This window comes from Erinaceus europaeus, chromosome 18, assembly GCF_950295315.1.
Source record: "Erinaceus europaeus chromosome 18, mEriEur2.1, whole genome shotgun sequence".
Classification (NCBI taxonomy): domain Eukaryota; kingdom Metazoa; phylum Chordata; class Mammalia; order Eulipotyphla; family Erinaceidae; genus Erinaceus; species Erinaceus europaeus.
In genome coordinates, this window is record NC_080179.1 from 48143328 (window position 1) to 48215416 (window position 72089).

The window sequence follows — 72089 nt, forward strand, 5'->3', positions numbered from 1 at the left end:
AAGACATTCTTAAAGGCACCACTCTCATGGGGATTCTGACAGTGGATGAGTGACAGAGGAGATATGACATGTGGAATCTCTCTGTACCATCACTGTAATTTTGCTGGGAGCTTGAAACTGCTCTAAAAATGAAGTCTTAATTTAACGGAGAAAAATAAATACTGTGGAAAAACCAAACAATATTATCAGCCAACTTTAGATAATTAACATGTTTACCTACTTTTATTTTTATTTTTTTAATTTTTAAGTCATTTTTTAATTCTCTTTATTTATTGGATAGAAACAGCTAGAAATTGAGTAGGAAGGAGGAGACAGAGAGACACCTGCAGCCATGCTCCACCACATGCAAAGCTTTCCCCTTGCAGGTGAGGGCCAGGGTCTAGAACCTGGGTCCTTTCACACTGTAAGATGTCACTCAACCAGGTGTGCCACCACCTGAACCCTACTTTTTTATTTATTTATTTTTCTTTATTGGGGAATTAATGTTTTACATTCAACAGTAAGTACAATGGTTTGTACATGCATAACATTCCCCAGTTTCCCATATAACAATACAACCCCCACTAGGTCCTCTGAATCCTTCTTGGACCTGTATTTTCCCCACCCACCCACCCCAGAATCTTTTACTTTGGTGTGATATGCCAATTCCATTTAAGGTTCTACTTGTATTTTCTTTTCTGATCTTGTTTTTCAACTTCGGCCTGAGAGTGAGATCATCCCATATTCATACTTCTGTTTCTGACTTATTTCACTCAACATGATTTTTTCCAGGTCCATCAAAGATTGGCTGAAAACAGTGAAGTCATCATTTTTTACAGCTGAGTAGTATTCCATTGTGTATATATATCACAACTTGCTCAGCCACTCATCTGTTGTTGGACACCTGGGTTGCTTCCAGGTTTTGGCTATTACAAATTGTACTGCCAAGAACATATGTGTACACAGATCTTTTTGGATGGATGTGTTGGGTTCCTTAGGATATATCCCCAGGAGAGGAATTGCAGGATCATAGGGTCCATTTCTAGCCTTCTGAGAGTTCTCCAGACTGTTCTCCACAGAGGTTGGACCAATTGACATTCCCACCAGCAGTACAGGAGGGTTCCTTTGACCCTACACCCTCTCCAGCATTTGCTGCTGTTACCATTTCTGATGTATGGGGTGCATTGGATCGACCTTCCAGTGGTGCATCTCATGAGTACCCATTCATTGGGGAAACTGACGATCCTTCCTAGCCGACTGAATCCACATGGATCCCAGTCACTTTCAAAGCCAGCAACAAGCAGCTCCTGACAGCTTTCAAGCTGTTGGTCCTGCTCTTCGAGTCCTCCAACTTAATGTTGAGGGGCTGTCCTTTGCCAAACGCGTTCTTATTGGTCAATTGGCGATACAGCATCAGGCAGATGTTATCTGCCTACAAGAAACACATATAGCAGTCGATGAAGCTGCTCGATTCACCATCAGTGGATTCGATTTAATATGCTATAATCTCCATCCTAAACACAGCAGAGCCATCTACGCCAAATCGTGTCTTGCGGACGTTTACCATACAGCCTCTTCGACCTTCTAGGACTCCATTACTATTGGAACTATTCAGCTCGTCAACGTATATAAGCCTCCCAATGCCTCATGGGATAATGAGGTCCTGCCTAGCCCGAATCACCCAGCCGTTTACGTTGGAGACTTTAATAGTCATCACCAAGACTGGAGATATTCCTCCACTCGTGCTGACGGCTCTATCTTAGCTGACTGGGCTTCAGCGAATGACCTCTCACTATTATACAATCCCAAACAGCCAGGCTCTTTTCACAGTGCTAGATGGAATAAAGACTCGTCACCCAACCTGTGCTGGATTAGCACAGTCAACGGCCAAGCCTTTCCCGCTACAAGACAAGTTCTCAAGATCATCCCACACAGTCATCACCACCCAGCTATCATCCACATTGGTCTCCAGCTCCCACTGATTCTGTGCTAGAAGAAACTAAGATGGAACTTTCGGAAAGCAAACTGGCGTCTGTTCAGTGATCTTACCAACAAATCTATTCCTGCAATTCCAATTAACTCTATCCCCTCTGAAGATTCCTACAGGCGCTTCCACCAAGCCATCTTCAAAGCAGCTTCCCAAGCCATTCCTCCTGGGAGACGTGCTAACTATACGCCTTGTCTTGATGCTGAATGTGAGCAACTACTAAAGCAGTATGATGAGTCAGGCGACCCAGATGTGGCTGACCATCTCATTGCCTCCCTGGATGCAGCACGCCAAGCCTGCTGGCAACAACTCACAGAAAGTCTGAACTTCACCCACTCAAGTAGGAAGGCCTGGAAGCTTCTTCACAGACTGGGTGCCAGTAGCCAACCCCCTCCCGTCTCCCATCCTCCTGTATCTCCAAACTCAGTGGCCAGTCACCTAACTCAAGTTGGACGTACTAAGATCGACCCAGTCTGGAAAAGAGAAATTTCCCACGAGTGGTCATCCCACTTCCGGTTATCTTGTCCATCTCCAAAACTCTCTCCCTTTACACTGTCTGAATTGGAAGACGCTTTGAAGAGGGTTAAACCGGGAACAGCTGCTGGCTATGATAACATCACCCCAGAACTCATTCTTAACCTGGGTCCCACGGCAAAGAAGTGGCTCGCTTCATTCCTGTCCCACTTCTTGGAATCTGAGTCTATGCCCAAAGTTTGGCGTTGTGCGAAGATTATAGCGATTTTGAAACCAAAGAAAGACCCTACACTGGCCGCCGCCAGCTATAGACCAATTTCTCTCCTCTCCATGTGTTACAAACTCCTTGAGAGGCTGCTTCTGTCACATATTCCTCATCATACAGAGAAATTCCTATCACCCACCCAAGCTGGTTTCCACCCAGGAAGATCTACCTGCAAACAAGCCCTGGCCCTCTCAACTTACATTGAAAATGGATTCCAGAAGAATTTAAAGATGGGTGCTGTCTTTGTTGATCTCATAGTAGCCTATGACACGGTCTGGCACCGTGGTCTCCTAGTCAAGATCTCAAGATGCCTGCCTCCATGGGTGGCCAACACTATATCGTTTCTTCTCCAAAACAGAAGATTCCGGGTGCACCTGGGTGACAAGTCTAGCAGATGGAGACCTGTCTCAAGTGGCCTCCCCCAGGGCTCTGTTCTGGCTCCTACGCTATTTAATATTTACATCAGTGACCTCCCAGAAACTTCTTCAAGGAAGTTCATCTACACCGATGACATCTGCTGTGCAACCCAGGCATCCAAGTTCGACATCCTTGAGGAAACACTCACGAAAGACATGTCTCTGATATCTGATTACTGTAAAAAATGGCGACTAATTCCTAGCACTGCAGAAACGGTATCATCTGTTTTCCATCTACACCATGCCTCGGCCTCGCGTGAGCTTAATGTGCAGCTTGGTGATAAGAGAATCCGGCATGAAGCCCAGCCAGTATATCTTGGCATTACTCTCTATCGCAGTCTGTCCTTTCACAAATGTCTCATAAAAACTGCAGCAAAGGTGGGCGCGAGGAATAACATCATTGCAAGACTGGCCAGCTCCTCATGGGGCACGAGTGCTTCCACACTACGATCATCCTCTCTGGCATTATGCTATTCCACTGCAGAATACTGTGCCCCAGTATGGTTCCGTAGCCCCCATGCCCACTTGGTCGATTCCAAATTATATTCCTCCATGAGGATAATTTCTGGAACCATCCGTTCCACCCCGGTTCCATGGCTGCCAGTTCTTAGCAACATCACCCTGCCAGATATTCGTCGGGATGCGGCATCATCTAAGTTCATTTCCCACATCTACGCTCGACCGGACCTGCCAATATATGCGGATATCTTCGCCCACCCTGTCCAACACTTGATGTCTTGTCACCCAATCTGGTCCCCTACGCCTACACTGAACTTCTCTGTTCCAGACTCTTGAAAACAGAGTTGGCAGTCAGCTGAGGTCAAGAACAAACACCTCATCACAGACCCCTGCAAGCGTCAACCCAGCTTTGACCTAGCACGTTATGATTGGGCCCTCCTCAATTGCTATCGAACAGGCCATGGCCGGTGCGCCGCTATGTTCCATTGCTGGGGATCCAGAGATGACCTAAACTGCCCCTGTGGCTACAGACAGACTATGACCCACAGAGTCAACGACTGCCACCTCTCCAGATTCAAAGGAGGTCTCGAAACTTTACATCAGGCTCAACCTGACGCTGTTGACTGGCTATAGAAGAAGGGCAAACGCTACAAGAAGAACAAGAATGTATGACATTCTCACAGGAGTGAAGTGGTATCTCGTTGTTGTCTTTATTTGCATTTCTCTGACAATCAGAGCCTTGGAGCATTGTTTCTTGGCCTTTTGGATCTCTTCTGTGGTGAATATTCTGTCCATGTCCTCCCCCCATTTTTGGATAGTGTTATTTGTTGTCTTGTTGAGTTTGGCAAGCTGTTTATATATGTTGGTTATTAAACTCTTGTAAAGATTTTCTCCCATTCTGTGAGGGGTCTCTTGGTTTGGGTAGTGGTTTCTTTTGCTATGAAGAAGCTTTTTAATTTGATGTAGTCCCATAGGTTTATACTTGCTGTAGTCTTCTTTGTAATTGGATTCGTTTCATTACAGATGTCTTTAAAATTTATGCGGAAAAGAGTTCTGCCAATATGTTCTTCTAAGTATCTGATAGTTTGTGGTCTAACATCCAAGTCCTTGATCCACTTGGAATTTACTTTTGTATTTGGTGAAATACAGTGGTTCAGTTTCAATCTTCTGCATATTTCAACCCATTGTTTCCAACACCATTTATTGAAGAGACTCTGCTTTCCCCATTTAATAGTCTGATTAGATGTCCATAGGTGTGGGGACTCACTACTTTTATTTTTAGAGCAATATTAAATTCACAGGATGGTTGAGAGGAAATTATATAGCTAGGGTGGTGGCTTAGTATTGAGTGCATTCCTCTTCGTACGTAGACCTGAGGTTCTATCCTTGCACCTTATATGGTGGGGCAGTGTCAGTGTCCAGGTGCTCTCTCAGCAGTGTTTTTGTTTGTTCAGTTTTTGTTTGTTTGTTTATTTTGTCTTCTCTCTCCCTCTCTCTCTCTCTCTCTCTCTCTCTCTCTCTCTCTCTCTCCTTTCACTCTCATAATTTAAAAAAGCTCTTCCAGAGCACCTTCCAGGTGGCACAGTGTTGGACCCTCAAGCGTGAGGGTCCCATGCTTGATCCTCAACAGTCCATATGCCAGAGTGATACTTGTTCCACCTTTTCATTGATAAATAAGTATTTTTAAATAAACCAATATTCAAAAAAATGAGAGAAAGTTACAGTGATACCTTTGATTCTTCCAACTCCTACACTCCAAGCGTTTTTGCAGAATCAACACCATTCATCAGAGACAATACTTGCTCTGATGAGCTTCCACTGACTAAGCACACTCACCTAGAGTAGAGAGTTTACCTTGGCCTTTACTCTGAAGCTTTACACTCTGTAGGTGTGAACAAATGCATCATGAAATGTGCTAACCATTATAAGACACCTTCCGGCAAAAACCAAAACCAAGAAAACCCTACTCTGAGGACTCAGAGAAGACTCACCTTCCCTTCAACTTCTCTCATAACAACACCAGGCACTGACCCACCAACTTCCCAGTCTTTGTTTCACTGAAGATTAGCCAAACTGACTGGGATAGAATGCTTATTAACTGATAATCAGACTTTAGTTAAAATCCACTCCTTCCAACGTCTTTGGCCCATCCTTGGTATTAACCAGCAAGAACAAGCCTTCTTTCATGGTTCCCTGAGAGAACTGGCTGGTTGTGGGGAAAGATACTGATTCAGATAGCTGCTCATCAGCTGTCTGTTTCTGCCACCTACTCCCCAATACCTCATTTTTGCCTGTTATGTATTGATGAATGTCTTTTGAACAGTGAACATTATTATTCTAATGTCTGTGTTTCACTTCATTTATCTAATCACTCACTTAAGGACATATTGGTTTTTTAGGTTATAAACAAAGTTACTATAAAATGTGTGTGAGCTAGTTTTTTAAAATTTTATTTATTTTTTGTTATTGGGTAGAGATAGAGAGATGTTGAGAGGAGAGGGGGGATAGAGAGGAAAAGAGATGGAGAGATACCTGTAGCCCCACCACTCGTGAGGCCTTCCACCTGCAGGTAGGGACCAGGGGCTTGAAACTGGGTCCCTGTGCATTGTAGTGTGTGCCACTGCCTGACCCCATGAACTATTTTATGTAGACATCATATTTCAGCTTCATTGAGGAAATGTCAAATAGTATGACTGCTAGATTGTGTAGGAAGAATATAGTTTTGTGAGAAATCATAAAAATTTCTTTCAAAATTGATTACCAGTTTTCCTTTGTAGCAGTGTATGAAAATTTGCATTGTCACACATCCTTGTCAACTTTCAATGTTGTCAGTTACAATATTTTGACTGTGCTAATGAGTGTGTAGTAGTGTCTTACTGTTGTCTTAATTTGCACATCCTTGATGACATAGGATCCGAAGTATATGCCAGTCAACCTATTTGAAATCTGTTTATCTGCTCTGGTGAGTTTATTGTTAGCATAGCTGGCCTATTTTTATTTTTAATATTATTATTCTTTAATAATGATTGACAAGTTCATAGGAAAATAGGGGTACAATTACACATAATTCCCACTGTCAGAGTTCTGCATCCCATCCACTCCACTGGAAGCTTTCCTATTCTTTATCCCTCTGGAGTACAGACCCAGGATCATTATGGGGTGGGTTATTGAAGGTGGAAGGTTTGGCTTCTGTAATTGCTTTCCCGCTGAACATGGGCATTGGCAGGTTGATCTGTACTCGTACTCTCAGCCTGTTTCTGTCTTTCCCTAGTGGGCCAGGTCTCTGGAGAGGAAGGGTTCCAGGACACATTGGTGAGGTGTCTGCCTAGGGATGTTAGGTTGGTGTCATGGCAGCATCAGCAACTTGGTGGCTGAAAAGCATTAAGATATAAAGTAAAACAAATTGTTTAATAATCAAGAACCTAAAGGTAAAAAATATAGCAGATGAGATTTGGGGTCTCCATTTTCAAAAAAGCCAGGAAGTTTATTTTAGATATATTCCAAGGGGCCCATGACTTTACTACTTTTGCCTGAGCCCAGTAGCTAACAGGCAGGTGGGCTAAAGGCATATTGTGTGGGGAAATGGTGTCAGAGTTGGAAATAGGACTAGAAAACTGTATCAGAGAAGAGAGTAGCTCCCAAATATGGGAAAAGTATGTACTTATCTTTAACTATAAACCCCATGGATTTGATCTGGAGCCCATATTCAGTGCAGGAGCCTATGGAACTTCTGCATCCCAGTAGGTATAAGCCTATCTGGCCCATCTTTTAATTGGGTTTCTCATTTTTTTTTGTTTTTCAGATTTAAGTGTTCTTTGTACATATATATGTGTGTGTGTGTGTTGAATATATATGTTCACATATATGTATTTAATATTTAATTGGATAGAGACAGAGAAACATTGAGAGGGAAGTGGGAGATAGAGAAGAAGAAAGAGAGGGGGTCAGGCAGTGCTGCACTGGTTAATCGCATATAGTATGAAACATTCAAGGATAGTTGGAGCCCCCAGCTCCCCACTGCAGGGGTGTCACTTCACAAGCAGTGAAGCATGTATGTAGGTCTCTCTCTCTCTCTCTCTCTCTCTCTCTCTCTCTCTCTCTCTCCTCTCCTCTCCTCTCCTCTCCTCTCTCAATCTTATCTAACAGAATGAAAAAAATTAAAAAATGGCCTCTAGGAGCAGCAGATTCATAGTGGTGGCACTAAGCACCAGGAAAAACCCTGGAAATGAGAGAGACCAAGAGACCTGCTTCATCAATCCTGAAGCTGTCCCCCTGAAATTGGAGGTCGGGAGCTTGAACCTGAGTCACTCCACAGAGCCACTCAACAGTGAACCACCACCTGGACCTCTCTGTGTATTTTTAATAGATGTATCTTCTACAAATCCATAGCTTTTACAAATATGTTTTGAACAGTCTTTACATTGTCTTTTTATTCTCATGAACAATTTATCATTTTTTAGTGAAGTCTAATTTTTTAATGAAGTTAAATTTTAAATTTTTTAATTTTTTAGTGAATTTTAATTTTTTTTAGTGAAGTCCAAGTTTTCAATTATTTCTTTCATGGGTTTTTTAACCCCTTTGGGGTTGTATCTGAGAGACTACCACCGTGACCAGTCATCTTGGTTTTTCTCTTCTGTTAATCTGCTGGGAGTTTTGGAGTGTTGTCTTTTTCATTCAGGTCTATGTTTATTGTGTATTAATTTTTGTGAGGGATATAAGGTCTAACTACCTTTTTTTTGTGTATGCATATCCAGTCTTTCCATTACAGCAGTGTTACAGCAGACAGAACAGCAAATAACCAAGCGTCACTCAGAAGTATTTGGGAGAATCATGTTTATTACAGCTAGTGGGCCCATTTGAGCTAAAGCTCAGAGTACTGAACCCCAAGTAAAATTGCTCAAGGACCTTTATCTTCCTCAAGGCTGGGTAGGACTAAAGGTGGGAATTTTGAATTTTAAATTTGTAAGGGGGTCTGAGTTGTGGAAGTTTTTTTCAGTTAGAAAAAAAAAAAAAGGCCGGGGGTGGGTTACATCAGGTCAGGTCCACATGTCTTTTTTGTCTTATCTCTGGAACCCAGAGGTTTCCAAAGAGGCGGACCTGCTTGTCAGGTTGGAAAATTCCTTAAGTTCAGGAGACTAATTCCAATAAGGCCAGTCTGTGTGGGGTCTTAGAGCTTCCTTTTTCTCCATCACCTAAGAAAATATTTTGTTTCATTGTATTGTCTCTGATCCTTTTTCAAAGATTAGTTGACTCTATTAGTGGGCTATTCCTGCTATCTATGCTGCTTAATTGATCTATATTTCCTTTTCTTTTCTTTCATTCTTTGTATGTGTGTGTTAGTATGATGCTAACCTGCTCACTATAACTAGTATATAATTAGTTCTGAAGCAAGGTGGATCAGCCCTTTAACTGCTCTTCAAAATATGCAGAATATTCAGGGCAGCTTGCTCCTCTACATAAACTTCAGTTTAATTTTCATATCTATGAAATAAATCACTAAGATTTTTATTGGCTATTATGATAATAATGAGTCATATGTTTACAACACTGAATCTAAAAGACTTCAAAACATTATGAAATATCCTTCCATTTACTTAGATTTTCTCTGACTTAATTTAGATTTTTGTAGCTTTTCATGTGTATGTATTCTGTTAAATTTATACTTAAGTATTTAACTTTTAAAATATAAACATAAATGGTATTATATTTTTTATTTCTAATTCCATTCTTTTAATTTATGGTACTTAGAACAATGAATGATCATTAACCTTGTGTGCTGTAGTTTTGCTATAGCATTCATAAGTTCTGGGTTTATGTCATTATTTTTAATATATGTGTACATAAACAATAATGTTACTGCAAGTGTAGAGACTTGTATGCCTCTATTCTTCTTGTCCCCTTATTACTTTTGATATTATGATACAAAAATTTCATCCATTTCATAATTTGTAAAGTGGACTAACATGACATTATACCATCTCTCCAACTCTTAATAATACTTTAATAGTTAGCACATGCCTACTATGCATCCCAAGCAATAGCATTAGGAACAAAAATATCTAAGTATGAATTTTTCTTCAACAACCACTTATACTGACTTACATTTTTTAATTATAATTATTTATTTTCCCTTTTGTTACCCTTGTTGTTTTTATTGTTGCTGTTGCTATTGATGTCGTTGTTGGATAGGACAGAGAGAAATGGAGAGAGGAGGGGAAGACAGAGAGGGGGACAGAATGACAGACACCTGCAGACCTGCTTCACCGCCTGTGAAGCGACTCCCCTGCAGGTGGGGAGCCGGGGACTCGAACCGGGATCCTTACTCTGGTCCTTGCACTTTGCACCAAGTGGGCTTAACCGCTGCGCTACTGCCCAACTCCCCTGACTTACATTTTTTTAAGTTAAAAACAGCTCCTAGAACCTTCCCCCACATATCACTTGCATTAATTGAAGACTATTTTATTCTTTGCTTAACCATAGGTGAAAATTGGAGAGCTTTCTTTTTCTTCCTTCCTTTCTTTCTTTCTTTCTCTCTCTTTCTTTTTTCTTTCTTTTTTTTTTGTGTGTGTGTACTTTGGTTCTACCTATTTTTGTTGGGACTTTAAGCCTTTAAAAGGCTTAACAATGTGCTCTGTAAAGTTGTAACCTTGTGAAATTTAGTCTTTTAATCCCAGCAACTGTTAAATATAGCAATACTTAACACTGCACATTTATACATCTCCAATTCTTTGTCAGTGATGTTCTTTAATCTTTTATCTGAACTAAAGTTCTCTTGAAATAAAAGGCATTCGCTCTTAAGCCACCCATTTTTTTTTTCTTATTGACTAGATGACTGAGACAGTTGTCTCCAAAAATGAGCTAGGTGTCTTGGGTATATTATGTTTCCTTTCTCTTTTTTAATTAGTAATCTTTTTTCTCATATTGGCCCATGTGTCTACTGGAGAGTTACCATGGAAACATCAATTTTAAAAATGATAAGATGCTTTATGAAAGATGAACTTCTTTGTAAAAAAAAAAAAAAGGATGAACAAGTTAGTGTTACTTTTATTCAAAACACTTTTAGGAGGACCACCTGTAATTATAACACAAGACAGATACAGACAAAGAATCCCATAAGAATAGGCACAGAAAAGTAACACAATGGCTTAAAGTAATGTAGTTTTTTCATTAACTGTTCAAATTGGATGGTAATGGTATGTTATCACTGGGGCTTGGTGATAACACTATGAATCCCCAGCTCCTGGTGGCAGTTTTTTTCATTTTATTGGATAGAATAGAGAGAGATTGAGAGGTAGGAGAGGTAGGGGAAAAGAGAAAGACACTGGCAGCTTGTGAAGCATCTCCCTTGCTGGTGAGGAGACTGGGGCTTGAACCCAGATCCTTGCATGGGCACTTGCACTTAGTACTTTATGTGCTTAACTGGTGTGCCCTTGCCCGGCCCATATATATATATGTTTATTAACTTGATATAAGGGGAGTGGGTGGTGGTGTACAGGCTGAGGGCATGCATTATCCCCAAGGACCAGAGTTCAACCCCCTAGTCCCTACCTGCATGGGAGAAGCTACACAGCAGTGGGGGTATCTCTCTCTAACTCCACTTGTCTGTTTGTCTACCAGAGCATAGCTCAGCCCTGGCTTATGATGGTGCAGGGCACTGAACCTGGGACCATTGGTACCTCAGGCATGAGAGTCTCTGCATAACCATTACAATGTCATCTTTCATCTTTTGTCACATTGTCTGTTGCCACACCACTGACATGTATTACCAAAATATGAGTGGCTGAGCAAGTTGTGGTCTGTATGCACAATGGAATACTACTCAGCTATTAAAAATGGTGCCTCCTACCCTATGGTTTTGTTAATTAATCCTTTCTTAAATAAAAATAAAAAAATAAAAAGAAAATAAAATAAAAATGGTGATTTCACTGTTTTCAGCCCATCTTGGATGAAGCTTGAAGATATCATGTTTAGTGAAATAAATTAGAAGCAGAGGATGGGAGCTCCAGTGGCACAATCGGTTAGCACGTGGTGCTTATACAGAAAGAGAAGGATGAATATGGGATGATCTCACTCTCAGGCAGAAGATCAAAAAAGAAAACACAAGTAGAACCTGAACTGGAGGTGATGTATTACATCAAAGTAAAAGACTCTGGGGTGGGGGGTGGGAGAGAGTACAGGTCCAAAAAGGATGACAGAGGACCTAGTGGGGGTTGTATTGTTATGTGGAAAACTAAGAAATGTTATGCATGTATAAACTATTGTATTTACTGTCAAATGTAAATCATTAATCTCCCAATAAAGAAATTTAAAAGAAAATAATCATTAATAAATATCTTCATCAACAATGTAGAAGAATACCATTTCACTTTTGTCACTACTGGGTATATATCTATATAATCAATGTTTGTCGACCCGATATAGAATTGTTTATATATTACTACATTTGTTATATAGTATTATAATCACTTATTCATAAAATGAGTATGAACAAGTAATAATGAGAAAATTATTCTAGCTTATATCCTTATTGCTCACCAGCTTACCATCTGTATTTTAACTTTTATTTCTGAACGTCTTTATGTGTTTCCTACATTAAGCTGTGTGTGTGTTCTTGGGGCTAGAAGGAAGCTCAACTGGTAAAGGGCACATTTTTCCATGTACAAGAACCCTGCTTCATACTCCTAGCCACTTCCTTGGAACACCATACAACATAGGAATCTGCATAAGTGCTGTGGTGTTTCTCTCTGTTTTTTCCTTTATCTTCAAGAAAGTCTCTCAGGGGTAGATAAAAAGCATAGGCTTGGAATCCCACTGATAACCCTAGTAGCAATAAATAAAGAAGTAAATAAATAAATAGTAAATATAAAATATATGTTCTTTGAGGACAGGACTATTTATTTATTGACATCTGTGCTATCAATGGCTATAATAGTATCTGACATACAGTAGGTAGTTGGTAAATGATTAGCAAGGAAGAAAGAATTCTTTTTATAGGAGCAATCTTCACTATTCTTCCTTCATTATAATTCCTTCAATATAATTGATATAATAATTGATGTAATATAACTGATACAATATAATTGATATAGTGCCATTCATTTTAATTGTTAAATTTAATTTGTTTTTTTCAATATAATTGTTTTAACCTTTTTATTATTATATTATGTAAGACAGAGAGAAATTGAGAGAGAATGGGTAAATAGAAAGAAGGAGAGAAAGACACCTGCAGATGTGTTTCACCATTCCTGAAGTGGAGCCCCTGCAGGTGGGGAGCAAGGGCTCTAACTTGGTTCCTTGGCACTTGGTGATATATGCCTTAACTGGGTGTGCCACCGCCTTCCCTCCAAGATTATTATTTTGTTTACAGTAAATATGAGTCTGATAGCTTAAGCTTACAAATATGCTAATCGATGTGCATCGGAAATATTGTTTACATCACAATTAATTTTTGATTATCCTCTCTGATTTTAACCTGACTCTGAACCCTGATTTTACATATCAGGTTTTTCTAGTATCTAAGAATCTGTGACTGAGACAACTTGCTTCTCATGTTTTATCCATTGTAGATTTACATATCAGTGTCCTTGGAGTATACTAATCCATTTTTTTAAATTTTCAGCTTCCAACTTGTTATACATTTTCCCTGTGTTTTCTGTGCCTCTCAATTTTTTTGCATACTTATCATTTTTCTATTCATTTACTATAATTTATAGTAAAAAAGATACATTTATACTTTAATCCAAAAGATTAAACTGTCACTCCTTAGGTTAATTTAAAAATTATGCAGTGTGCGTTGCAATATACATTGAGTTTAAATTAATGCAAATGTATTGTACTTGGCATGGTTTCAGCTTCTTTTGGCAAATAATCTATTTTTATCATATAACTTAATTCAAGAAAATATTTGTATGCATCTGCAAATATTTATTGGAGAATGTTCCTCCAAATCAAGCATCATAATATAAATGCCTAGCAGACTGCATCCAAATGTTTTTTTTCTTTTATGTAAAACAAGAAAAAAAACTAATAAAGTGTTTCAAGTGGAGATACAATATGAAATGATTTTTACTGACAAGTACATGATTTCATCAGATGCATCACATATCTATAAAATGAACAAATGATTAAAATAATCACAACAGAAGGCCAGATAAGAAGGTACAATCTAAAGGGAGAATAGATAAGCATTTAAGTTTGTGTTAGAAAAGGAGATGGGGGAGGTAGATGGTGAACATCTAGTAGAATGCACATGTTCCCATGTACAAGACTTTAGCTCAAGCCCCCAGTCCTCACCTGCAGGGGCAAGCTTTACTCATGAGGAAGCAGTGGGGCAGGTGTCTTTTTCTCTCTCTATCACCACTTTCTTTCTCAATTTATATTTATCTTTATGAAATAAATATTTTAAAAGTTAGAGCAACTGGAATTCTGTTTATACATGCTCTAAGTCTCCTAATTTTTAAAAAAATTTAGGTATAATATTTATAACTTTATGTTGTTTAAACAACAACAAGATAGCTTTTCTTCAAATACAAACTTAAATAATCCTCAAAGACAACTTAGAATCTTAAGTTTATGGACAATCAAATGCTGTTAAGAAAAAGCTGAGGGAGTCGGGCTGTAGTGCAGGGGGCTAAGCGCAGGTGGCACAAAGCACAAGGACCGGCATAAGGATCCCGGTTCGAGCCCCCGGCTCCCCACCTGCAGGGGAGTCGCTTCACAGGCGGTGAAGCAGCTCTGCAGGTGTCTATTTTTCTCTCCCCCTCTCTGTCTTCCCCTCCTCTCTCCGTTTCTCTCTGTCCTATCCAACAACAACAATAATAACTACAACAATAAAACAACAAGGGCAACAAAAAGGGAATAAATAAATAAAATAAATATTTTAAAAAATTTTTAAAAAAATAAAAAACCTGAATGCATAGTCTGAATCATTGAAAAATAGAATTACGGCGGGTGAGGGGAAGATGGCGGACTGAGAAGCTGCTAACAGCATATTCTCTGATCACATCTTCTGGAAACGGTAGGATTTTCTGCCTTTAGCAGGCCTGTCAATAAGGGGTGACACCAAAGAGGTGATTATAATTTAATTTGGGTTAAGAATTAGAGTAAAGGTGACACAGACTATAAGGGCTTCAGACTTCCCAGGTGGCGCCAGGCAAGGCGAGTGCACCAGGGCATTGTCCTCCGCCGGGAAGGCGGCTCCTCCGCCGGTTGCAGAGCGCTGCTGGGCGGCGGGCAGAGGACCCGGAGAGAGCACTTTGGCTCGGGGGCTTTCTTTTGGGAGTCTCCAGGGACCACCGCGACCCTGAGGGCGGATCCAAAGACTTCTTGAGTATAGCTCTCATTGGATCAAAGGACTTGGAGCTAGTTTTCATTTTCGAGAAATCATTTAAAAAAGTCTAGAGGGGGGGGTTTCCCGGAAGATGGCGGACAGAGAAGGTGCTAGCCTCTGAGCTCCAAACACACTCCCTGGAAATAATAGGATTTTCTGCCTTTAGCAGGCCAGCCAATAAGGTGTCATAGCGGTGACAAAGAGATGACTATAACTTAATTTGGGTTAAGAATTAGAGTAGGGGAAAAAATTCTTTTTTCTTCCTTTTAATTTTCAAGTATACATCCTTCCCGCCCCCCCCCCCCATAAGTAATCCCTGGGGACCAGCTCCTAGCAGGATACCTAATACCACCAAACAGGGTGTTTTTTTTGAATTCACTGATACACATTTGGGAAGTTCCTTGCACTGCTCTTTAATTACAGCTCTTTTTCTTATCTTCTCCCTTTTCTCTCTCTTGTCTCTCTCTCTCTCTCTTTTTTTTTTTTAATCTTGTCATACACTTCTTCTTTCTTCTTTGCCTTTCTGAATTAGTGAATTACTTTGGGGAAGAAATCTGACTCAGAGTGGACTCTCTATGTGTGTATCTCGGCTCTAGTTCCCTTTCCCCTCTTGTTGCCCCTAGAATATACAGTGGATAGTAGATTTGCATAACTGTCTATTCTTGCTATCCTCTCTTTCTTTTCTCTTTCTTCACTGGGATTTGGTTACTATTTTTTCACGGACTGGAGAAATTGTTTGGCTAACTGGTAATGATTAAACTACTTCAATACTTACTTCAGTTGCTACTGTAATTCCGGAGGTTGGTGAGTGCAATTGTCATAAAGGTATTTAGTACAGTGGTACTTGTACTCAAGACACAACAACTGAGGAACAACAGAGCATAAAAAAGAGAGAAACACATAAATAAAAAAATGGGTAGATTAATAACAAATAAAACCACTACTCCAATGAATGAAGACAAGAGCCCAGAAGAAACTACAAATCAGCCAGAAGTAACCATAGATAAGAAAAGTATGCAAGCAATAATAAACTTATTAATCACAGAAATGAAAACAACATTGGAGGAAAGGAATGGCAGTATTAGGGAAACAACATTTGAGACCCCCAAGGAAAATACAGATTATCTTGAGGCAATTAGAGAACTGAAAGCTGAAATAGCTGTAATGAAGAAAGAAGCTGAAGCAAGGGAAAGCAGACTAACAGAAGCAGAAAACAGAATTAGTCAGACAGAGGATGAATTAGAGAAAACTAAGAAAGAGGTGAAAGAGCTTAAAAAGAGATTGAGAGACACTGAAAACAGCAACAGAGATGTATGGGATGATCTCAAAAGAAGTAACATTCGTATAATTGGCCTGCCAGAGGAAGAAAGAGAGGAAGGGGAAGCAAACATTCTAGAGGAAATAATACAAGAAAACTTCCCAGACCTGAAAAACAGAAAGGATATCAAGGTTCAAGAGGCCCAGAGAGTACCAAATAGAATCAACCCAGACCTGAAGACACCAAGACACATCATAGTCACAATGAGAAGAAGTAAGGATAAAGAAAGCATCCTAAAGGCTGCAAGAGAGAAACAAAAAGTCACATACAAGGGAAAACCCATAAGATTATCTGCAGACTTCTCCACTCAAACTCTAAAAGCCAGAAGGGAGTGGCAAGATATCTATTGAGCCCTGAATGAAAAAGGGTTTCAACCAAGGATAATATATCCTGCTAGACTTTCATTCAAACTAGATGGAGGGATCAAAACCTTCTTAGATAAACAACAGTTAAAGGAGGCAACCATCACCAAGCCGGCCCTGAAAGAGGTACTAAAATACCTCTTATAAACAAGAACATCACTATAATACTTGCAATATATAAGAGTAAACAAATTTTTTTCTTAGAACAATGGCACTACAATACATTAAATCCATAACATCAATAAATGTCAATGGCTTAAACTCACCCATCAAAAGGCACAGGGAGGAGGGATGGATCAAAAAACATAACCCAACCATATGCTGCTTGCAAGAATCCCATCTGTCACAATAAGATAAACACAGACTTAAAGTGAAAGGATGGAAAACTATCATACAGGCTAACAGTCCACAAAAAAGGGCAGGAACAGCCATTCTCATCTCAGACACGATAGATTTTAAATTAAATAAAGTAATAAAAGATAGGCAAGGACATTACATAATGATTAGAGGATCAATCAGTCAAGAAGACTTAACAATTATTAACATCTATGCACCCAACGAAGGATCATCTAAATACATTAAGCATCTACTGAAAGAATTTCAAAAATGCATCAATAGTAATACAGTAGTAATGGGAGACTTCAATACCCCACTCTCACACTTAGACAGATCAACAAAGCAGAGAACCAATAAAGATACAAGAGAATTGAATGAAGAGACTGACAGACTAGACCTCTTGGACATTTTCAGACTCCTCCACCCCAAAAAACTGGAATACACCTTCTTTTCAAATCCACATAACACATACTCAAGGATAGACCACATGTTAGGCCACAAAGACAGCATCAATAAATTCAACAGCATTGAAATCATCCCAAGTATCTTCTCAGACCACAGTGGAGTAAAACTAACTTTTAACAACAAATGGAAAATTATTAAAAGACATAGAATTTGGAAACTAAACAACATGCTCCTTAAGAACCACTGGGTCAGAGACTCACTCAAATAGGAAATTCAAATGTTCCTGGAAACTAATAAAATGAAGACACAACCTATCAAAATATTTGGGACACAGCTAAAGCAGTACTGAGAGGGAAACTTATAGCCATACAATCACATATTAAACACCAAGAAGAAGCCCAAATGAACGACCTTACTGTACACCTCAAGGACTTAGAAGAAGAGGAACAAAGGAACCCTAAAGCAACCAGAAGGACAGAAATCACTAAAGTTAGAGCAGAAATAAACAACATCGAAAATAAAAGAACCATACAAAAGATCAATGAAGCCAAATGTTGGTTCTTTGAAAGATTAAACAAAATTGACAAACCCCTAGCCAGACTCACCAAACAAAAAAGAGAGAAGATTCAAATTAATAGAATTGTAAACGATGCAGGAGATATCACAACTGACACCACAGAAATCCAGAGAATCCTGCGTAACTTCTATAAAGAACTATATGCCACCAAACTAGAGAATCTGGAAGAAATGGAACTATTCCTAGAAACCTATGCACTTCCAAAACTGAACCAAGAAGAACTACAAAATCTAAATGCACCAATCACAGACAAAGAAATTGAAACCATTATTAAGAATCTCCCCAACAAAAAAAGTCCTGGACCAGATGGCTTCACAAACGAATTCTACAAAACTTTCAGGAAACAGTTAATACCCATACTTCTTAAGCTATTCCATAAGACTGAAGAAACAGGAATACTCCCTTCCACCTTTTATGAAGCCAACATCACCCGGATACAAAAAGCTGATACGGACAGAACAAAAAAAGAAAACTACAGACCAATATCTCTGATGAACATAGATGCCAAAATATTAAACAAGATCTTGGCCAACTGGATGCAGCAACACATCAAAAAATTGTTCATCATGACCAATTGGGATTCATCCCAGGAATGCAAGGCTGGTTCAACATCCGTAAGTCAATCAATGTCATTCACCACATCAATAAAAGCAAAGCTAAAAACCACATGATTATCTCAATAGATGCAGAGAAAGCCTTTGACAAAATCCAACACCCATTCATGCTCAAAACTCTACAAAAAATGGGAGTAGATGGGAAATTCCTCAAGATAGTGGAGTCTATATATAGCAAACCTACAGCCAACATCATACTCAATGGACAGGAGCTGAAAGCATTCTCCCTCAGAGCGAGGACTAGACAGGGCTGTCCACTGTCACCGTTACTCTTCAACATAGTATTGGAAGTTCTTGCCATAGCAATCAAGCAAGAGAAAGAAATCAAAGGGATACAGATTGGAAGGGAAGAAGTCAAGCTCTCACTATTTGCAGATGATATGACAGTATACATAGAAAGACCTAAAGAATCCAGTGGAAAACTACTGGAAGTTATTAGGCAATATAGCAAGGTATCAGGCTACAAAATCAATGTACAAAAATCAGTGGCATTTCTTTATGCAAACACTAAATCTGAATAAGACATCCAGAAATCACTCCCATTTACTGTTTCAGCAAAATCAATCAAATACCTAGGAATAAAGTTGACCAAAGAAGTGAAATACTTGTATAATGAAAATTAGGAGTCGCTACTCAAGGAGATAGAAACTGATACCTAGAAATGGAAAGATATCCCATGCTCATGGATTGGAAGAATAAATATCATCCAAATGAATATTCTCCCCAGAGCCATATACAAATTTAATGCAATACCCATCAAATTTCCACCAAGCTTCTTTAAGAGAATAGAACAAACACTACAGTCATTTATCTGGAACCTGAAAACACCTAGAATTGCCAAAACCATCTTAAGGAAAATAAACAGAAATGGAGGCATCACACTCCCAGACCTTAAACTATATTATAAAGCTATCATCATCAAAACAGCATGGTACTGGAACAAAAATAGGCACACAGACCAGTGGAACAGAATTGAAAGCCCAGAAGTAAATCCCAACACCTATGGGCATCTAATCTTTGATAATGGGGCCCAAAGGATTAAATGGAAAAAGGAGGCTCTCTTCAATAAATGGTGCTGGGAAAACAGGGTTGAAACATGCAGAAGAATGAAATTGAACCACTTTATCTCACCAGAAACAAAAATCAACTCCAAATGGATCAAAGACCTAGATGTCAGACCAGAAACAATCAAATACTTAGAGGAAAACATTGGTTAAACAGTTTCCCACCTACAACTCATGGACATCTTTGATGAATCAAACCCAATTGCAAGGAAGACTAAAGCAGAAACAAACCAATGGGACTACATCAAATTGAAAAGCTTCTGCACATCCAAAGAAACTATTAAACAAACAGAGAGACCCCTCACAGAATGGGAGAAGATCTTCACATGCCATACATCAGACAAGAAACTAGTCACCAAAATACATAAAGAGCTGAGCAAACTTAGCACCAAAAAAGCAAATGACCCCATCCAAAAATGGGCAGAGGATATGAACAAAACATTCACCTCAGAGGAGATCCAAAAGGCTAACAAACATATGAAAAACTGCTCTAGGTCACTGATTGTCAGAGAAATGCAAATTAAGACAACACTAAGATACCACCTCACTCCTGTAAGAATGGCATACATCAAAAAGGACAGCAGCAACAAATGCTGGAGAGGATGTGGGGACAGAGGAACCCTTTTACATTGCTGGTGGGAATGTAAATTGGTACAGCCTTTGTGGAGAGCAGTCTGGAAAACTCTCAGAAGGCTAGACATGGACCTTCCATATGATCCAGTAATTCCTCTCCTGGGCTTATACCCCAAGAACTCCATAACACCCAACCAAAAAGAGGTGTGTACTCCTATGTTCATAGCAGCACAATTCATAATCGCTAAAACCTGGAAGCAATCCAGGTGCCCAACAACAGATGAGTGGCTGAGAAAGCTGTGGTATATATACACAATGGAATACTATGCAGCTCTCAAAAACAATGAACCCCCCTTCTCTGACCCATCTTGGACAGAGCTAGAAGGAATGATGTTAAGTGAGCTATCAGAAAGATAAAGATGAGTATGGAATGATCCCACTCATCAACAGAAGCTGACTAAGAAGATCTGAAAGGGAAACTAAAAGCAGGACCTGATCAAATTTTAAGTAGGGCACCAAAGTAAAAACCCAGTGGTGAGGGGTAGACATGCAGCTTCCTGGGCCAGTTGGGGGTGGGAGTGGGCAGGAGGGATGGGTCACAGTCCTTTGGTGGTGGGAATGGTGTTTATGTACACTCCTAGCAAAATGTAGAAATATAAATCAGTAGTTAATTAATATGAGAGGGGGAAAATCAATTGTATGTCTCAAAGTTTCTCAAAAGACAAACTGAATCTTTTTAATACATAGGCTATGTATTTGATATGTGGACTCTCTCAAAAGCCTAGACCAAGTAGATTAGAAGCATCCAATAGCACAGCTATATACAAGATACTGGATACTGTACAGCAAACCATAACAAAGGGACTTTTCAAAGTTAACCCAATTAACAAATAATGTGATGATAATATTAACTATCGATTGTCTTTTTGAACCCTAAGACAGCAGGAACCTCACATCTCCACTATAGAGCCCCTACTTCCCCCAGTCCTGGAACCCTTGGATAGGGCCCACTTTCCCGTATGCATCTCCCAATCCAAACCAAATAATATTGCATCCGCCGATCACAACCTAACCAACTCAACGATTGGCACCTCAACATGCTTCACCTCAGACTGTATCCAGAGACTTCACGTGTGGAATGACAACCCTTCAGCTTCATTACTTGGGTGAGACCTTTCTTTTTATAGTACACTCTAATTTCATCTCAGGTAGTTCACTTTCTAACAAAGTCCCATAACCTAGATATACACAAGTTTCTGTGAGAGAGAGCTTATGTGCACACATATCCATAAACTACTGCAAAATATATACCTGAAAGCAGAAGTACACTAGAGTTTGCAGTGAGTACCTCCCTAACACTTCCTCTCCACTATTCCAAGCTTGGGATCCATGATTGCTCAACAAATTGTTTGGCTTCATATGTTAACTCTCTTTTCAATCACCAGGTTCCAGATGCCACCAGGATGCTGGCCAGGCTTCCCTGGATTGAAGACCCCACCAATGTGTCCTGGATCTCAGCTTCCCCAGAGGCACACTTTACTAGGGAAAGATAGAGGCAGACTGGGAGTATGGACCGACCAGTCAACGCCCATGTTCAGCGGGAAGCAATTACAGAAGCCAGACCTTCTACCTTCTGCAACCCTCAATGACCCTGGGTCCATGCTCCCAGAGGGCTAGAGAATGGGAAAGCTATCATGGGAGGGGGTGGGTTATCGGGATTGGGTGGTGGGAATTGTGTGGAGTTGTACCCCTCCTACCTTATGTTTTTGTTCATTAATCCTTTCTTAAATAAAAAATTTAAAAAAAAGAAAAATAGAATTACACAACATACATAAAGTCAGAGAGATTAGATAGTCGGAAATAACAAACAACTATATAAAATCATAAAAGGTGTCCTTTTTTTATAACCTAAATTATTATTTTTTTTAAAAAATCACTAGTAATTTATTGCCAACACAAAGTTCCGTTTTTAGTGAAATATTGCTAAACCCAGTGCTTGGTTCAAAATGCAAGTACTTTTACTTGCAGATTGTTATGTATGTAAATAAAAAGTAATCTTAATATTTAATGATGTTTATTTATTTACCTTAATCACAGATCATGATACGCCTATGTGCATGCCCACACACACATACAGTGGGGAAGACAGAACAAAAGCAGAATTAGAAAACATGTTATTGAATTGAAGATCAAAATGGGAACCTAATGCACGCAAATTAAGATTATTCCATTGAGCTATTTACCTTGCCTGTTCATGATATTTCTTTTTATAATAAATAATAGTTGAAGAACTCCATAATGCAGAGGCACAATCATTCAAAATTCTCTCACCTGAAAAGAAGTTGATGAAAAAATGAATGAATTTGTCTCCCATATTGTATGTTCTTTACTCTCAAACATTGAAGATTCATAAAGCTATATATGATTATAACTGCTCCATTTCAAAATGTTTTCTTCTTATCCGTACTTGAACGTTTTAATTAAAACCGATTAAATATTCCTTAGTGCACAATTCAAAGAATTAATACTCTCTCTAGGCTGTGGTTACCTCCTCATAACAAATATTCCTATAAACTCAGTTTATTCCAATAAGTGGATGTATTTATCATCTACTGAGCTAAATGTAGCTTAAAGGTGAATAAGGTATATTACTTACTTTCAAAGGGATTTTCAGATACAAAACTTCTACTGCAATTCTGCAATTACTCAGATACATATTCACATAACCACATACCACGTGTAAAATTGTTTGCCCTCTAAGTCTCCTTGGTGGCACAGTGGGAGAAACAATTGGTGCTTCATGTAAAAATATGAGTGTTCGTTGATGGCAATTTCCAGGTGTATTTATTGCCTGGGATGGATTTTCAGTAGAAATTCTGATTGTAATTGCAATAATAAACCGATATTGAGTACAGCAATTTTTCATGAAAGTACTTTGCCAATTTTTGACACACTGTTCTCTAAAAAGATTACCTCTTTTATTTTTAAGTTGCAATTGAACCCTTTCAGTATGACACCAAAAATTAAGCTGTAATGCTTCACTGAATAGCTAATAATCCCGCCCCCGTGGCTCTCAGTACAGGGCAGTGTCGCTTGGCATTTACAAAGTCAGTGTAAGAGACAATAAACAATTGCATTTATAAACCAAAATGTAAGGAAAAGTCCAAAGGAGCCAACTAAGGAATAACTTTTGATTAATTTTTTTTATTTTTCCATAAAAAGTCTCAAACAGGGGCCAGGTGGTGGCACACCTGGTTGAGTGCACATTGTTACAGTGCACAAGGACCCAGGTTCAAGCCCCTGGTTTCTACCTGCAGGGGGAAAGCTTTGCAAGTGGTGAAGCAGGTTTGCAGATGTCTCTCTGTCTCTCTCCCTCTCTATCTCCCCTCCTCCTCTCAATTTCTGGCCATCTCTATCCAATAAATAAATGCAGATAATAAAAATTTTAAAAAGAGTTTTAAAAAAGTCTCAAACATAAAAAACACGCCAAATGACTGAATATGTTTTAAAGAATGTAAAAAACAATATAGGTTCCTAAGATATTATCCACAATTTCCAGTTTGTGTTTGATTTTCACTCTTGACAACATTTCAAAATCACAAATAAGTGCATTGTGTGTATTTAGTGATAATGTACAGGAGTAGGGATGCATCCCCATGTATCAGCTCCAGGGTCACAAAGGCAGAACCACTTCAATGAGGAACTGTCATTTAAGGAGGTGAAATCAGTTTCAATGAATGTTATCTGGACTTAGAGTTTCCCTTTACTGAACCCAACATTAGAAAGGAAGCTAAGACCTTCTAATAAGTTCTTGTTTGCTTATATTGTTCTACTAAGGCTAGTGAACCTTGCCAACACCTGTCATTTCCTGGTTGGTTAACATAAGCGATTGTCTTAGGTGTGAGACAATATCTCAATGAAGTTTTAATTTGCATTTCTCTAATGATTAGTGAAGTGAAGCTTTTCTTCATGTGTTTGTGGGCCATGTGTATCTCTTCTTCTTTTTCCTTTTTTTATTTAAGAAAGGAGACATTAACAAAACTATAGAATAAGAGGGGTACAATTCCACACAATTCCCATAACCCGATCTCCATATCCCATCCCGTCCCCTGATAGCCTTCCCATTCTCTATCTCTCTGGGAGTATGGATCCAGGGTCATTGTGGGTTTCAGAGGGTGGAAGGTCTGGCTTCTGTAATTGCTTCCCCGCTGAACATGGTCGTTGACTGGTCGATCCATACTCCCAGTCTGTCTCTCTCTTTCCCTAGTAGGCTGGGGCTCTGAGAAAGTGGCGTTCCAGTACACATTGATGCGGTCATCTGTCCAGGGAAGTCTGGTCAGCATCCAGAACCTGGTGGCTGAAAAGAGAGTTAACATACAAAGTCAAACAAATTGTTGAACGATCATGGACCTAAAGAGTATAATAGTGCAGATGAAGTGTTGGGGGTATTCCCTGCATGCTCTTGTGTACTTCTGCTTTCAGGTATATATTTTTCCCCTAGTTTATGGGCACGGGTGAACCTATGCTCTATCTCAGGCGACCTGGACTATATCTAGGTTTGGGGACTTTATTGGGGAGTGGAACGCCTGGAATGGAATTAGAGAATACTATGAAAGGAAAGGTCTCACCAGACTGATGAAGCTGAAGGGTTGTCATTCCACACCTGAAGTCTCTGGTCACAGTCTGAAGTGAAGCATGCTGGGGTGGCACTCATTGTGTTGATTAGGTTGCAATTCACAGATGCAATATTATTTGATTTAAATTGAGAGTAGCATGCAGAAAAGTGGGCCCCACCCTAAGGTTCTAGGACTGGGGGAAATATAGGCTCTATAGTGGAAATGTGAGTTTCCTGTTGTCTTAGGGTTCCAGAAGACAATGGATAGTTATTGTTATCGTCACATTATTTGGTGATAGGGTTAACTTTGGAAAGTCCCTTTGATAGGGTTTGTTTGGGGTATAGTACCCAGCATCTTGTATATAGCTGTGCTGTCGGTTGCTTCTGTTCTCCCTGGTCTAGGCTTTTGGGAGAGAACATATCAAAGACAGCCTATGTATTAAAAAGACTCAGTCTGTGTTTTAAGAAGTTCTAGACATATCATCAGTTTTTCGCCTCTCATATTAATTAAGTAGTGGTTTATATAATGTTTACACTTTAATATGATTGTACATAAACATCACTCCCCCCACCAAAAGATTGTGTCCCATCCCTACCACCTAGCCCCGCTCCCCCACCCTCCACCATGCCTGGAAGCCCAATGGCCACCCTCCCCTTCACCACAGTGTTTTTACATTGGTGCCCTACTCTCAATTTAATCAAATCCTGCTTTTAGTTTCCCTTTCTGTTCTTCTTTCTCAACTTTTGTTGATGAGTGGGGACATCCATACTCATCTTTATCTTTCTGACTTAGCTGACTTAACATAATTCCTTCTAGCTCTGTCCAAGATGGGTCAGATAAGGTGGGTTCATTGTTCTTATTAGCTGAATAGTATTCCATTGTGTATATGTACCACAGCTTTCTCAGCCACTCATCTGCTGTTGGGCACCTGGGTTCCTTCCAGGTTTTAGCTATTATGAATTGTGCTGCTATGAACATAGATGTACACACATCTTTTTGGTTGGGCATTATGGAATCCTTGGGGTATCTCTTCTTTAGAAAACTGTTCAGGGGGGTGGGCTGTAGCACAGCAGGTTAAGCCCACATGGCACATGGCACAGACGAAAGGATTCCAGTTCTAGCCTGGCTCCCCACCTATGGGAGGGGGCTTCACAGGCAGTGAAGCAGGTTTGCAGGTGTCTATCTTTCTCTCCCCCTCTCTGTCTTCCCCTAAAAAAAAAAAAAAAAAAAAAAAAAAAAAACTTTAGTTTTTGCCCCACTTTTTAATCGGGTTAGTTTTGGTTCTTTTATATGTGAGTCAATTCTCTATAGATGACGTTTGATATCAGTCACACCATAGCAGTGGATGTATGGTGTGCAAATATTTTGTTCCATTTATTCAACTGCCTGGTTATCCTTGTGTAGTTTGCAGCTTTTTTTTTTTAGTTTCATATAACCCCATTTATTATCTCTTATTTTCATTTCCCATGCCCGTGGCAGAGGAACAGGGTGGTCTCTGTACATCTTGATTATGAAAGTCCTGCAAAGTTACACTTACATGAAAGGTTCTAAACATATGTGTTGGGTTTATCTTATCTATGACTTCATTTTAGGTTTCTATTTCTTTGTTGCATTTTTTTGTCCTGATGATCTGTCTCTTTCAGTGAATGGAGTCTTGAGGTCTTCAACTAATACTATGTTGCTATCAATGTCTCCCTTGAAGTCAGTAAATACTTTTTAAAAATGTATTTAGATGCACAGAAATTGGAAACATATGTATTGATGATGATATATATGGGTTTATCTTCTGACAAATATGCAGTGTCTGTATCAGTCTCTTTTTATCTTCTTTGCCTGAAAGTCTATTGTATCTGTTATCAGAATAGCTGTTCCTGCCCTTTTGTCTGCATTGTTGCCTTGGAATACCTTGTTCAAGCCTGTCACACAGGAATAAATGCTTTTTTATTTTTTTAATTTATTTATAAAATAAAAAAATATAGGATAAGAGAGGTACAATTACACACAGTTCCCACCACCAGAGTTTCATATCCCATCCACTTCCTTGAAATCTTTCCTATTCTTTATCCCTCTGGGAGCACGGACCCAGGATCATTATGGGGTGTAGAAAATGGAAGGTCTGGCTTTTGGAATGGCTTCTCTGCTGAACATGGGTGTTGGCAGGTCGGTCTATACTCCCAGCCTGTCTCTCTATTTTCATAGTGGGGCAGAGCTCTGGGGAAGTGGGGCTCGAGGACACATTGGTGAGGTCACCTTCCCAGGGATGCCAGGCTGGTGTCATGGTAGCATCTGCAACTTGGTGGGTGAAAAAGCAGTAAGATATAAAAGCAGAACAAATTGTTTAATAGTCAGGAACCTAAAGGTAAAAATATAACAGATAAGATTTAGGGTCTCCATTTTGGAGAAAGCTAATAGGTCTATTGTAAGTATATTCCAAGGATCCTGTGACTTTATGGATTTTTGCCAGAGCCTGATAGCTAACATGTAGGTGTGCTAAAGGTATTGTCTGAGGAGATGGTGTAAGAATTGAAAATAGGGCTAGAAAGCTGGATCAGGGAAGAGATTAGCTCTCAAATATGAGAAAAGTAAATAAATATAATAAATATAAACTGTAAACCCCATCGATTTGATCTGGGTCCCTTATTCATTGCAGGAATCTGTTTGACCTCTGCATCCCTGTAGGTCTCATTTCACATTCTGTGGTCATAAGTAGGAACATTCTAAGCTGCACTCATTGACAGACCCATCTTCTTCCAGTGGTAGAGTATTTTGGCCCAACCTCTCTTCAAACAATGTGACAGTCCCTACCATTGTTGATCCACAGTGATGGCAAGGTCCTGTAGGGGCCCACAAGAGGGTCCATCATGTTATTTCTGATGGAGATTACTAGTAACTGTGAAGTGTTTGACTAGTAAATTTGGGCCATTTTCGTTTAGGGTGACTACTGATGAATGTGGTTTGCTTATAGCCATTCTTATTTTCATTTCAAAGCTGTTCTATGCTCTTGTTGACTCCTTTCCTGTTTGTTTCTGGGTGTTCCTTTTTGGATGGTGTTGTCTACTGCCTTTATGTTTTCTATTTGTGCTGTATTTTGTTTTGCAATACTCTATACGTTGTAATTACTTGATAAAATGATCTCTGAGTTCATGAATTTATTTCATGATGAGTTTTTTGAACTCCATCGCTGTAATTTTTTTCCAGATCTATGTTTGTCTGGTCATTTGGAATTTCAGCCACTGCTGTCTGTAGTTGTTTCCACAGTTGGTGTGGCTTTCATGTTGTACCAGCAGGAGGTGCTGTGGCTAAGTTGTTAGATTTCCCTGTTTATATAACTTGGTGGTGGGAAGAGAGATTGTATTCTATGTCACCAAGTTGGTTTAGTGTCTTCTGTGTCAATGTAGGCCCTCCCTCATGTTTCTCCAACTTCTGGGGTGGGGGTGGAGTGGTTAACTGCCTAGGAGGACTTCTTCCTCCTCGATCTTCAAAGAAGAAGCAGGACTATTTATTTAGCTGGGTGTTAATGCTTATGAAGCTCACACAGGATTAGTTCTCAGACCACTCAGGATTCTCAGTCAGGTTTTTGGCATAAATCCTGGTGATCCTTGTGAACAGTTTAATGATTTTATGGCCCTGAATTCACAGTTTAAGATCCCAAAAGTGCCCTGTCTTCCATTCTTTGATTACAAACTATGTTTTGTACTGTTGTAAGTTATTTTTCCTCAATCCTGGGCATGCTTGCTTGTACCAACTTGTATTTCAGTGACTTAAGAAGTCATAGTTGTAAATTGGTGAGTTTTCAGTTTTTTCTTGCTGTTTGTTTAAACAGTTGTAGCTTTAACTCAGTCCCCTAGCATGACACAGCTCAATGGCCATGCTATTGGAATTGGCTGGGATTTATTCTTTTTAAAATGTGTTTATTATCTTTATTTATTTGATAGTGACAGCTAAAAATTGAGAAGGAAAGGAGTAATAGAGAGGGATACAGAGACAGACAGAGAGACACCTGAAGCCTTGCTTCACCACTTGTGAAGCTTTCCCCCTGTAGGTGGGGACCAGAGGGTTTGAACATGTGTCCTTGCACATTGTAACATATGTAGTCAGCCAGGTGCATCACTACCTGGCCCCTGGGGTTTATTTTTCCAGTTGGCTGTGGGATCCTGAGATGATCAGAATTTCACCCAGACTTTTTTCCCACCAGTGGGTCCCTGTAGGCAGTTCAATATTCTGTTGCCCCTGAGTTCACAGCTTAAGTGCCCAGATCGAGTTTGCTGCCAGAAACATGTGTTTTACTGGGTAACTCCCAATTTAATTTCAGCTTATAGCTTTTTGAGTTCAGATAATTTCTCTCTCTCTCTCACTCTGTCTCTGTCTCTCTCATCTTTATTTATTTGCTGGATAGAGACAGTCAAAAAATTGAGAGGGAAGGGGTGATAGAGAGGGAGAGAGACAGAGAGACACTTGCAATACTGCTTCACCACTTGTGAAGCTTTCCCCCTGCAGGTGAGAACTTTTAGTGGCCTGGAAAATGGTGCAGTGGATAAACTCTCAAACACAAAGTTCTGAGTTGAATCCCCTGCAGTACATGTCTGGTTCTGTCTCACTCTCTTATTTTTTCATAAATAAATAAATAATCAAAAATTATTTTCAGGCAGGGGTAGACAGCATAATAGGTATGCAAAGAGACTCTCATGCCTGAGACTCTGAAGTCCCAGGTTCAGTCTCCTGCACTATCATAAACCAGATCTATTTAGTGTTCTGGGAAAAAAATTTTTTTCTTTTCTTTTTTCTTTGCCAGACCACTGCTCAGCTTTGCTTACAATAGCATAGGGATTGAGTCTGGGACTTTGCAGCTTCAGCCATGAAGTCTTTTATATAATCATATGTTACCCACACACACACACCAGAAGGACAACTATTGTGGAGATGATATCCTTTTCTCATTTCATTGTTTATTACTCAAACCAAAATTCATTATCCAAAATTCCTATAGAAGAATGAGCTTCTATAAGACGCTCTATCATCCCTTGATTGTTTTCTCTTGAATAAAAGCCATCAAATACAGTACTCAGTAATAAATTGGTTTTGTTTTGTCATTTGACAGTGGAAAAACAAAAGGAAATTTGATTTAGAGTCATTTTCAGGAGCATATTCATGAAGTCAGAAGAGGTGTTAGAATATGGAAATACATTGTCAATTGCTATGATACTCTACTATACAAAAAATGAGAGAGGCAAAGAGAAGAGTCCTTAATCTTAAGGAACAAACTTTATTGAAGACAGCAATAGTTGTGTGATTATAGGCAAGAAACAATGCTACATCATGCTGGAGTTTTCAAAGGCAGGCAAATAATCAAATAAGCATAAAGTAAATTGATTTTAATAAAAGAGAAAGAGGTAGTTGGTGATGGTATATCTGGTTGAATGTACATATTAACACACACACACACACACACACACACACACACACACACAGAGGTTTAAGCTCTTGGCCACCACCTGCAGTGGGGAAACTTCACAGGCAGTGAATCGATGCTGCAAGTATCTCTCTCCTCCTTCTCTCTCTCTCCCTCTCTCTCTCTCTCTTTTTCCCCCTTTCCCTCTCGCTCTATCTCCCTAGCTACTCTTCTCCTTTCAATTTTTCTCTGCCCTATTAAATAAAAGAAAATTAAAAGAAAGAAAAAAGGAAGAATGGCTGATGGGAGTGAGGCACTAGTGGTGTAGGAACCAAGACTCAGTGAGAACCCTGGTGACAATAAAATAATAAATGATTAAATAAAGAGGGATTTGCTAAACAAACAAAATATATATATATATATATACATATATGGAGCTTGAAGAGATAGTAGAAGTTTTTAGAGTGTCACACATCCCATGAAACTCAAGAATGCACTTGTAAATACTAATTTAAAAGAAGCTTCTGCTCAGAAGACTTTGGGAAGAAAATGGGTTAAAGTCACATAATCATGTCTCTTTCATAAACAAGAAAAAAAATCTAGTGTAGTGGTTCTGTAGAAAGACCTACATGCCTGAGGCAGCAGAGACTCAGGTTCAAACCCCTACCCCGCCAGCCACACCACTAGTCCCTCTGGTGTAAATTAATAATAATAATATTAATAATAAATAACTGTTGGAGGCTGGGTGGTAATGCACCCAGTTAAGCTCACATAATACAGAGTGCAAGAACCTGCACAAGGATCTGGATAAAAGCCTCTGTCCCCAGGAACCTGAACAAGGATCTGGATAAAAGCCCCTGTCCCCAGGTCTGCAGGTGTCTCTTATCTCTATCTTCCCCTCTTATCTCAATTTCTCCTATCCAACAAAATGGGAAAAAAAATTGCTGGGGAACTCTAACCCACTATAAAACTAGGAGGATAGGAAAATGCAGCACATCCAAGTCTGAAGGACTTATATGTGACAGCACATGCAGCTCTCCTTTCTATCCCTACCTTGGATCAGTAAATGTTAGCTTTACCTGAAACATGATGGAGTCACTTTGACTCTTCACTACTGAGGTTCCTCTATGACCTGCTCAGTGGAGTTCAGGGGTGGGGTGAGATCCTTTATCCTGTAATTAAAAATTCCATATTATATTTTAAAAGTAACCAAAGAGTGAGACCTGAGTCTACATGGAGGGAAGCGAATTACGTTCGTTTTATGTTAATGGGTTGCAGGCAGATTCCCACCAGACATGCACACGATTGTCCCGCAGTACCCAGCTTTTATCAGTTTCAAACTGGGCACAGCACAAACTGATGGGTTAGAAACAGTGTCCTTCAAGGTGCTGACAATAAAAGTGAGAGCAGGTTGGCTACCATCAGAGCCATCCACTTGGGATGCTGGAATGTAGAAATGGACGTCCACCAGGAGCCTATCGATTTTTCATTTCAATCCAACTTCACAAGCAGTACTATATCAGGCTGTCCTGTTGTTTTGTTTCAGTAATAACAGTCGATGAAGCTGCTCGATTCACCATCAGTGGACTCAATTTAATATGCTATAATCTCCATCCTAAACACGGCCGAGCCATCTATGCCAAATCGTGTCTTGCGGACATTTACCATACGGCCTCTTCGACCTTCTACGACTCCATTACTACTGGACCTATTTAGCTCGTCAACGTATATAAGCTTCCCAGTGCCTCATGGGATAATGAGGTCCTGCCTAGCCCGAATCACCCAGCCATTTACATTGGAGAATTTAATAGTCATGACCAAGACTGGGGATATTCCTCCACTAGTGCTGATGGCTCTATCTTAGCTGACTGGGCTTCAGCGAATGACCTCTCACTATTATACAATCCCAAACAGCCAGGCTCTTTTCACAGTGCTAGATGGAATAAAGACTCGTCACCTGACCTGTGCTGGATTAGCACAGTCAATGGCCAAGCCTTTCCCTGCTACGAGACAAGTTCTCAAGATCTTCCCGCACAGTCATCACCGCCCAGCTATCATCCACATTGGTCTCCAGCTCCCACTGATTCTGTGCTCAAAGAAACTAAGATGGAACTTTCAGAAAGCAAACTGGCATCTGTTCAGTGATCATACCAACAAATCTATTCCTGCAATTCCAATTAACTCTATCCCCTCTGAAGATTCCTACAGGCGCTTCCACCAAACCATCTTCAAAGCAGCTTCCCAAGCCATTCCTCGTGGGAGACGTGCTAACTATACGCCTTGTCTTGATGCTGAATGTGAGCAACTACTAAAGCAGTATGATGAGCCGGGTGACCCAGATGTGGCTGACCATCTCATTGCCTCCCTGGATGCAGCACGCCAAGCCTGCTGGCAACAATTCACGGAAAGTCTGAACTTCACCCACTCAAGTAGGAAGGCCTAGAAGCTTCTTCACAGGCTGGGTGCCAGTAGCCAACCCCCTCCCGTCTCCCATCCTCCTGTATCTCCAAACTCAGTGGCCAGTCACCTAACTCAAGTTGGACGTACTAAGATCGACCCAGTCTGGAAAAGAGAAATTTCCCATGAGTGGTCATCCCACTTCCATTTATCTTGTCCATCTCCAAAACTCTCTCCCTTTACACTGTCTGAACTGGAAGACGCTTTGAAGAGGGTTAAACCGGGAACAGCTGCTGGCTATGATAACATCACCCCAGAACTCATTCTTAACCTGGGTCCCGTGGCAAAGAAGTGGCTCGCTTCATTCCTGTCCCACATCTTGGAATCTGAGTCTATGCCCAAAGTTTGGTGTCGTGCAAAGATTATAGCAATTTTGAAACCAAAGAAAGACCCAACACTGGCCACCAGCTATAGACAAATTTCTCTCCTCTCCATGTGTTACAAACTCCTTGAGAGGCTGCTTCTGTCACATATTTCTCATCTTACAGAGAAATTCCTATCACCTGCCCAGGCTGGTTTCCGCCCAGGAAGATCTACCTGCAAACAAGCCCTGGCCCTCTCAACTTACATTGAAAATGGATTCCAGAAGAATTTAAAGATGGGTGCTGTCTTTGTTGATCTCACAGCAGCCTATGACATGGTCTGGCACCGTGGTCTCCCAGTCAAGATCTCAAGATACCTGCCTCCATGGGTGGCCAACACTATATCGTTTCTTCTCCAAAACAGAAGATTCCGGGTGCATCTGGGTGACAAGTCTAGCAGATGGAGACTTGTCTCAAGTGGCCTCCCCCAGGGCTCTGTTCTGGCTCCTACGCTGTTTAATATTTACATCAATGACCTTCCAGAAACTTCTTCAAGGAAGTTCATCTACGCCGATGACATCTGCCGTGCAACTCAGGCATCCAAGTTTGACATCCTCGAGGAAACACTCACGAAAGACATGTCTCTGATATCTGATTACTGTAAAAAATGGTGACTAATCCCTAGCACTGCAAAAACGGTATCATCTGTTTTCCATCTACACCATGCCTCGACCTCGCATGAGCTTAATGGGCAGCTTGACGATACGAAAATCCGGCATGAAGCCCAGCCAGTATATCTTGGCGTTACTCTCGATCGCACCCTGTCATTTCACGAACATCTCATAAAAACTGCAGCAAAGGTGGGCTCGAGGAATAACATCATTGCAAGACTGGCCAGCTCCTCATGGGGCACGAGCACTTCCACACTACGATCATCCTCTCTGGCATTATGCTATTCCACTGCAGAATACTGTGCCCCAGTATGGTTCCGTAGCCCCCATGCCCACTTGGTCGATTCCAAATTATATTCCTCCATGAGGATAATTTCTGGAACCATCCGTTCCACCCCAGTTCCATGGCTGCCAGTTCTTAGCAACATCGCCCCGCCAGATATTCGTCGGGATGCGGCATCATCTAAGTTCATTTCCCACGTCTACGCTCGACCGGACCTGCCAATATACGCGGGTATCTTCGCCCACCCTGTCGAATGCTTGATGTCTCGTCACTCAATCTTGTCCCCTACGCCTACACTGAACGTCTCTGTTCCAGTCTCTTGGAAACAGAGTTGGCAGTCAGCTGAGGTAAAGAACAAACACCTCATCACTGACCCCTGCAAGTGTCAACCCGGCTTTGACCTAGCACGTTATGCTTGGGCCCTCCTCAATTGCTATCGAACAGGCCGTGGCCGGTGCGCCGCTATGTTCCATCACTGGGAGCCAGAGACGACCCGAACTGCCCCTGCTACTACAGACAGACTATGACCCACATAGTCAATGACTGCCACCTCTCCAGATTCAAAGGAGGTCTCGAAACTTTACATCAGGCTCAACCTGACGCTGTTGACTGGCTACGGAAGAAGGGCAAACACTAGAAGAAGAAGTAATAACACTCTTTCTTTCCATGTTTTTTTCTTCCTCTTCTTCTTCTTCGTCCTCCTCCTCCTGCTCTTCATCTCCGTCTCCGTCTCCTTCTCCTCCTCATTCTCCTTCTTCTTTTTTTTATGGAGATCCTAATGCATTTGTCACTTTCTACAATGACAAATCTCTAGGTTGCCTCACTATTTTATTTTGATTTATCAACCATTGCATCAACTCACGAATAATTTTTTCTGACATACACTCCAAAATTATTTCCTTCTTTCTTTCCTTCTTTCTTTCTTTCTCCCTTTCTTTCTTATTTTCTTTCAACCTGAATCCATATATTCCAATAAGTATTGTCATCTGGGATGAAATTTTCTACACTATCTTTTTTTTCTTCAAGTAATCAAAACATTATCTGATGGGTTAGCAAAGGAAAAATTCAGCTAATAACATAGACATAGAGGCTTCACGTGCTGTTAAAGTGTAACTAAAAGAAAGAAAAGATGAAGAGATGGCAAGAAAATTGGGTCAACAAGAAGCATAATCACAGGTTACCTATTCATTTAGCCATGGGAAGTCTAGAAAAGAATCTCTTCACAGGCCAGGCGGTGGCATACATGGTTATGAGCATATAGTATGAACTGCAAACACCCACAAAGATCTGGTTTCAAGCCCCTGCTTCCCACCTGCAGGTAGGAAGCTTCACAAGCAGAGAAGCAGATCTGCAGGTGTCTCTCTGGTTCTCTTGTTCCTCTCTCCAGTACCATTTCACTTAAACATTAGCAAATGCCTTCACAGGTAAGCATCTTGTTTTCTTAATTGGAATGTAAACTTCTTGTCATGCAAATTTCTCCTCTTTAGCTTCTAAATACATCTTTCCCCAACCAGGGTTGAGGAAAGCCTTGAACATATCCTGCCTTGCCTTTTGTCCAAGCTGTAAAGGTAGCACATCTATGGAATTAGAAATAAAGTCTATTTATTTTTTTAAAGATTTTATTTTTTATACAATGTGGTAATTTAATTTAAGTTAACACAAGGAATATATACTCTTTGACAAGGGATTTGAGTCATTAAAAAGAATCAAGGAGCCCTTATCTAGCAAGGAGAGGTTGGCATTAATTTTTACTTCCTGTGATAAAAAGGTTAATTTCTCAGAGAGTTGATGGTCACTGATAAACCTAAGCTTAGACAATATCACCTAAGTTACATTATTTTAATTTTTTTTTTTTTTTTATATGGAGACTGAGAAGGTAAAAAGGCAAGAGAGACTGGGTGCAAAAGGCCACAGCACCAACACTTCCTTCCATGAAGTCTGGGCTAGACTAGAAACTGAGTTAGTTGTTCATATGGCAGGGCAACACACCACCCATGTAGTGCTTTACTGGGCCCTAAATTTCATCCTAAAGGCTTCATTTAAAAAAGGGATGGGGGGAGAGCAGTGGTTTGTAGAGGGTAAACTTCTGAGACAAAGACACAGCTCCTGAATCTCAGGGTTCTTCAAACATTTGCATTCTTTAAGAAATGGTAACTGACTTGACCCCCAACCTCAACCCAATTAAAGCAGATTCCTAAGTATCAGTCCAGTCCACTATGAAAGTAAATATAGTACAGAACAGTGCAGAGTGAATTTCAACATTGGGCTCTCAAGCATGAGGTCTTTGTTTAATTTCTGACACTGTATTTGCCAGGGTGAAGTTCTGATTCTCCCTTTTTTCTCCTCCTTTTTTACATAAATAAGGCATGAGGTCCTGAGTTCAGTCCCTTTCATTTTATGTGCTGCAGTTATGCTTTGGTTTTCTCTTCCACCTCCTTTTTCTCTTATTTCACAAGTAAATAAGTAAATATGGGAGCCAGGTGGTGGTGCAGGGTGGGTGAGGGTTAAGTTCACATAGTACTCTGCTTAAGGACCTGCACAGGGATCCCCAAGGCACCCACACCCTTAATTGCAGAGGGGATGCTTCAGGAGTGGTGAAGCAAGTCTGCAGATGTCTTTCTCTCTTCTTGTCTATTTTCCCCTCTTCTCTCAATTTCTCTCTCTGTCCTATCGAATACATTTGGGGAAAAAAAATAATAAAAGAAGTGGTCCCAGGTGGTAGTTCACCTGACTAAGTGCACATATTAATAGTGCACCGGGACCAGGTCCAAGTCCCTGATCCCTACCTGCAGGGAGAAAGCTTCATGAGTGGTTAAATAAAGCTGTATATATATATATATATCACTCCCCTCTTTATTTATCTTTATCTCTACCAGTAATATAAAATAAATCAAATTTTAAAAAGAAAAAAGTAAATAAATCAAATTTTAAAAAGAAAAAAAGTGGCCACCAGAAGCATTGGATTCATAGTACTCACACTGAGCCCTCATTGATAACCCTTGAGGCAAAATAAAACAGAAAGTAAATCTTTTAAAAAAAGTGCAAGTAAATTTTGTTAGAAACGTGAGAAAGAACATGCAGATAGAGGTGGACAGACAAGAAAGGAACTTGTGAATATGAAGCAACAGGTTCCGGTCATGTGTGAAGAGGTGCCCAAAGGAGTAGATTCTTTAGTTTTGGGATGAGGAAATTACATCAGGCTCAGAAAGGGTCATGGATTAAGGAAGGAAGGGGCTGGGGTTTTCTTCCTTTATTGCTTGACCTTCTTACATTCTAATTTCAGGTTAAGAAATGTATCCCTTATTATTTTTTTAAATTATCTTTGTTTATTAGGTAGAGACTGCCAGAAATCGAGAGGGAAGGGGGGTAGAGGGAGGAGATATAGAGAGACATCTGCAGCTCTGCTTCACCACTTACAAAGCTTTCCCTAAACAGGTGGGGACCCTGGGTCTTTGTGCATTGTAACATCTGTGCTCAACCAGGTGCACCACCATCCAAGGAATGTATCCTTTCCCTAGGGTTGTTTTGAGGTCAGCTGGTTGAAATGCCAGAGCTGTTTGTGTAAAAAGAAAGGTGCTTGTTGACAAAGGGGAGGAAATTGAGGTTTCAGAATTCTTTCCTTGTGCCAGGGTTTGGCATGTCTCCTTCAAATTCAACTTCTCAAACATTGCCTTTCTCTTAATCTTAAAGAAATGAAGCAATTGTTACTTCCTAACTCCCTCCCCATTTTTTTCCAAAGTAAAAATGGGTAAACTCTGTACTTAACATATTAAACATTTCATATGAATTTTATGCAGCTTTATGACAGTTTGTTTTATTATTTTCTTTCAAATTCACAGTTCAGTGAAATGGCAATTCAAAAAATTTATAGTTTTTAGATATGCCAATCATCCTAAAATAAGATTCTAGTTCAGAAAAAGGGGCTTTTTCAGATGAAGGGTAGGTCAATATTCTGCCAGCATTTCTAGTTGAAAAATGAAAACGGTGGTCTGGGAGGTGGCGCAGTGAATAAAGTGCTTGACTCTCAAGCATGAGGTCCTGAGTTCAATCCCCGGCAGCACATGTTCCAGAGTTATGTCTGGTTCTTTCTCTCCTCCTGTTTTTCTCATCATTAAATAAATAAAATCTTTTAAAAAAAGAAGAAAAAATTGAAAATGTCAGTCAATCATCATATGCTTCCAAATATCTAGATATTTAACAATAAATAGACAAAGCTTATGGGTACGAAGCTAAATTTTTATATTGACATTTTTATCGGGATATGTTAAAGCCATATCATCACAGAACTCTCTCTGCTCATATTAGTTCTGTCAAAAAAAAAAAGTGTACTTTGAACTTCAATAACAAGAGGTTTCAGGCTATAAAAATCTGCTATGATGACATTTCACAAATAGTTTTAGAACTATTATTCTTTTCTATTTCTTCTTTCTCTTTTCAATATCTGGTGGGAAATGTTCAGACAAGCTGATCACATTTGTCAGTTAACTTACTGTGAATATACAATGTTGATGTCTGTAAACAAAGAGGAAGTTCTGGCCAAGTGGACATGATTCCCAGACATCATTAGTATCCGGCAGGCATCACAGTAGCCCTGATGGTGGTCTGGGACTGGTCCTAAGGTATTCTTGCCTGTCCACTGCAGGATGTGAGAATTTCATGACACATTGGCAAGAAACATTTATTTCTGTTATTCATGGGTAACATTTAGTAGCTGATTTATCACACCCATCTCCTTATTTCTTTTATCTCTAGCATAGTTACTTTCATCAATATCCACCATCTATATTCTTTGTTAATTACTGTAATTATAATTAGTACTGATCACTAATGTCATATGCCTCTGAAATGTATTTTCGTTGGCATATAACCTAGGAATGGAAAAAATAAGAAGCAATACGACACTGATTTTGTATTTGAGAATTTGTGGATCTGCTGTACTGCACTCTTCTCAGTCCTCCTGAGTTACTATGTCTCTTTAAAGAAAGAATTATGAAACTAAAACTTTTGCTATTACCTAAAATCCTCCAACTCTCAGTTTATCTTAGTATCTTGGAAGTAAATTGATGATCACTTATATCACTGCAAAATTGTGCCTTAATGAAAAATCTTCCACAAAGTTTTGGGTATAAAATATTTTGAATACATAGAGATTCGTGTTAAAATTATTTGTAAATTTATTATGGTTTGATGACTCCAACTGTCAAATATTTAGATGGAATATAAAGATTGGTGAGACAGTATAAGTAACAGGAGACTAAACCCACTTACTGCTTCCCTAATGGTTGGGAAAATTGTCCCATGGGGAGTGTTTGTAATGAGTTGTTTTCTGTTTTCCTAAAGAATTTTCCCTACCCCTTAGGTGATTAGATATCCTTCACACCTAAATTAAGTGCATGGAATACTGCTTTTCATTTATTTATTTGTATTCCACCAATGGCTTAATAGAGTTGATCTCCTTATCCTTAGCAGCAATTGTTTCCTTTTTTTTTTTTTTTAATCTAGACCATTGTTACCTGTGTAAATGTAGCATTATGATTTTACTTTGGATTTCTCTGACAGTAATTGTGGTAAAATATTTTTCCATGTCTGTTGGTTATTGCGATATATTCTTTAGAAAATTGTCTAGTCAGTTCCGTAGCCTACTTTTAAAAAGCACAGCTTTTTTTTTTTTTAAGTTTTTGTTGTTGTTGTTGTGGAGTCATATGGTTTATTTATATATATTTAAGTACTAGATATATGATGATCAAAGAGATCCTCTCAGTTCTTATTTACTTTAGAACTTTTGTGGTGGCTTCTTTCAATATGCAATCGCCTTTTTATTTATTTATTTTTTTGTAACTACATTTACTTATTTTGGTTTCCCTTGCCAGTTGAGTTGGGTCTCCAAATATATCTCTGATGTTAAGGTCTGTGAGTGTATTGCTGATGTATTTCCAGCACATTTTACAATTTCAGGTCTAATATCTTAGACATCTTGGTCTCATGCCTGCACAATTCCACTGCTCCTGGTACTTACTTTTTCTTTCCTTTTAAGTTTTTTTTCTTTTTTATTTCTTTCTTATTTATTTATTTATTTATTTATTTATTTTTGATACAGAGAAGGCAGAGAGGCAAAGAGATGAGAGATCATAACATTAAATCTTCTTTCTTTTCTTAAATATTTATTTACTCCCTTTTGTTGCCCTTGTTGTTTTATTGTTGTAGTTATTATTGATGTCGTCATTGTTGGATAGGACAGAGAGAAATGGAGAGAGAAGGAGAAGATAAAGAAGGAGAGAGAGAGAGAGAGAGAGACCTTCACTGTTTGTGAAGTGACTCCCCTGCAGGTGGGGAGCTGGGGGCTCAAACCAGGATCCTCATGTCCTTGTGCTTTGTACCACCTGGATTAACTCTGAGGTACCACCCGACTCCGTAAATCTTCTTTTAATGTAGTTGGGGCTGGGCTTGAACACATATGACAAAATAACATATGATCAAAGTCAGCCATTTTGCCAACTCATTTTTTGTCTTTTAACTTTAGAGAGAGAGGTAGAGAAGAATACAGAGACAAAGAAAAGGGAAACATGCTTGGTTGCCAGGGGCTTGAACCTGAGTTCTCAGGTCATATTGTTCACTCTGCCAAGTAAGCTGTATCTCCTGGACCTCAATTTTATTTTTATCTGTGACCTTCTCTACATTATCTGCTTTGAGTCGAATCTGAACATTTTAAAAAGAAAAAATGACCTCATCTGCTTATAGCATACCCTTACTAGAGTTCAATGAATTCCTAGAGTTCAATGGGTTTAATTAATACTGATTATTAACCAGAAACTGTTTGTTGCATACAAAAATAAATACCTGCTGGTTGTTTTCAGAAGATATTGCCTCAAATAACAGTGTGTTTAATTAACACAATTTGTATCAAGTCACAAAGTCACTCTTTTACAAATTCTCACACTGCAACATATTTACTCAAAATAGACAACCTAATTACTTTGGAAAATTGGCTGTATTTGCAGAACAAGAACATTATAAGAAAGATGAATTGTAATTATAACATAGAGCAGAATGGGAAACTGCCAGGTTCTTCTTATTTTTGCTTTAAAATGTTAATTAAGATATAGACTTGAAAACTATCTTTTAGTTTGGTACAAATGAATAAACAAATCATTTCATCCTGGATAAAAGATGAGAGGCATATTTTCTGCTTTACTTATTTAGAATTTAAGAACTTAAGAAATTGCTGTTGACTTCCTAGTACATGCAGAAGAAGAACAATACTGTCCCTGTCTCTTCTATGAGAATATGGTGCTTAATCAGGGAAGAAACTTTGCCTGTTTCGTTTTAACAAGTTTGAAAACAATATGATAAATTTAATCATAATACAAATTTTGAAATATTAAATTAGAGGAAGGTATTGAAATTGACTTCATTCATTGATAGATGTTTGTATGGCTACTCATCAAAAAGATTTTCTTAGGAAGATGAGCAAAAGGAATGAAAGTGAAGGTAGGAAAGGAATAGTCACTAATATATTGTGCTACTGTGTTGGTATGCATGAGACCCCTTCTGTTTCATTTGGTTTAAATCCCCCCTGCTTAACACTATTCTATTTACATAACCACTTCATTCTATTTACATAACCACTGTTAACAAGTTCCACCCTCCCTCCAGGGCATTTGTGGTTCAGTGATAGGATTCTCGCCTAATCTGCCCCCTCTTTGTCACATTCTGATTTTCACCAGTCACTTTTCTCTCCACCCTCTCTATGTCACATCCTGTTTCCACCTTACTTGGCAAGTATATATAAAGACAGCATTGTGAGTTTTACTTTACCTAGAGTTTAGCTTAGCTTGGCTGCATCCTGCATGAATAAAGAGATGCTGCCTACAGCTCAACCATGAGTCCCTGGTCCTCTGTTACCCGCCCGTGAAGCCAGCCCAGAGAAAACAACATAACCCGTTGAAAACAACACTACTGGAACAAAGTTGACATTTAAACCAATGACACAGAACAGATATACCAGAAATAACTCCCCACACATATTGACACCTAATACATAACAAAGAGACCAAAATCCCTCAACGGGGAAAAGAAGGCCTCTTCAACAAATGATGCTGGAAAAACTGATAGTTACATGTAGAAATACCCATGCTAACTCAAATCATTTATTTATTAAATATATTTATTAATTTATTAAATACCTTATTTGCTTCCTTAAGTACATGTTTTCTTACATTTGTTGCTCACAGTAGATTATATTTTAAAACAAAAAATTTAAATACATACTTACATATATGCTATATATGGGGGGGAGAGGGAGAGGGGGAGGGAGAGGTAGAGAGAGAAGGAATAGGGCACATGTCATATGTGACATCAGGGATCAAGCCTGTAATCACATAATTGGAAAGCTTGCACTCTAGCTACTAAGTTAAATTTCTGGCTGTTATAAAAGATTTTGACAGAGAATATGGAAGCAGGGTGGGGTAGATAGCATGATGCTTATGCAAAGAGACTTTCATACCTGAGACACTGAAGTCCCAGGTTCAATCCTGGGCACCACCATAAACCAGAGATGAGCAGTGCTCTGGTTAAAAAAAAGAGAGTAAGAGACAGAGAGAGAGAGAGAGAATATGAAAGCAAAAAATATATACCTTTGATTCACATCACTTCTATATCAAGTAGATATAATTTAGTACTGATTACTTTGAATCATTCATTACCACAGTTTGCATCATATATATATATATATGTATATGTATATGTATATGTATATGTATATGTATATGTATATGTATATGTATATGTATATGTATATGTATATGTATATGTATATGTATATGTATATGTATTATACTATAAAACTGTTTTGTTTAATTCAGTTTATCTGTTGTTAAAATTAGATATACTTAGACATTGTAACAATTATGTCTTCATGTATGTTGTATTATATCATACACCCTGTCTACACATTTTTACTCCTATATATAGGTAAAGTTTTCCTACTTATTTGGAGAACAGAGTTTTAAATCTAGATTTTATTGATTAATTTTTTAAAATATTTTTTAAAATTTATTTACCAGAATATTTCTCAGTTCTGGCTTATGGTGATGCTGGGGATTGAACTGGGGACCTCAGGGCTTCAGGCATTAAGGTTTTTTATAAAACCATTACACTATCTCCCCAGCCTGAGTCTTTTGAGTTGTCAGCTAGTTCCCACTGTGTGGCCTAAGCAGAGAAAAATAATAGGTGAGGTGAGTGGTGAGATTGTTTAAAAGATTTTAACTCATCCCAGTTCTAATATGTACACTTTCTTTATCTTCATAGAGATCAAATATAAAAATTATATGAGTTTACATATTTCCCTTTGTATAAAATTAACCTTTATTAACACTCTTGGGGCAGGAATATTGAAAGTTTATAGTCCTACCTCTTTTGTAATAACTTTTTATAACACCAGAGAAAAATATTTTTTAAAAAAGTATTTTTAAGTGCTTTGGTAGATGATCTCAGGGGAGATATCAAGATTACTAGTGCCATGGTAATTGTTAAATGATATTTTCCTCTCCTTTAGACAAAAATAGTTATAAAAATGCTCTTCTAGCTCTTTGTAGATAATTAACACTTTATCTCAGTTAGATTGCATTTTGCTGCAGTGATGTTGTCTAATTTATTATACATGTTTAAACTTTACAGCATGTCTAATTGTCATTAATTTTCAGTATTCTAAGATATTTAAAAAAAGGGTGCAGTCTTTTGAATATGATAATTACCTTTAATAGAAAAAAGAATTTAATTTAAATTTTAATTAAATTAAATAATTTGAATTGATATTGGGTTCCAGACTAAGGGGAGGGAACATTTTTTTATCTAATTCTTTATGAACAGCCTAGATTTATCACCATAAAAATAGCAATCAGAGAGTCAGTGATCTCATAAAGTGTGAGAAAAAAAATTAAAATTCAGAGCTTAATAGTCAGAAGATAGGATCATAAAATAAAGATTACTATGTAAACCCATCATGCAAAAGTAACATGAAATAATTAAAAAGGAGAATAAAAAGTTGCAAATGGGTGAAATTTAAAGGAATAAATGCTTGAATACAAACCACTTGGCAGGCAAAGTCACATATATGCAAAAGTAATTAAAGCAGCAGAGTAGAACCATGGACTCTGAAGCAGACCTGCACACAGATGGAACTTGCTAAGAGACAGGAAAAGGTGGTCTCAATACCAAAGGATTCTGGAGTGAGTGAATCTTCAGACAAGGAAAATGCTACATTTAGTCCTCTCTTCACACTATCATACAAACTGATTTTGTGTGCAAAACCTCATGTATGAAAAACACTTTTTAATATGTAATTTTTATTTATAAGATGGAAACACAGACAAAACTATAGGATAAGAGGCGTACAATTCCACATAATTTCCACCACCAAAACTCCATACCCCATACCCTCCCCTTATATCTTTCCTATTATTTATCCCTCTGGGAGTATGGACCCCAGATCATTGTGGGGTGCAGAAGATGGAAGGTCTGGTTTCTGTAATTGTTTCCCAGCGGAACATGGGCGTTGGCTGGTTGATCGATACTCCCAGCCTGTCTCTCTCCCTTGTGGGACAGGAATCTGGGGAAGCAGGGCTGCAAGACACATTGGTGGGGTAGTCTGCCCAGGGAAGTCCGATTGGCATCATGGTAGCAAACATTTTTATGACACCACTTAGGGGGTTGGATGATGGCACATCTGATAGAGTGCACATTACCCCATGCATGGGTTCAAGTCCCTGATCTCCCATTTGAAGGGGATGGGGTGGGGGGAAGATTCACAAGTGGTGAAGCATTGCTTCAGGTGTCCCTCTCTTCCTCTCTATCATCCTCTCCTCTCAATGTGTTTCTGTCTCTAACCAAAACTAGTAAATAAAATGATTTTTTTTAAAAAAAAAAGATCTAGCTTGTCTTGAGACCATAAGAGTCTACTGAGTATTTATAATTCATTCATTACTCTAACAAAATCTTTAGTTTTCTCCTTAATGTAGTCAATGTTAGGTTTCTGGTTTTTTTTCGCACGGTAGCAGGAAGAGAGATACACCTCTGACTCCTGAATTAAAATCTTTTCTCATGTCTTCCAGGGAAGCAAATCATCTGAACAACAAATCACAGTGTCTTTGTTATTCATTGCAGGAATATGACAGTATTCTGGGACCTTAGTAATTTCTTTCAATAATGAGAAAATTGAAGAGAAAGGGATAAATTCAAATTACTGTGCTCCCAACCTCCAGATAGCTATGTTAAACAAGTCGTTCAGCCTTCCTATATACAGTTCTCATCTATAAATCAGAATTATTAGTTTCTTACTCTCGGTGTTAGTGTGAAAATTATATGATTTAATGTTTGTGTCCATATGCATTCAGACTGACACATAGCAGATGGTGGACAGTTGTTCAAATTTCACTGTATTTCTGTACCTGAAAAATAGACTGGCCCTGTCAGTGAATATGTGTTCACCTATTGAGAGAAAACGTTTACCAATGTTCATGAATTCATCACTTTATATGATTTCTCACACACACACACAAACACACGTATATTGAATATATATATAGTCACAATTTCTGAAAAGTTTTGGAGCTCTAACAGTGGACAAGCTTTTATTGGAAACAATAAAGCAAGAGAAGTTAAAGTAACCCGTTTTCATTTAAAAACACTTGCTTCTTTTAATATTTATTTCATAATTTATAATGATTGAGAAAACGGGAAGAAGTATTAGCATTATTTCAAAGAAATAAGACAACTTTAGTTCATTGAGGTGATTTAATGTTTCTTCCAATGGAAAGAGGATGTGATTCTAGATATGACTGCTTGTGGTGATAAGGACAGTGGAACCTAAGATCTCACCAGCTGTTTGTGTTAAGCTAAAGGGATTCAGCTTTTGTTCAACCATGCGTTGTGAGTTGTGGTAGTCATGCTGTCTTTCTTCAGAAGAGAGTGGACACATTTTGTGTTTTAAAGTTCATACAGTACTAGGACTTATTCTCCCATTTATGCAGCTGCTTCTGCTTAAAAATAAATCCTTTTAAAACCATGTTTCTTGTTATCATTCATTGTGCCCTTGACAGAAATATTAGAAATATTAGAAATGTTCCACCCCCTTCTTCAGTCAGATAAAACTTATTCATTTGTCAAAATTCTTCTTAAATCCTTCTGAGATTTTCCTACAAAATAAGTGGGGCATCTGTTGCTTGTTTTCAACTGCCCTGTTTACCACATAACTCTATTTTTGATTTTCATATTTACTATGCTTCATATAGTACAGTAATAGAACATCTGATTTTCAGATGATCTGAAATAATGAGGGAGAAAATATTTTAATAGCAATTTAAGCAACTTGCAACTCTAGATAGGATAGTTAAAGGCACAGTTGAGACTTGGAGGGTAAAGTATGGGTATGTATGTATTTGCTACCTTTGTAATGAACACAGTTCACTTTAACTTTCTTGTAATGAAAGCAAGTTGGGAAAACTAACCTATGGGTATATTAACAAGATAAAGCTGAACCTGAGCTTTACTACTCTGGGCTTTTTCAGATAGAGACAGAGGGAGTTGCCACTGGTTTCCATCGGACGCTTATTGTATAGATGTAAACATTTTGTTTTAAAATTAAAATAGAAAAAGTACACTACAGTATGTTTATGTTTACAGGGAGGTGGGAGAGCACAACAAATGTTCCTTTCAGTGTGGTAGAGGCTGGGTCAGAATTGGGGTCTCTCACACAGCAAAAAAAAAAAAAAGAGAGAGAGAAAGAAAACCTCACTCTCCAAGAAAGCTGTTTTTGACAGGCCTAAAACAAATTTTGGACAAGCATACTAAATCCTGATGTAAATAATTCCTTTTTTAAATATAAAATTTCATTACTTATGTTTTTATTATCTTTATTTATTATTGGATAGAGGCAGTCAAAAACTGAGAGGATAGGGTGATAGAGAGGGAGAGAGACAGAGAGACACCTGCAGCCCTGCTTCACCACATGCAAAACTTTCCCTCTGTAAGTGGGGACCAAAGGCTTGAACCGGAGTCCTTGTGCATTGTAGCATGTGAGCTCAACCAGGTGTGGCACCACCTGGCCCCTAAATAATTCCTTAGGTGTACTCCAGAAAGAGAATGTGAAATAATGTAGTGTAAATTGTCATACACATGTATTTTTAGCTAGTAACATTGTTTTATGGTACAATTTCTCATAATAGCTGTTAGAAGCAGTAACTCTAGAATTGCTTTAAGTAAAATTTTAAGCATGAGTTATAAGTATAGTTGCGTTTCTGCTTGCAGTGGAAAATTCCATTCCTGTACCTCTCATTTATGAAAAAAGGGACCAGACAAAACCCACACACCAAGATGTAAGCCACCTGTTGTTTGTCTTAAAGAGAATAGCTAGCCTAACCAAGTCCTTGAAACCCAACCACTTGCTCAAGGTCAAGGGAGCTGATAACCAGGTGGTCTTGGCTGATAATGAGAAAGTGTGGTGACCCTATTTTGCATAAAGGCTTGAAATTAGACAATTCTTATAGGCTGCTTATGGCATTGCAATATCTGAAATGATTGGATCCTGCGTTTTCTGTAAAATGCTATTGAGTGTGTGATAGAATTTTAGTTTTGCATATTCTCCACCCAGAATGTACTCTAGAATCCTATAAATTGTGTGGTTTGAGCCTTGTTCAGGGTCGAGCTGGTGGACTGCTGTCAGTCACCTCTCGGCCCAGATTCGAATTTGTGAATAAACATCTTTTGCTTCATTGCAGTGGATGGTGGTTTGATTTTGCTCACTAACATTTGGAGGCCCCAGCGAGATCTCCTCATACAGGGATTCCTGAGGACACCCCATCCTGGTTCCGAACCATAGAAGGCCTTGGAGGCTCTGTCCGGCACCAGTAAGTCAGGCCTGATTTTAGTGCATGGTATACCATCTATTGTGATGTCTTGTCTCCGTGGATTTTTGGTAGAGGTCTGTGGATTGCAGGACGCTGCAGGAATCCCAGCCTCAGCACCGAAGGCGACGGCCTCTCGGTGTGGGAGAAGACAGGTCCAACTAGGGCTTGATCAGAGTTCGCCGATGGGTCCAGTTAGGGCCAGGTCAGATTTCCCGGGTTAGGGAGAAGACGGGTTCGGCCAGGGCCTGATCAGAGTTCGCCGACAGGTCTGGTTAGGGCCTGATTAAAATTCCCGGGTTGGCTCCTCTTCTCTGTGTCTATCTCTCTCCCTCTATTGTCTGTTCGTGGCTTCTGTTCTTCTCTCCACTTTGGCGATTCGCGAAGAGATTGACCTTGTCAGTGCAACTGACGGAGTCTGGCTGGAGCTACTATCCGGTGACTCCCAAAGGCCTGACTTGTGACATCTTAGTAGCGGTAGCTGGTCAGGTAATCACCCCCACTTGACTGGATGAATGGTCTGTTGTGAATGTTTGTATGCATGTGGTGTGCCTCATGGTTGATAGACCATGGGGCTTGATTGGGCTCCAACCTGCATGTCCGTGGAGTCGTTTCAGCTCAGTGGAGATTCTCAATTCATTGAGACCAGGGATGGGGATCATACAGCTACTCCTAAGTTAAGACTCCTTAAGGTTCCGCAAGGGGCCCAGCCAGGCGAGCATAGTCAATTGTCTGTCACTCTTCGAGTGCCAGTTCTTTTTCCAGCACTCGTTACTTGTCTCTTCTCTCTGTGTGTCTGGAATTAGAATAATAAAGTGGTAGGCTTTGGAGTGGTGCATTATCTCTCCTTCCTTCTCTGTGTGTGTCCTCGTGCCAGAGGGCCCCTGAGGGAAGCCTATGTGGGTGAAACTGATTGCAGGAACTCTATATGACCCTGAGAAGGGAGAAGGTCCCAAGTGGACACCCTTTGGGTTGGTTGGAAGGAAGTGTGAGGGTGAAAGAACGTGTGAGAGTGTGTGGTGTGCCAGCCGGCGTGTAAGTGGAAGAGTGAAAGTAACCCTTGGTTTAATTGTAGTATTTCTTGTGGCATTGTTGGTCTCCCTTCTGTTCCATTTTGACAAGAAAATGGGACAGAGTCAGTCCAAGAACGGCCAGCTCACCCCCCTTGAATGTTTAATTAAGAATTTTTCAGATTTCTCAAGGAGAGCTGCTGGGTTCGGAGTCCAGGTGGATGTCTGACATTGAGGAAGTTCTGTGAGAAGGAATGGCCAACCTTTGAGGTCGGCTGGCCTGAGACGGGGAATTTCGACCTGGGAAAGTGCGCAGGGGTGCACGATGTAATCTTTGGGCACCCCAGCCACCCAGATCAGATGCCATACATTGAGATCTGGATGGGCATTGTTTACGACCAGCCAAAGTATTTACAGAAATGCAGAGGTGTCCGCAGAAGAAAGCGTAAAGTTAAGAGCAGATCGAGAGTGTTTGTGGCTGAGACCAAGCAGGGAGATAGGCTTCCCAGGAGACCCACTACTCCTGTCCTTCCCGAGGTCCCTGAATCCCCTCCGCGAGCAAGGAAGTGGAGGAGTGAGACCCCTCCTCCTTACGCCGACGCCCTGAGGGCTCCTGCTTCTAGAGGGACCCTCCAGGTGCCTGACTCCACCTCTGGGTCCCCACCTGGAGTACAGAGTCCACCTCATACTAGAGCAGGGACTGCTTTTGGATCAGAGCATATGCCGGTCAGGACCTTTCTTTTGTGGGAGGTAGGGGAGTTAGATGCAGGAGGACGACCCCTTAGAACTTATGTCCCCTTTAGCACTTCTGATCTGTATAATTGGAAGAACCAGAACCTTCCTTTTTCTGTGGACCCAGAGGGGGTGGCAACCCTACTTGAGTCAGTTTTTTACACTCATCAACCCACTTGGGATGATTGTCAGCAACTGCTGAATACCCTGTTCACCCTAGAAGAAAGGGAAAGAATTAGGGCAGAAGGGAAGAAGCAGGTTCGGGATCACAGGGGGGAAACAGCTACTGATCAAGATAGGATAGAAGAGGTCTTTCCCCAATCTCGACTGAAATGATACCCCAATACAAGTGCCAGATATGAGGCCCTCACCAGGTACCACCAGACTCTATTACGAGATATCCGAGCAGCGGCCCGGAGACCCACTAATTCAACTAAGGTGACCAAATGTAAACAGGGTGCGGATGAGAGCCTGACTGCCTTTTTGGAGAGGTTGTGTCAGGCGTACCGAACCTGGACACCCATAGACCCCAGGGCCCCTGAGAATGGGTTGGCAGTTGCTCTCCAGTTCTTGGCCCAGTCAGCCCCAGATATTAGAAAGAAGTTACAGAAGTTGGAGGGTTTTGAGGAGAAGTCTCTCTCTAAATTAGTGGCAGTAACCCAAAAGGTGTTTGAGAATAGGTAAGACCCAGCAAAGGCTACACTGGAACTAAATAAAAAGATGGCAAAATTCCTCCTAGCCAGGGAGACAAAAAGTAGAGAAGATAGAAGAAGACAAGAGAAAAAAAAGGACATGTAAAAGACAGAGGCAAGCCTTTAAGATGGGTTAAAAAAATCAGTGTAAGCTGTGTAAAAAAGAGAGACACTAGAAAAAAGACTGTCCAAAACTGAAAGAAAAAAAAAAAAGAAAAAAGAAGAAGCACCCCTACTTCTTAAATTAAAATGAAGAAGTCAAGGCTCCTCCAACCCCCTGGAGCCTAGGGTAAAACTCTCGGTAGGGAGAAAATTAATTGACTTTTTGGTATATACCGGGGCCACCCATTCAATACTTCAGCAACCAATTGGACCCACCGAAAAGGACAAGGTTAAAATTATAGGGGCCACTGGGGAAGCAAAGAGTTACCCAAAGTCTATAAGAAGAGTCGCTGGCCCCGGTCTAGAGACCATTACCCATTCCTTCCTGGTAATTCCTGAATGTCCTGAGCCACTGCTGGGGAGAGATCTCCTACAGAAACTGCAGACCACCATTACCTTTGATGCCGATGATGGGCCAACAGTACAAGCAAGCGGGCAGATCTTGCTTACCATGCCAGCAAGAGAAGAATACCGCCTCTATGAAACCTCAAAGGATGCCGGTAATCAAGACTTGTTGGCACTATGGAAGTAGGAGATCCCAAGAGTATGGGCTGAAACCAACCCCCCCAGGGCTAGCCAAGCATGTGACTCCCATAGTAGTACAACTAATCAGTTCAGCTACCCTGGTTCGAGTCAAACAGTACCCCATGAGCCGGGAGGCTCAGTATGGTATCAGGAGCCATATTTGGCACCTGAGGAAGGCTAGCATCTTGGTACCCTGCAAATCAGCATGGAACACGCCCCTCCTTCCGGTTCGGAAGCCTGGGATGAATGACTTTAGACTGGTGCAAGATCTGCGTGAGGTAAACAAGAGGGTAGAGACTATTCATCCTACAGTCCCCAACCCTTATACTCTCCTCAGTCTCCTGCCAACCGATTGAATATGGTACAGTGTTTTGGACTTGAAAGATGCTTTCTTCAGCCTCCCCCTTCCCCCACAGAGCCAGCCTATCTTTGCCTTTGAATGGACAGACCCTGAAGAAGGTGAGTTAGGACAGCTGACTTGGACCCGACTTCCCCAAGGTTTTAAAAACTCTCCCACTCTGTTTTATGAATCCCTCAGCAAGGACCTGCTGACATTTTGGAGCGAGCACTCTGAGTACAGCCTTTTGCAGTACGTGGACGATCTACTGATTGCTGCTTCCTCTCAGGAAGACTGTGAAATAGCAACTAGAGACCTGCTCAAGGTATTGGGGAACTTGGGTTACCGAGTATCTGCCAAGAAGGCCCAGCTGTGCGCTTAGGAAGTAACCTATCTGGGCTATCAGATCAAGGAGGGGCAATGAGCCCTGTCTGGAGGAAGGATCCAGGCTGTCCTAAAGATCCCAACCCCCACTTCAAAGAGACAAGTCCGAGAATTTTTGGGAGCGGTGGGCTACTGTAGGCTATAGATCCCAGGGTTCGCCAAGCTAGCAAAAACTCTCTACACTGCCACGGGTGGAGGTGATACACCCTTGAAAAGGACTGGGATGGAGGAAAGGGATTTCCAGGCACTGAAGAAATCTCTGGTGAGTGCCCTTGCCCTGAGTCTCCCTGATCTTAACAAACCTTTCCAGCTGTTTGTAGCAGAAAATGTCAGTGTTGCCAAAGGGGTACTTACTCAAACCCTAGGATCCTGGAAGAAACCTGTTGCCTATCTGTCTAAAAGACTGGATCCAGTAGCAGCGGGCTGGCCAGGGTGTTTGAGGACGGTAGCAGTGGCAGCCCTGCTGGTGAAAGAAACCACCAAGCTAACTTTTGGGCAGACCCTGGAAATTACCACAGCCCAAAATCTGGCCAGCCTACTACATTCTCCTCCGGACCAGTAGATGACCAACTCTCAGGTCACCCATTATCAGGTACTGTTGTTGGATCCACCTCGCATTACTTTTAAACAGACTGCAGCTTTAAGTCCAGCCACCCTGCTCCCCAATCCAGAAGAAGAAACCACCCATGACTGTGGAGAGATCCTGGAAGCCCTGACCTCGTTGAGAGCCAACCTGACGGATGTCCCACTGCCAGATGCACAAGAGACTCTCTACATGGATGAAAGCAGCTTTGTGGAAGACGGTGTACAGTATGCGGGAGCTGCAGGAGTCACAAACTGGGAGGTCCTGTGGGCTACATCCTTGCCACAAGGGACATCAACCCAGAAGGCAGAGCTGATAGCTCTCACTCAAGCACTCAAGTGGGGAGCAGGGAAGAAGATAAATGTGTATACCAACAACAGGTATGCTTTTGCCACTGTCCATGTTCATGGGGCTCTGTACCAAGAGACAAGATTGCTGGACAGCCGGAGGAAAAGCTATCAAGCATGCTCAGAAGATACTGGCCCTGCTAGCAGCTGTTTGGGGGCCAGAAAAAGTTGCTGTCATCCACTGTAAAGGACACCAAAAAGATGACTCAGAAGTCTTGCGGGGTAATTGGTTGGCAAACCAGATAGCCTAGAAGGCAGCCCAAAGACTAGTGGGGACCCAGGCCCAGTTGGTAGTGACTACACCAGAAGAAATTGTCAGAGAGGAGAAGCCTGAGTACTCTGAACAAGAAAAAGAGCTGAGCCAGAAGCTAGGAGGAAAGCCCAACAAGGAAAGATAGATCATCCTGCCGGATGAGAGAATTCTACTGCCCCAGTCACTGGGAAGACAGGTGGTCACTCGAACACAACAAAGTACCCACATGGGGGGAAACAAATTGACTGAACTAATCAGTAAATTCTATCTGATAGTTGGTCTGCACAAGATTTCCCAGAGTGTGGCAAGTTGGTGCGTCATATTGCATCAACGCCAATCCCATACAAGTGAAGGAACCCGGAACCCGGTGGTGAGAAGAACCTGGAGAGCATTGGGAGTTAGATTTCACTGAAATGCCAGGAGCTCGAGGAAGATATAAGTACCTCTTAGTTATGATAGATACCTTTTCAGGATTGCTGAAGCCTTCCCAACTAAAAAAGAGACTTCCCAGGTAGTGGTGAAACAATTGGTCTTTGCAATTATCCCCAGGTTTGGATTTCTTTATTCACTGGGGTCTGACAATGGTCCGACATTCATTGCCAAGGTCACCCAACAATTGGCTGAAACTTTAAAAATTAAGTGAACGTTACATTGCATTTATCGCCCCCAGAGTTTGGGGCAGGTAGAAAGAATGAACTTTTCTTTTAAGAAAAGTTTAACCAAGTTAAAAATAGAGACTGGCGGGGACTGGCCCACTCTTTTGCCCTTTGCTTTGCTTAAAAGTAGGAACACCCCTTATGTGTCTAGAGTCACACCTTTTGAAATTATGTATGGCAAACAGCCAACCCTGGTACACCAGATTGAGGCTACAAGATTGGCTGAGGTGTCGCATGGCAGTCTCCTTAAGTCTCTACAGGCCTTACAGGTGGTGCGAGGAAAGGCGAGAGCTGCTGTCCGGGATGCAAAGCCTAGAACCCGGAGAAAGGAGAGCCGAGACCAAGCCCCCCTGTTCGAGTCTGGTGACTCTGTGCTGGTAAAGAAGCTACATCCCGAGCACCTTGAAGCCCAGTGGGAAGGACCATACACTGTGATCCTGAGTACACCGACTGCCCCAAAGGTCGCCGGGAAGTGCCATTAGATTCATCACACCCACCTAAAGAGATCCATTGCTGATACTCCAGGAGCAGAGGATCCGAGAGGATGGCGTGCTGTGCCCACCAGAGATCCAGTGAAGGTCCGACTGGTCTCCTGTTGACCCTTGTGCTTTTGCTTTGCTCCGGTTCAGGTCCTTTTGCTGCCTACCCCCGTGGTGTGTCCTCACTGTTCATATGAGAACTAAGAAACAAAGAAGAAAAGGTGATCGCCAATCAGCCAACCGTTGGGCAGCCTACATTCACTTTTGATTTGTGTGACTTGTTTGGTGCGAACTAGGACGGAAAGAACTAGACCAGCCAGAATACTACAGACAGAGGGTGTGGCACCATCGATCAAGAAAGTCGCCTTCTCGACTGACCCTACTACGTCTGCCCCAAGAAAGGCCAACCCAACGAGTGCAGAGGAGAACCATATTATTTCTGTGGACTATGGGGGGAATGTTTGACAACATCCCCATTAAAGGACAATGACGGACAGTTGACTTTCTCTGTCATTTTCTCAAGGGTGACCCACCCCAGTTCCCTGAAGGACTCCGGTACTTGCATCGTAAGGGACTGTAACCCCGTGGAAGTGAAGGTCAAGACTTGGCATGAAACTGACTCCTGGGTGGGAGGGAGAATGTGGGGCATCGAGATAGGATTTACCGGGAAAGATCCTGGAACACTATTCACTATCCAACTGCGGGTACTACCCTGGACTCAGAATCCTATTGGGCCATTAAAACCAGTAATCTTAAGTAAGAACCCCCGACTAACCTCCTCCCCAACGAGAGAGAATAAAACTGGAGAGAATGAGACAAATGGCACTGTACCAAGTGACACTGAGCCAACTGACACTGAGTTCTTACATTTCAGGGTGAAGCCACTAGTAAGAACTGTGGAGTTAATGTATCACCTTTTAAATGAGTCTGACCCTAATGTAACTAGAGACTGCTGGTTGTGTCTGCATCCTGAGCCCCCTTATTATATAGGATATAGGTATGGCCGCCTCTAAGGAGATAGGTAGCCAGAAGGGAGACATCAGAAAGCTGAATTTATCCTCTGGAAATTCTAAAGGCCCTGAGTGCAAGTGGGGGGTACAGCCCCACATGACCCTGGGGGATTTCAGAGAAAAGGAACTTGTGTTGTTATGGCCATTTATAAATTGGATTCCTTCCCATACAGGGGCAATTGCAACCAAAGTATCAGAGTAAGTAAAACCCAGGAGTGGGCCATTCTCCTCAAGGCCCCCGAGGAAACCTGGTGGGTCTGTACCTCAGGCATTCTTCTTCTTCTTCTAGCGTTTGCCCTTCTTCCGTAGCCAGTCAACAGTGTCAGGTTGAAAGCTGTCAGGAGCTGCTTGTTGCTGGCTTTGAAAGTGACTGGGATCCATGTGGATTCAGTCAGCTAGGAAGGATCGTCAGTTTCCCCAATGAATGGGTACTCACAGGATGCACCACAAGAAGGTTGATCCAATGCAACCTCAGGCATGACTCCCTGTATCACCCCTTATGGAATGACTAGGAAGGACCTCTGTGTTTTGGCCCATATCCGGCCACACATATACTATTCCCAGGGTGAGGCAGGGTGGGCACACCTTGAATGGCAGAGAACAGACTACCTCGGGCCAATAAGACAAAAGTGTGCCCCGGTAGTAGTTTCCCTGCTCACGGGGGGAACCATAGCGAGATCAGTGGCAATAGGAGCTACAGCCCTAGCCAAGGAGACCACCCTAATACAATTAGATCAGCAGATCAATCAGGACATGGCAACACTAGAGGGCACTATCGAGTCCCTTGAGAGGTCGCCATCCTCCCTGGCCAAGGTGGCCCTGCAAAACCGTAGGGGGCTTGATTTGCTATTCATGAAACGGAGGATTATGTGTGGCTCTAAACGAGGCCTGTTGCTTTTATGCCAACCACCAACCACTCTAAAATGGTGAAGAAGACTTTCATTAAAGTTAAAAAAAAAAAATAGAAGACAGGGACAACCATCTGAGGGACCTGAGCTAGGGCAGCTTGCTTACCAACCCATTTTCTTGGTCCCTGTGGCTGACAACACTAATTAGTTCCCTGGCAGGCCCTTTGCTCACCTTGCTCCTAATTTTTACCCTGGGGCCTTGTCTGTGGAGACCCTTGATCTCCCTAATCCAGAGACAATCTGAAAAGGTAATGCTCCTTAAATCTAGATATGCTAAAATTAATTCAAAAAAAAAAAAAAGAAAAGAAAAAGAAGATGAATCAAAGATTTGATTCCTGGCCAAGACTAGTGGGGAATGTTAGAAGCAGTAACTCTAGAATTGCTTTAAGTAAAATTTTAAGCATGAGTTATAAGTATAGTTGCGTTTCTGCTTGCAGTGGAAAATTCCATTCCTGTACCTCTCATTTATGAAAAAAGGGACCAGACAAAACCCACACACCAAGATGTAAGCCACCTGTTGTTTGTCTTAAAGAGAATAGCTAGCCTAACCAAGTCCTTGAAACCCAACCACTTGCTCAAGGTCAAGGGAGCTGATAACCAGGTGGTCTTGGCTGACAATGAGAAAGTGTGGTGACCCTATTTTGCATAAAGGCTTGAAATTAGACAATTCTTATAGGCTGCTTATGGTATTGCAATGTCTGAAATGATTGGATCCTGCGTTTTCTGTAAAATGCTATTGAGTGTGTGATAGAATTCTAGTTTTGCATATTCTCCACCCAGAATGTACTCTAGAATCCTATAAATTGTGTGGTTTGAGCCTTGTTCAGGGTCGAGCTGGTGGACTGCTGTCAGTCACCTCTCGGCCCGGATTCGAATTCGTGAATAAACATCTTCTGCTTCATTGCAGTGGATGGTGGTTTGATTTTGCTCACTAACAATAGCTATCAATACATTTGATGATGTCTCACTAAAATACAAAACACAGTTTTATTGTTTACCTATGCAACTTTGTTCTTATGATAGTTTGGTTTAAGCAAGAGAGCAATATTAGATTATTGAGAAAAAAGCAAAAAAAATGTGAATTGACAATTTAGAAAATTCCTCATAAATTTTGTTTGTCCTAGCTAAGATCATGTAAAGTACTGATTGGTGGAATGTTCAAAATAAAATGAAACTATTTCTACTGGCTTTATATGTGGAGAAATTATAAACAATTTGTCAAACTGAAGACACTTGACATTCTCTTACAAGTAGTGAAGCAGAATGTAGGGAAGCAGCAGAAAATAAGTCGCTCCATTATATGCTTCTTTTTAAATTTTATTTCTTTTTTCCTCCAGGGTTATCACTGGGTTCAGTGCCTGCACTACAAATCCACTGCTCCTGGAGGACACTTTACCCATTTTGTTGCCCTTGTTATTGCTGTTGTTGTTGGACTGGACAGAGAAACCAAGAGGGGAGGGGAAGACAGAGAGGGGGAAAGATAGACACCTGCATACCTGCTTCAAGGTTTGTGAAGCAAACCTGCTGCAGGTGGGGAGCCAATGGTGCAAAACAGGATCCTTGTGCTTCATGCCATGTGCACTTAATCTGCTGCACTATTGCCTGGTCGCCTTTTTAATTTTTTTCCAGCTATGTTATTACTAGGGCTTTGTACCTGTGTGTATTCCCACCTTTCCTAGCACACATTTTACCCCTTTTTCTTTTCTTTCTTTTTTTGTGATACAGGATGAGAGGCAGAGAGCTGGAGAAAGCAACAAGGAGGAACACCTGCACTGCCCTACCACTTATATAATTCCCCTCCTGTAAGTGGGAACCAAAGGTACAAATAATTTCCCAATGTGAGGGTCTCTGTTCAAAGAGCCTGGGTGTTTGATCATGGTAATGTGTGTACTCCATAAGTTGATCCATCTCGGCTCCCATCAATTTTTTTTATGTACATATAAACAAATTATTTAAAAATTAAAATACTGAGGCATGGTTATGGAGGAAAAGCCATTTCAGATCTTATTCCTGACAAACTAGAAAATAAAATCACCTGAACAAAGCAGGATCTCTCCATAAATTCACTAAGCCACAGCCAGCAAGTTGAAAGTGCTATTGCTACTTCATCCTGAACTCCCTGGACACAGGACCTCACGAATGTGTCCCAGAACCTCACCTCTCCAGATCCCTATCCCACTAGGGAAAAATAGAAACAGGTTAGGGGTATATATTAACCTGTCAACACCCATTGTCCAGCAGAGAAGCAGTTCAGAAGCCAGACCTCCCACCTTCTACACTCCATAAAGAATTTTGGTTTATACTCCCAGAGGGGGAGAAATATTAAGGGAAGAATACCAGAGAGCTCCAGTTCCACCAGTACCTGGAGAGAGAATAAGGGATTAAAAAAAAAAAAGAAGAAAAAGAATGACACTCAGAAGTAGTAGGTGTGACTTAGGAAGAGAAGGCAGGAGCATAGAAAAATGAGTGAATACACATATAAATATAGGTAGAATAGTTATAACCTTTCAAGAGAACTAATTAAGTTTCCAATGGAGGGGATGGGGATACAGAAGTCTGGTTAGGAGAAAATGTGGAATTATACCTATGATATCTTATAATTTTGTAAATCAATATTAGATTACTAATAAAATAAATTTAAAAAGTTAAAATACTAAAAATATACTATTACCATTTTCACAATGTGATTTTTATGTAAATGTCTGAAGAATAAGCCTTGGGGAGGAGACAGGTGGTTTCACACCTAGTAGAGTGCATATGTTACCATGTATGAGGACTTATGTTCAAGCTCTGGTTCCCCAGTTATAGGGAGAAAGCTTTGCAAGCAGTGAATTAGTGTTGCTGGTAACACTCTTTCTCTCCTTTGATCTCCCCCTCTTCTCTCTTTCTGTCAAGAAAAAATAGTGTCCATCAGCAGTGGTGGTTTCATGGAGCCCCAATAATATCCCTGGTGAGAAATGGATTTTTATCAATTAACTAATTAAAATATATAAAAGGAGTAATTTTATTTATTTATGAGGTAGTAGTTTTTACTTAGAAAATGTCCTCAGATTTTGGAAAATGGACTTGTCATTTGCAAAATTGAGATGAAAGTTCAAAAAATAATTTGACTATTTCTATTTCTTTTTCCTTTATTTTGCCTCCAGGGTTATTATTTTATTTCCCAGGAGCTATTAACTTCTTCTCCCCCCACTTTATTCTATAGGACAGAAAGAAATTGAGAGGGGAGGGAGTGATAGAAATACAGAGAGGGCAAGACACCTACAGACTTGCTTCATCGCTTGTGAAGCTTTCCTGCTGCAGGTGGGGATCAGGGGCTTAAACCTGGCCCTTGTGCTCGGTACTATCTGCACTTAACCAGGTGTGCCACTACACGACTCCATTTTCTTTTCAACCACCAAATATAAATTGACTGTGAGGATTATGCCTGACTGTTTTTTTAAGTACGTAACAATTATTGCAAAATCAAATATATCTGACTGTGGGACTTTTAGGTTTTTCAATAATTGCAACATAAATGAGTAATGCATGTAGTTCATCATTTGTGAGACTATTAGCTTTTTTTAAAAAGATTAACTTGTTTGTTTATTGGGACCCCCATATGGTAAGAAGATCCTAGCACATGAAATGTTGGGAATCAAACCAGGGGCTTCATGCCTATAAGTTCAGTGCTACAGTCACTGCACCACCACTCATGAGACAAGATTTGTAATCTTTTTGACATTCTAGAACTGTCATTACAAAAAATGAACAAACCCAAGAGCACTGACTTTGCTTGTCTCCATTTAAAATTACTGTTCTCCTTCTGGTTCTATCTATTTATTTCACAACAGTGTCACTGTGACATACATTATTAGAATCATTTTTATAACAGTTTAAACACCAAGCTATAGACAGTCTGGATAAAGTAGTTTTTGATGTAAATAAAAATAATTTCATAAGAAAATGATGTTTCTAGACACTAGAAGCTCTGTTTTTCCCCCAAGATGATGATTATTAGTTACTAGTGTAACTCTGCTATTCTTGGAAAATTGTGCTGCTGCCAATGTCTGACTGTGACTAAAAATTAAATTCCATTTAAACACATAATGCTTGAGTTCCCTAAGGACTATATCTTGAGTAGTGGATTCTTTTTAAGTTTTCATTTCCTGCTCTCCCCGTATTCAAACTACTTGAGTGTTTCTGAAATTCTAGGACCAAGACAGGAGAGATAGTACTAAAAAGATTCAGAAGCTCAGCCTCAGAGGGAAAATAAGAGATCTATGTACTTGTGACATATAAATGGCTACCTAGTGATTATTTATGTGTCTAGTACTTGAGTTAATTCCTGCTGGATTTTCTTCTCTGGATTTGATCACAGAGCTTTTGTTAATTTACATTTTAAATAGTGGGGTAAATATGTATTTATGTATTAAATTCATTTAAATTTTCCAGTGAAATCAAAAACAGAATAAGCCTGAGAACACTTCCATTGGTTGAAAGTGGGGTTGAGAGCAAAAATTTTAATATGAGATATCAGCACATCTGGTATGTGAAATACATGGAGTTTGAAAGAGGAAAACACTGTGAAAAGTGGCTTCCTTAACTTAAGTATGCCATTTATCAAATTTTAATTCTTTACTTTTTCTTTGGCTTTTCAATAATGACAACACCTGTCTGTTGCCCCAGTATGTGTTTATATAGATTCATTTTAACAGCTAGAAATTATTTTGTTTGTTGGCCAGGTGGTGGTGCACCTGGTTAAATGCTCACATTGAGTTACACAAGGACCCCGGTTCAAGTCCTGGGTCCCCACCTGCAGGGGGAAAGCCTTGCAAGTGATGAATCAGGTCTACAGGTGTCTCTCTGTCTCTCTCCCTATCTCCTCTCCCCCTCTCAATTTCTATCTCAATATAATAATGAATAAATAAATAATAATTATTAAAAATAAAGAAAATTATGTTGGTTGTTTGTAAGCAGGAATGATTTTCTCTATCGTAGTGTGTGGGGGGTTAGGCAGAGGGAGAGGACTGCTGAAGTGTAGAAGTATCAGTTTCCTCTAAATATTCAGTGTCTTACTGGAAGAGCATAAAATAGAACACTTTTCTCTAAAGTTCTGACCTGAGTATCTCTAAGTTATTTCATATAATCATCAAGGGGGTCTGGCATATAGAAAAAATTTGCATGGATGTCACTGACGTACTTGTTTTCATTATCTGAAAATCAGCTTCAAACGTGAAGTCGAGAAAAATCACTTCAATAGTATTGTGTGCTTCACATTGGGTTGGTCTCACCCCCCCCTGCCTCTGGGAGATTGTGGTTTAGCCCCCTGCTAGTTTCACGCTTCTTTTTCTCCCCACCCCCTACCCTACGTACTGAGAGAGTCCCTCTCTGCCTCTGGAGGAGAAAGACGGAAGAGCACAAGTTTGCCCGCTCGTGAATAAAGATTAAACTGCATTCCTAGCTCAGCCATGTGTTTCTGGTAGTCTCTGTTACCCACCCGTGAAGCCAGCCCAGTTAAAACACCATATGGCACTTACAACGTGGAACGTGACCTGCCCATCCACCAGATAAGTGACAATTTGGCTACCTATGCACTATGGCCTTCTCTTCTGCTTGTGAAGAGATCTCCAAAGGCCTCTGCCCTTTCTTCATGAGACTGTTTCGCTGTTTCTGGAACATTTATCTCTGGACCACTCTGTGGTTTTCACCCAATGCCAGCCCTCATGAGCCGGCTTTCCACTGCGTGGCATGGGCCATTGGGTGTGGGCTCCCCCCATGCTGCTCAGCTGCTGAGAGCAGGGCAGCAGGCATGGCGGGCAGGGCTGCAGCTCATCCTGGCTGCCACCCCGGGGCACCTCAGCCCACACCTTCTGCATGGCCAGCCCACCCTCCCTCCTGCTATGAAGTCTGGACAGATCCTGGACCACCTGGAGACCGCAGGCTCCCTGCCGAAACTGGGCCCCCTGGCCGAGATCCCCAACTCGGCTCTGAAGTCAGAAAAGCTAGAATACACAGAGATTCCTGCAGAGATTGCTACCTACTATTCCTGGAGCTGAAGTTGCTCAAGAAGCCATCGCTGGACAATGCACTCCCCAAACGGTTAAGACAGTATAGATCTAAACTCATGTTTAAAATGACATGTCTTCGTAACAAAAGTTTTCCTCCTTATGTATTGAAGACCATGTTTACGTATGTGTTTAAAGTTTGGTAAACATTAACTTTAAGGTTAAAAATGTAACTTTAAGGCTATATTCTTACCAGACAGAGTTAAATGAAAAAGGTTTTCGACATAGTTCTCATAAAGGTAAAATTAACTTACATTTAAAGTCTGAGTTAAAAATTAGTTAAAAATCAATATATTTTAACTAAGTTAGTCTAAAAAAAACTGCACACACCTAGGGTGTGTCTCCATCTTCAATGGGTGTAACAAAAGGTTAAATAGACTTGTTGATATGTAAAACTCTCGAATCCTTCAAATCCTTCTCAATTAGATATGGTAGATTGCACAATGGTTATGTTAATGATTCTCATGCCTTAGGTTTTGTTTTTTTTTTCCCATGGTTCTTCTGTTTACCTTTCCACATTTTATTGTTTAAACTTTAAACAACCTTAAAATCATACTAAAAAAGACTTCCAATTGTAATAGAGTTATCAATTGTGTAAACTTCTAACCTGCTACAAGTTTTGTTTCATAATTAAGTGAATTGCAGCTGCCAAGTTCTCTACAGAAAAGCGGAATTCCAACAGCTGACCTTCCTCATACAATGTTCCACCCTCTGGCATTTTTTCAGCAGACATCTGCTTTGGACTGACACTTCTATTGAACTCACTGGTACACCTCTTGGACACTTTACACAACTCTACAGCAGCTTCCCTTTATGATGCTGGGTTTCTCAAAGACTGACTGCAGCCAGCTGCCTTGGGACTCTAGGCCATACCCCCCCCCATGCTAGAAAATGCCCACAAAAAAAAAAATGCCTGTCGAGGCAAAAGCCCACAGAGACAGCAAAGGTTCTTTAGCTGATAAAGCTTTGCCCACAGAGACAAAAAATGGCCCCCTCAGGCCTTCCCATGACAGCACACTGGTTCTTGTTGCTCGCTTACATGTTCCTCCATGGTTGTGCCAGCTTCTTTTTTAAAAATGCCTGTACAATATAAGTTTCTGTTCACCCCACACTCCTGATACTATGCTCAATTAGTTAAAAAGAAAGGGGAAAATTGTTGTATGCTTCACATTGGGTTGGTCTCATCCCCCCGCCTCTGGGAGATTGTGGTTTAGCCCCTGCTAGTTTTGCACTTCTTTTTCTCCCCACCGCCTACCCTACATACTGAGAGAGTCCCTTTCTGCCTCCGGAGGAGAAAGACGGAAGAGCACATGTTTTCCCACTTGTGAATAAAGATTAAACTGAGTTCTTAGCTCAGCTGTGTGTTTCTGGTCATCTCTGTTACCCCCCCCACGAAGCCAGCCCGGCGATAACAACACAATAGGAAATTAGGTAGCAATCTCGGCTTATAGTTTCTGAGCCATGTTTCCCCAGGGCACCTAGCATTCATAGGGTGCTAAGGCTTATTTTTGATTATCAAGGAAAGCTCAGTGATAAGAAATACCTGATGCTTCAAAGTGAAATAGTAGTTCCAAGTCTGTTGTGTCCATGCCAGGCTGTGTTCCGTATACCTCATTATGTCACATCTTTTCAAAGGAATATTTGAATAGTTGCTGTGATCATAAGCAAGAATAATATGAAAATTGTTAAAAAACCAGAAAACTATGGTGATTAGCCAATCTGATTCTTATATTTGAGTTGTGCCCTGCCAAACCAGCATCTATATACCTCTAGTAGTAGCACCTAATTGTAGTTAATTTCTTCTGGTTTATTTGTATTGATTTTCTCATGGTTACTACTTAGCTAGGACGAGTATTTACATTTGTGTGAGGCCTCGTTGCTTTGTAAATGGAACTCATAATGATTTCTTGCATAGTAAGGTCACTTTGAAAAAATAAAATTACTGGGATACCACAGACAGAGAAAGGAAACCTTGATTTATATGAAACTTGTATGAGAAATAGCCAAATAATAAAACTTCCAGGATCAGGGCTGGTAGACGAGGTTGTGACATTACACAGACTTGCATGCCCGAGGGACTGGAAGTCCCAGGTGTAATACTTGGCACTGCTATAAGGCAGAGCTGAGGACTGAACTGGTAAAGTAGATAAATAAATTAAAGTACCAGGGTCAAAATTTCTGAGTCCAGGTCTTACTGATATTTTTTTAACCATAAATGTTTTTTCTTTCTCTGCTTAGTTTCTTCTAGCATTTGCCCTTCTTCCATAGCCAGTCAACAGCGTCAGGTTGAGCCTGATGTAAAGTTTCGAGACCTCCTTTGAATCTGGAGAGGTGGCAGTTGTTGACTATGTGGGTCATAGTCTGTCTGTAGCCGCAGGGGCAGTTCGGGTCGTCTCTGGCTCTGCTTAGTAATGTCAAGCAACAGTGTACTTTTGTCCTAACTTCTACTACTTGGGAAAAAGGGAAGGAGTTAATTTACTTCTTCTTCTTCTTCTTCTTCTTCTTCTTCTTCTTCTTCTTCTTCTTCTTCTTCTTCTTCTTCTTCTTCTTCTTCTTCTTCTTCTTTCTTCTCTCTTCTTTCTTCTTCTTTTTGTGAGCTCAGCTCAGTTCTGCTGTAAGATGGCACCGGGGATTGAACCTGAAGCCTCTGGGAGCTAAGTTATGCAGATTTGTAATCTCACAGGCTGAGCTGTCTCCTGGGCCCTAGTTATGGACTCTTTTCTTAAGAACTGTCCCCTCTTGTAACATCAGTTATTATACTGATATTCTGGTGACTCACTGAAGCTGCTGGGTTGGTTGGTGTCTATCTGTCTGGCTCTTTCTTATTTTTTATTAGTGATTTAATATTTATTTACAAAATTATAAAATAGCAGGGCTATAATTCCACACCATTCCCACCACCAGACTTTTGTGTCCCCATTCCCTCCACTGGAAATTGCAGTAGTTCTCCCAAGGTTACAAATATGGGTCAATAATTATTTCTATAACTATATTTCTCTATTTCTCTATATACTTGCCCATTTTTCTATGGTTCTGCCTTATCTTTCTTTCTTTATTTTCCCCTTTATTGGAGGATTAATGTTTTACATTTGATAGTGAGTACAATAGTTTTTTATATATGTATAACTGAGCAGAACTCACCAAAAAAACAAACAAACAAAAAAAAGAACATGTAAAGTAACTCTTCCCTTCTTACATGGTCTTCTTAATGTGTATTTATAGAGAATGCTGTTGTAACAAATAAAAACTTATGTTGGGCTTTTGCTGTGCGGTTTAACAAATACAGGTTTATTTGGTATATAAAAATCACAGTGGGGAAAATAGGAGAAAAAAGCCAGCTAGAAATGTGGCAGGAACCATTAGTCTTTAGTTCACCAGCATTCAGGTTCAACACATGCAGGTCCTGGGGGGAATTTGTGTAGCTGGTTGGGGGAGTTCAGAAGGGAATGACAGTAGTGCAAAGGAGAAGAGACTCAAAAGAGCTGAACTTCCTGGGGCCAGGCAGTAGTGCACCTGGTTAAGCACACAGATTACAGTGTAAAAGAACTCATGTTCAAGCCCCTGGTTCCCACCTGCAGAGGTAAATCTTCACAAGTGGTGAAGCAAGGCTGTAATTGTCTCTCTGTCTCTTTCCCTCTCTATCTTCCTCTCTCCTCTCAACTTCTCTCTGTCACTATCCGATAATAAATAAATATTTTAAAAAAGAGCTCAACTTCCACGAGATACTTAAGTAACTTCCCATACCCATAATTCCTTTTGAGTTTGTGTACATCTGTCATATGCTTTTGGCTTCAGCCTGAAGTCAGCCATATGCTAATTGTGTTCATGCTCCATAGTTTCTTTTGCTCACCATCAGTAAAGTAGTGTTCCTTCTCCTGCACTGCTGGTGGGAATGTAAATTGGTCCAACCCCTGTGGATAGCAGTCTGGAGAACTCTCAGAAGGCTAGAAATGGACTGACCTCATGACCCTGCAATTCCTCTTCTTGGAATATAGCCTAAAGATTCAAACACACCCATCACAAAAGATTGATATATACCTTTGTTCACAGGAACACAATTTGTAACAGCCAAGACCTGGAAGCCAGCCAGGTTTCCAACAACTAGTAAGTGGCTGAGTAAATTGTGGTCTATATACACAACAAAATAACTACTCAGCTATTAAGAATAATGCATTCACCTTCTTCACTTCATCTTGAATGGAACTTTAAGGAATCATGTTAGTGAGATAAACCAGAAAGAGAAGGATGAATATGGGATGATCCTACTCATAGACTGTTGAGAAATAAGAACAGAAGGGCAAACATAAATTATAACTTGGACTGGGTTTGGTGTATTATACCAAAGCAAAGGACCCAGGGGGTGGGGTGGGGATGGGGCTCAGATCCTGAAACATGATGGTAGAGGTGTACCTGAGTGGGGTGTTAGAGTGTTATGCACAAAACTAAGACATTTCATATATGTACCAACTACTCTAATTAACTGTTGGTTGTAAATCATTAGTCCCTCCAATTAAAAAAATATATAGTGTTCCTAACAGAATGCTTCAGAATTTATAGGGATCTCTAATACTACAGTCATTTATCTAATTTTTATTAAACATTTGTGACATATTTAGAGAATAAAGTATGCATAGTCTATGAGAAAAAGGTGTTAAGCATTTTCCTGTACAGTTATACTCAGGGATGTTTTCAGCTCAAAGATGAATAAGGAACAGAGATATGCAAAGAAAAGGAAAATCATGTTCTATTATAAAGTAGATCTTTAGACTAGGAGTGAAAGGATGATCTCTGCCTCCATCTAGTTTCATTCCCATGAAACTTAATGAAAAAAATAATAATTTCCTTACTCATGAATTTAACAGTGATTTCTCAGTGTGCAGGTTATTTTGAGTAATTTAAGTATGAAAGCAAAGATTACTAAATCAAGTTAGAATATATATTTAGTTTTTTATTTTAAGGTAAATTAAGATCTTATAGAAAATCCAAACTCTAGTTTAGACAATCTGTCTCAATTGTTTATAATTTGACTACTATTTTTGTTTTTTAATTTTTTTTTGCAATTGTGTCATCTACCACTTCAGCAAATTTTCAGTCATTTGTAAAAACATTTTATATGGTTTCATTTTTCTGTGCAACTATTCAGAATTTATTTTTGATGAATTAATGGTTATGGAAGATCACACTAAAATCTAATAATGCCAGATGGGGTATACTGGAGTTATGAAGCAGGATACGCCATGGAAATTCAGGAAAGTAAGAGGTCAGTAATAATCTGTGTGAGATTATTACTATGAGAAAAAAGTAGCATCTCAGCTAAGTTACAGAACATGGGAGAAAGGTAGAACTGAATGATTACACAAGGACACTGCAAGGTAAGGGACTATTATAAACATAAAACTCTCATGAATGAAAGAAGTCCGGTCTCCTCTCCACTCATTACTCTCCCTTTTGGGACTAGTTTATAATCTCATAACTTCAAAACTATAAAAAATGTAATCTATATTAAGATGCTGATCTTAATACCCAGAGGTTTCTATGTTTTGACCCTTCCACGGGATGGGGAGGTTTCTTTTCACTACTGATACCATCTGTCTTCTATCACAGCTGATTATCAATATCGTTATAGAATGTAGTTAGCAGTAATAATAATAACTTTAATGGATAATTTTCACTTCTTAGATCCTCATCTTTCTTCTACCATCTAATAGTGCAGTAATCAATAGGAAACTACAATAGGCCTAACAGAAGAAATTGGTTACCATTACTTTTAATTTTTTTCTAAATTTCTTTATTGGGTTTCAAAGTTGACAGTAAATACAATAGTTTGTACATGCATAACATTTCTCATTTTTCCACACAACAATACAACCCTCACTAGGTCCTCTGCCATCCTATTCCAGGACCTGAACTCCTCTCTCCCACCCACACACCCCAGAGTCTTTAACTTTGGTGCAATACACTGACTCCAGTCAAAGCTCTGTTTAGTGTTTTCTCTTCTGCCTATGAGTGAGATCATCCCATATACATCCTTCTGTTTCTGACTTATTTCACTTAATATGATTTCTTCAAGCTCCATCCAAGATGGGCTTAAAATGGTGAAATCACCATTTTTATTCTGAAAATGTCGAATAGTGCTAGTTTATCTATCTCTTCATTTAGCTTCTTCATATCTGTATTGATTTTCTGCCTGGATGATCTGTCAAGTAGAAAAAGTTGGGTATTGAAGTCCCATACTATTACTGTGTTGCTGTTAATGCATTGCTATAGCCCTTTCAGTAGATGTTTGATGTATTTATATGGCCTCTCGTTGGGTGCATAGATGTTGATAGTCATTAAGTCCTATGATTGATCGATCCTCTGAGCTCTAAGTAATGTCCATCCCTATCATGTCAGATGTAAGCATAGATGTTCATGCTTTGTGTGTGTGTGGTCCATTGGTTGTATGGTAGTTTTCCATCTTTTTACTTTCAGTCTTTGTTTGTCTTGTTGAGTTAGGTGGGATTCCTGCAGATAACATATGCTTGGGTTGTGTTTTCTGCACACTCTTCCTACTCAATGCCTTTTAATAGATGAATTCAGGCCATTTCCATTTATTGATATTATATACTGAAGATATTTTAATGCCACTATTGTAGAATTTTAGAGTTTTCTGATATATGGCATGTTTATGGTGATCTGATTCTTTATAGGAGAACATTCAGTAATTTTTTCAGGGAAGGCTTGGTAATAATTAATTCCTTCAACTGTTGCTTGTCTGAGGTTTTTATGCCTCCATCTATCTGAATGACTGTCTAGAAGGTTACAGTAGTCTTGGTTGAAAGCCTTTCTAATTGATGATATCTTAATAGATATCTTGCCATTTTCTTCTGGCCTGTAGTGTTTGTGTGGAATACTCTGCTGTGGAATAATAATCTTATGGGTTTTCCTCTGTAGGTGACTCTTTGTATTTCTCTTGCAGCCTTTAGGATCCTTCCTTTATATTTATTCCTTTTCATTCTAAATATAATGTGTCTTTAAGTCTGGGTTAATTCTATTTGGGTCCTTCTGGGCTTCTTGAACCTTTATGTCCTTTATGTTGTCTAGATTAGGGAAGTTCTCATCTATTATGTCCTGTAGAATGATTTCTACCCTTCCCTCTCTTTCTTCCTCTGGTAGGCCTATAATGCATATATTATTTCTTTTGAAGTCATCCCATAGGTCTCTGTTGTTATTTTCAGTATCTCTTAATCTTTTTGAGATCTCTTACTTCTTTCTTAGTTTTCTTTAATTCATCCTCCATCTTGCTAATTATGTTTTCTGCCTCATTTACTCTATTTTCTCTCTGTGTTGTTTTCTGTAGCTCTGCTATTTTGTTACCTTGTTCTTATACTGTTTAGCTAGTTGTGCTCTTAGCTCACCTATTTCAGCTCTCTAATTACCCGTAGATAGTGCTTTTTTTCAGTCTCATTTGTTGTTTCTGCTTTTCTGATCACAGTTCTTTCAAACTCTTTACTCACTCCTGTGACTAATTATTCAGCTAGCATTTGGATGTTGAGCTAATTCTTCTGTGTTTCTACCTTGGGAGAGCTTTTAGCTGGACTTTTGTCCTAGTTCATTTCTCCAATGTTTCTCCTCGGTTTAACCATTATTATAGTGTATTATGAAGTCTCCCTCTCAGTACTTTTCAGTCCACTGATCACTTTTGCCTGGATTGACTTGTGTATAAGTAAGGTACTTAAAGAGTTCACAACTGTGGAAATTAACAGTTGTTTCAGAGTTATCTCAATCCTCAAGTTGAAGCATAGTGAATTTTAAAGCCTCTTTTTTTTTTCCTTCTCTGTAGGCTATGGTAGCCTGAGGGCTTTTTACCTGCAAGAAGGTTTTTTTTAGCTTAATCACTCACTCCTTACCAAGAGATAAAATAGGATGAGGGAGACATAGTACAGTGGCTATGCAAAGAGACTCTCACAACCCAAGGATCCAAAGCTCCAGGCTCAATTCAGCTGCTCTTCCAAGTCAGGCAGTACTGCTGGACTCTGTGAGTTTCTAAACAAGTCCTGTTTATAGTCTGTGGGTTCTGGGGCAATTATTCACCATGTTCTCATCAGGAGAACAATGTGGAAAGGCTCCCACTATACAGCCCCACTGCTAGGTCACCGGGGCGTTGATCTTCTCCTGAGTTTCCTGGTCAGTTCTCTGTCCCCCCCCCCCATGCCAGCACAGGGCCTCCCCCCTGCTTCTCCAGTCTCTGAGGGCAGTTGCAAATGGAGACTCACAGTTGCATTTGGTGAGTCTTAGGGGAGTCCTCTCCTCTTTTCAGCAGTCTTTTTCTTGTTAAAATAGACTGGGGGTGGCTCTTCAACTGGCAAACTGCCAGACTGTTACCAGCCACTCGGGACTATTTATGGGCTTTAGCCCCTTGAATTTCTCCTTAGGCTCCTCTCTGTCCATGAGCCACACATATTTTCACTCACCAGTGACTTGGTGGGTTCCCAAAGTAGTCCCAGTCTTGTCTTGTTGCAGTCTCAGATGATATTTGATATTCCCTGTTCTTTAGAGAAGTTTCTCAACTGAGTAGAGCTGGAGGTCTGGGCAGAGTTGTGGTCTTTGGATGTGCTAACATTAGTTTTTATTAACCCAACTTCTTCAGTCACTTTAACATTACCCCATGGAGGATTGTGACATTGACTAAATAGCCTCACAGTTTATAAACTTTGCTGAAGCTTCTTTTCTATAATTTTTTCAAGTGTATGTGCAATCACTTTTATTAACTTTTCTTGTTATGCTTTGCTTTGCAGTGATTTTAATTCCTGATATAAGAAAGTAAAATTTCTTCTCCTTCAGTTCAGACATATAAAGAACTTAGAAGTTGTCACATTCTTAAATGACAGAAGAGCATAAAAAGCTATAAAATTGAAGATTTTTCTTTTCTTTTTTTCCCCCTCCAGGATTATTGTGGGGGTTCGGTGCCTGCACTATGAATCCACTGCTCCTGAAGGCCATTTTCCCAATTTGTTGACTTTCCCTTTGTTGTTGCAGTTGTTGTAATTGTTATTGTTGTTCTAGCTGTTGTTGTGGGATAGGACAGCAAGAAATGGAGAGAAGAGGGGAAGACAGAGAGAGGGAGAGAAAGACAGACACCAGCTTCATTGCTTGCAAAGCGATCCCCTGCAGGTGGGGAGCTGGGAACTGGAACCCGGATTCTTTGGCTGGCTCCTGCACTTTGCACCATGTGCATTTAACCCACTGCGCTACTGCCCAGCCCCCTGAAGACTTTTCTTAGATTAGAGAACTGAGGTTGCAGAATACATTGGTACCCTGTACTCTGAAGAAACAGGTGGATTTAGAGATCATAGTCAATATCTACTTACATGGAATAAAAGCCACTAGAGAAACAAAATCTTGGCAGGAAATTAAAAAAAGAGTTTTTTGCATAATTACTGGATGCTGGCTATGAAGTATATGAGTACAAGACCACAAGGAATACCGTTGTAGAGACACCTGTACTTTTTCAGTTTTATATTCATAAATCCCGTATGTGTGAAAGATATCTTCTTGGCAGTGGCAAAGCAATAATTAGTAATCATTTCTGAAAATGCTTTCAAAATTCTTCATAATGAAGACAAGGAAGAAAATGTTATAGAGAATTTTCTCAGATGGAGGACATTTTTTCCTCCCACTCAAATCCCTGTATCTTTCTTTCATTCCTTATTGAGAGGTTCTGGAGAAGCTACAACGAATAGAAACATACTTTTGTAAAACAGACATAAAAAACTTAGACTTAGTCATAAGATCTAGAATGTTCTTTCTCCCACATATATATCATGCTCAGTTTAAAACCACGAATGAACAATGTCTCTTGTGATGAAGAGGGGGCTTATCAGGCAATTACAGGATACAAAGTGTTGAAATGCCATTTTAGATAGACTAATTGGTTACCTGGAAAATGAAATTGCTCCTCCCCCCATATTTTAAATTTTCATTCCTTCCTCTTTTTTTTTGAAATGGGGCAATTTTATTCAGTGCATAAAAATATGAAAGATCTGACCACTAGAATACTTAAATTAACTTTTAATTATATTTCTATTATATTTCTATTATATTTTATTTTAGGACATTGGAGTACAAGCAGGTCTCCTAGGTAACTCAGTCCAAACCTGATAAAAGCTAAACAGTAGTACATTCTGAAGTGGCTATGAGAGAGAAAAGAA